At 45.6% G+C, this 72,089-nt stretch overlaps 1 protein-coding gene across 1 annotated transcript; it reads left to right on the top strand.

Moving 5' to 3' along the window:
- The first annotated feature begins 7,302 nt into the window (after positions 1-7,302).
- WSCD1 (WSC domain containing 1) lies at positions 7,303-52,575 on the top strand. Its single transcript, XM_063146626.1, has 8 exons — positions 7,303-7,928; positions 17,330-17,444; positions 23,952-24,136; positions 36,308-36,429; positions 45,226-45,403; positions 46,140-46,304; positions 49,334-49,534; positions 51,741-52,575. The coding sequence occupies exons 1-8, from the start codon at positions 7,511-7,513 to the stop codon at positions 52,091-52,093; spliced, it is 1,737 nt and encodes a 578-aa protein (XP_063002696.1). The 5' UTR covers positions 7,303-7,510; the 3' UTR covers positions 52,094-52,575.
- The last annotated feature ends 19,514 nt before the right edge of the window (positions 52,576-72,089 follow it).

The raw sequence follows: 72,089 nt of genomic DNA on the forward strand, positions 1-72,089 counted from the left end.
CCAATATACAATAAAATACATACATAAAGTCCATAAAATGCGGCAGTCTCAGCCTAAGAAATTGTATCACACAATCAGAGGCTGCAATCGATGGTTAAAAGATTACGCATCTATAGCCTAGAATGATCCATAAATGCAAGTATAAATATACAGTTGAGTTGCTACAGTTTAGGGATTTTAACAGCCTATTTTAGAAGGAAGGAAGACTGTGGTTGTTGTTGATGTTGAACAATGGAAACGCCAGAGCCCCTCCTGTTAAACTTCTGTAAAACCGCCCCTAAATCTACCAGTAGATCCTATTCTGTCTACGCCTTTCTTACATGGACAATCTGTTCATTCCACATTCTGGAAGATTCCCTCCCTATCACAATTATACACTGTCCTTCCAGGTTCAGAGGCAATACTCCTCTGAATACCATTGCTGGCGGTGGGTGCGGGTGTCTTGTGCCAGCTGAGGTTGGACTACATGACCTTTCAGGTCCCATCCAACTCTATGATTCTATGCACCTGAGCTTCAGTGTAAAACAGGAACTAAATGACCCCTTGACATGATCCAGCAGGGCTCTTACAATTCTACTTTTTTGCATTGTATATAGCTACACATACAAGAAGCACTCCATTTCTTCCCCAATATGCATCCCATGGAGAAATCAGATGGCACTTTTAGTCATCAGTCTCATTTCTTGTTAATGGAAATGCTGTGTTTCATTCTAAAAAGAGACAATTATTATTATTTTATACAAGTGGCACATTTACAGCAGTCGCTCTGACTGAGTGTGTTTTTTTGGGAATTGGACTACAATGTGCTTTAATGACAATTGTTTTGAGACTAAATACATGTGAGAATAATTTACACCAGTCCCTGGAACAGTGTTAAGCCATGCTAATGGAACCCGGCATTTTCCCGACAACAATATGGAATTCATTCCTCTCCGTCTTGGGGTGGCTGAGTGGAAACCAAGTTCCGATGGACACAACAAGAGTCTCTTATTTCATAGGCTTTGAATGTTCTTCAGCAAGGTGGAAACTGAATGTTTGTTGAGAGCAGGAAGGATATGGGTCATTACTGAACCCCTTTTTGGGGCCTTGCTAGACCTACCTGATAATTCGGCTGGGAGTTGGGGCGACAGCGCGCTGCAACTAGCGTGCGCCGTTGCCCTTTTCCATATGTAAGACGCAACGGGGCAAGGGGAAGCCCTGTCGCATCTGCCATTTTGTTTCTAAGTTAAAGGGCCGTGTGCGCAAGAGTGCACCGCCGGACAAGGTAAGTGATTTTTTTAAAAAAATAAAGCCACCCCGCTCCCCCTGCCCCTGATTCCCCCCCCACAATGCCTGATGCCCCCCTGTCTGTTCACTCGCCTGTCCGCCCCCCGTCTGCTAGGCCCGTCCCCATCCCTGCTCTTCTCCCCACCCCCGCTTGCCAGGCCCATGCCTGCTCTTCTCCCCCCGGCCACGATTTTCGAGCCCACTCTTCTCCCCCCCTCCTGCCGGGTTGGTCTCACGGCCTCCCTCAGTCTTCTCTTCTGCGTACTATACGTAACCCAGTTCCTTCTGTTTTCCTTGAAGAACTTCCTTTCCGTACCTTTGATTATCAGCAATGTCTTCCTCTGAACCCATTCCAACCTAGCTCTAGCCTGCTGAAAGTATGACACCCAGAGCGAGATGCTCAGAGTTTAGTAGCCTGCTCTGCCCTATTTTCAAAGGTAAGGCCGTGTTTCTTGTCCGTTCTTTTGGCTGAAGATATTTTAGAAAAGCCTAATTGTCCTACCTTCCGAGGTACGTGGCCAGCATCCCAGTGTAGGGACACTCTGGCAATTGGGAGGCAGGACATGGGCTTTATCAGGTTGCTCTGAACTCCCAGCAGTGCGTTGACCTTTGACGCTGCCCAATATCTCATGCGAAATCGGAGACCGAGAGAAATCCCATGGCGGAGGCTTCCTCTGTCGTCAGGCAAGCAAGCTCAGGAAGAAACATAATGTTTTCCTTTTCCTCCCCCAAGCTGCTTTCACAGAAAAGACGCTCCCTGGGAACCCAGAGAAAACTCTTGGCCAGAAGCCGGCTTCCATTTGTAATAGGAGGTTAAAGGTTACCTGGAGCATAAAAAGTGCTTTTCTCTTTCAGGGACAATCCTGCCACTGTGTGCATCACCATAACAAAGAGGCCTGTGAGGCTCTTGAGCTGGCTAGAGATGTCTGACAAGCCAAGGGAGGCGGGGAAACTTTCTAAGTCCTTGGATGCCTGAAAATTCCCACCTATTCAAATATATGCACATAATTCAAGCCTAGGGCACACAGACTGAGCTGAGCTGACACAAACACTCTTTCTTGCTCACTGTGTGCTTTTGTGTGGTTACAGGTGGGAGGTGGAGCCTTTCAGGATGTGGCGTGGAGACTTGTCACGCTGATGCCAACGGGGATCAGAAATTTAAGAGACTGTTAGCTTCATCACACCAGGGTTATACTGTGCAATCGCTGTGAACTGTGTGCAAAGGACTCCGAAGTTTTCCAGCTTATAATATTTATTTATTTATTTATTTTATTACATTTATATACCGATCCGGGTTCTAGTCGCCACTTGGCCATGGAAACCCACTGGGTGACTTTGGGCCAGGCACAGCCCATAGCTAGACCTAAGGTTTATCCCTGGATCGTCCAGGGGTCAAACCTGTTCATCTAGGTGACACACAGGGGATTCAGTGCTCAGGCAGGGGCGAACCCTGGATGATCCCAGGATAAACCTTAGGTCTAGCTGTGGCCACAGACTCTCAGCCCAGCCGACCTCACAGGGTTGCTGTTGTGAAGATCAAATGGAGAAGAGGAGAATTATGTATGCCACCTTGGGTTCCTTGGAGGAAAAAAGGCGGGATATAAATGCAATTATAAAATAAATAAATAAATAAATAAATAAATAAAAGACATGATAGGAGGGGTGTATTCTGGGCATTGCCCCTCAGGGTAAGGGGCAGGGAGGTATGCCCCCCCCTCCGAAGCCAAACTTTCTCACCAACGTGGAGTTACGGAACCTGGGCTGTATCTCAACACTGTAACAGGAGTTGCCCACTGGAGAATATGCAACATGGATGGCTGTTCTCAACTAGCGAGCCCCTGCCAAAGGAAGTGAGGCAGGTGGCTACTAGGAGCAGGGCCTTCTCCGCTGTGGCACCCCGGCTGTGGAACGAGCTCCCCAGAGAGGTCCGCCTGGCGCCTACACTGTACTCCTTTCGTCGCCAGTATTTTAATACCTAATTTTAACTTACACTTAAATTTTACTCTTTTAATCCTGTATTTTATCTTATATCAATTTCTGCTGCGTGGTTTTATCCTGGTTGTGCTTTTCATACTGTATTTTGTATTCATGTTTTTAGACTATTGGTTGTTTTATTATGGTTTTAGTTTCTGTGAACCGCCCAGAGAGCTTCGGCTATGGGGCGGTATAAAAATGTAATAAATAAATAAATAAATAGTACTGGGCCAAATCCTGCCCCCTATTTTCCAGAATGTTCTCTCCCCCTGCGAAAGTGGTATTATTTTTTCTGCCTCTTTCACAGGGAGGGGGAGGGGTGAATCCAGAGAATTTTCTCCTTGGGGACAGGGATAGGGTTTCCACATAAAGAGTAGCCTCGTTGCTGAAGGGGCTTATCTTATTTTTTTAGTTTTTCAAAAAAAAAAAAAACCCAAAAAACAACAAGAAGCCATCCCTCAGCATTTGGAGGAGCCCAGCAATTCTTAGTGAATGCCTATTGGCGTCCATGTGACCTTGACCTCTTCAATAAGCACTCAGGAAGAATTCCTGGACTCCTGAAAATGCTGGGAGTGTTTAAAAAGATAGATAGATAGAAGACCCCTCAACAATAAAAGGTATGTGGAAACCCTGTTCCCTCCCCAAGGAGAAAATTCTCTGAAATTTCACCTCAAGTTAGCAAAGCCCCCCCCTTCTTAGAGTTCATAGAGTCATAGAATAGTAGAGTTGGAGGGGGTCTACAAGGCCATCTAGTCCAACCCCTGCTCAATGCAGGAATCCACCCTGACAGATGGTTGTCCAGCTGCCTCTTGAAGGCCTCCAGTGTGGGAGAGCCCACCACCTCCCTAGGTCATCGGTTCCATGGTCGTACAGTGAGGATGTTTTTCCTGTTGCAGCTCTTGTGGGACTATGATGGTGCTATATAAATAAATAATAATAATAATCATCATCATCACGGGGTACACGTGAGCGAAGTTTTCCACATTTTCAGAAGTGCTGTTGTGGGAGGATGTGTGCGCCGTGTAGGTGCTTCCTCATGTGAATTGGGAAAAGTGGGCGGGGATAGGCAGAATACACAGCTATGGGGATATTTTTTAATGACACATCAGAGATGCGCATGATCGCAAATGCGCAGCTACACATGGGGAAGATAGGGAGACTATCGAATGTGCGGTGGTGCGCTATATATATATTTGTGTGTTAAAAAAAAGACACTCGTTGATGAAACATGCTGATATCCACGCGCACGCCCCTCACAGGCTGTTCACTGATCCCAGAACTCACAGTGAATAGCAACGACCCCCCCAAATGGGGGAACACCGGCCATGGACTACGGGACTGTAGCGAAAGAGGGGGGAAATCGTGAAAAAGCAGTCAGCAAAATCCCAGAACAATTGAGTTGTGGAGCCGAGATCACAGCAGGATCAGCAGGTGCGTCCTGCAGTACTCATCATCACACTCAGTCGGTTCTGGGCAATGCAGTAGGGTCCTGCTCCTTCTCCTTCGAGGATGAGGGTTCATTGGGTTGCGGATGCAGGCATCAGGCCCTCGTAACCGCCAGGCAACAGAATGTAAGGGTAGCTTCCTCTAAAAAAAATAGCAAAAGCTGCAGAGTAAGCTGTATTTGGTTTGCAGCGGCAGTGGTGGGGGCGGGCAAAGACAGGTGAAAAAATGTTGAGTGAAACGTGAAAGCTTGCACATCTTAAAAATGTCCACACCACATCATTTTCCTTTTGGTGATGCTTCGTTAACGTGTTGTTAGTTCTCCCCTTGAAGGTTCATCTTTCTCACAAGTCTCACAATCTGCTCAATCTCTGAGTGAGCAGTTGATGCATCTTGCCAGTAACATGCATGTGTATAAATGTACTAAGACACCATACCGTGCAAAACCTGCCACTTCACGTACTGTGGCTGCAGAGGTAGAGTTTGCACAGTTCCCAAGATGCGACAATGGACTGCGTGAGGGCTATTAAACTGAAGCTCAATCTGGACAAGACTATGGGCTCGTCTACACCAAGCAGGATATTCCACTATGAAAGTGGTATATAAAAGGCAGGAGCCACACCAAGCAGGATATAGCGGCATATGGTATGTGTCAATGGGACCCAACAGTTGTCAGTGCACTTCCATACCGCTAGAAAGCCATTGTGTGGCTCCTGCCTCTTATATACTGCTTTCATAGTGCTATATCCTGCTTGGTGTAGATGAGCCCTGAGATGCTGTTAGTGGGTGGTTCCGCTGACCAGATAGAGGGTGTTCAACCTGTTCTGGATGGAGTTGCACTCCTCCTGAAGGAGCAGGTTCGTAGCTTGAGGGTTCTCCTGGGATACTCGGCTCAGCAATACTACAAACGAGAAGGATCTTGGAATTGTTGTAGATCACAAGCTGAATATGAGCCAACAGTGCGATATGGCTGCAAGAAAGGCCAATGCTATTTTGGGCTGCATTAATAGAAGTATAGCTTCCAAATCACGTGAGGTACTGGTTCCTCTCTATTCGGCCCTGGTTAGGCCTCATCTAGAGTATTGCATCCAGTTCTGGGCTCCACAATTCAAGAAGGACGTAGACAAGCTGGAGCATGTTCAGAGGAGGGCAACCAGGATGATCAGGGGTCTGGAAACAAAGCCCTATGAAGAGAGACTGAAAGAACTGGGCATGTTTAGCCTGGAGAAGAGAAGATTGAGGAGAGACATGATAGCACTCTTCAAACACTTGAAAGGTTGTCGCACAGAGGAGGGCCAGGATCTCTTCTCGATCCTCGCAGAGTGCAGGACACGGAATAACGGGCTCAAGTTAAAGGAAGCCAGATTCCAGCTGGACATCAGGAAAAACTTCCTGACTGTTAGAGCGGTATGACAATGGAATCAGTTACCTAGGGAGATTGTGGGCTCTCCCACACCTTCAAGAGGCAGCTGGACAACCATCTGTCAGGGATGCTTTAGGGTGGATTCCTGCATTGAGCAGGCGGTTGGACTCGATGGCCTTGTAGGCCGTTACACACACAAATGCACATTTGTGTATGTATTTCCCCTAAGTTTTATAATTTTGTACTATATTTTCCCTAAAATATGTATTTTTGAAAATTTTAATCCTGGAAGCAAAAATTATGCAATTTGCTGAAAATGCAGATCAGACCAAATCCATTCCAATGAGCAGGTATCCCTGTTTCCAGCTCTGATGTCTCTAAGCTTCATCCTATGTATCTGCTTCCTTCGGATTATCCCCGTAGTGCTAAAGCTTTCGCGGTTGTTGTTGTTTTTGCTACCGGGCGACAGCGATCCTTTGCATACCAGGAAGTGAGTTTAAGGGGGAAATGTTAAAAAATCAACAGATGACCCAATTAAATTCAAATTTGGTATGCTTAAAGCTCTCCCTAATATCTATTATTGTGCCGATTTTGGTGTCTTTATCTTTAAAGCTTACGCAGATGAAAGCGTTTTTTTAAAATCCTGCTCCTGTGCCCCAGCGGCGGCTCGGAAGATACGCTCAAAAAGTAGGGGCTAAATACGGCGAATCTTTTGGCTTTATTGCACAATTAAGGCAGGATGCACAGAAGTACTTCACAATCAAAGCAGATTATAAGACGGAAAACTTCTGAGTCCTTTGCACGCAATTTGCAGTGATTGCACAGTATAACACTGGTGTGATAAAGCTCTCTCTCTCTCTCTGTCTCTCTGTCTCTGTCTCTCTCTCTCTCTGTGTGTATGTGCATGTGTGAGAAGGGCTGGGGGAAATGATATTATGAAGTTTCACGTATTCCAAAATGTTCCCAATGCAAATCTTCCTTTTAAGTGGAGGCACTGTGCCCGTAGACAACTGCAAATCTGTGGTTTGCTTCTCACCCCCAATCAACCATTCTCACAGGATTATTGTCTTAAAAGCGTAGACTGATAAACAACAGATGGAGGGACGTTTAGCTAAGAGCAAATGAGCGTGTCATGAGAGCAAATCGTTGTTAGCTGGAGCTCAACAGATTTTACTTTATTATTGCAGATTTTAGGATTTGGGGGTCTGCAGTGTGATGGCCAACAATGAAGAAGGGTGTTCATGATGACCCCCAGTGGTAGATCAGATGCCCTGAAGCCTCAGGACTTCCAAGACGCAGAAGATGATGGGCGTACACCCAACGGTGACAGTGGAAGAGGACATTTTTGAGAGAGGCCGTGTTCTAACATCATGAGATAGACTGATGGGAGGAACTAGCAAGAAGCCTAGCCGTGGCTTCGAGGCCATTCTAAAGGCTTGAGGAGCCCAGGTTCACACTAAGGGTATGGCCAAACCTTTTTTTAGACCACAGAAGTTTCTTCGGAGGACCCAGTTTCTGCTCTTTTTCCTCACAGCGGCTTATCTGATGGCCGGCAGTATTCTGCTCCTGCAGCGATCCCGCTTGGTCCTCCAGCAAGGTGTTCGTGGGACCTCTGGAAACCAGGTCTTACCAGTGGCAGACGTTCTGCTAGGTGCTGGCAGCCCAGATATCAGGCCAGTGCAAAATCCTCACTTGACTCCTAAACTTCTCGTGAACATGGACATGGCCCATGGATCAACACCAGACCAGAAGTACGGGCCACGGTGGCTGATGTCCAGGAATTCTGAACTGAGACAATTGCGAAGGAGGTGGTTCCTCCGGTTTGTCAACGAGCAAGAACCGATGCAGGCAAAGGTGCTGAAACACACACCTGAAAGCAGAGGTAAATGGCGTTTTAAAGCTCTTAATAGTGTGTGTGTGGGGGGGGTAGCATTAACTTATTTATTTATCTTCTTTGGTAGTTTATTTCATTTTTTTGCTGCCCAATAACCAAAGCTCTCTGGGTGGTATTTATTTATTTATTTATTAAATTTATATACTGCCCCATAGCCAAAGCTCTCTGAGCGGTTTACGAAGATTAAAACACGGAACATTAAAAACAAGTATACAAAATTGAAAACCATAAAAGCATAAAAACTGATTACGTACAATATTCTGGGTCAGTGTGTGTGTGTGGGGAGGGGGTAGCATTAACTTATTTATTTATCTTCTTTGGTAGTTTATTTCATTTTTTTGCTGCCCAATAACCAAAGCTCTCTGGGTGGTATTTATTTATTTATTTATTTATTAAATTTATATACTGCCCCATAGCCAAAGCTCTCTGAGCGGTTTACGAAGATTAAAACACGGAACATTAAAAACAAGTATACAAAATTGAAAACCATAAAAGCATAAAAACTGATTACGTACAATATTCTGGGTCAGTTAAAAACTCAACATACGCTGTTAAATGCCTGGGAGAAAAATCTCGACCTGGTTCTGAAAAGAAAACAATGTTGGTGCCAGGCGAGCCTTGTCGGGGAGATCATTTCATAATTGAGAGGCCACCACTGAAAAGGCCCTCTTCCTTGTTGCCATCCTCTGAGCTTCCCTTGGAGTAGGCCCCTGGAGGAGGACCTTAGATGTTGAACGTAGTGTACAGGTAGGTTCATGTCAGGAGAGGCGTTCCATCAAGCATTGTGGTCCCAAGCCATGTAAGGCTTTATAGGCTAAAACCAGCACATTGAATCAGGCTCAGAAACATACAGGCAGCCAATGCAAGGGCGCCAGAATCAGTCTTATATGTTCGAACCTTCTGGTTTCGGTTATCAATCTGGCTGCTGTATTTTGCACAAGCTGTAGCAGGAACCCCAAAATTTACATAAGTCCAATTAAGTCCCCCCCCCAATTAAGTCCCCCCCAATCCTGAACTCTCACTAAAAATTGGAAAACGTCATTGGCCATGATTCCCTCTGGGTGCAGAATAGTATCCGGGAATGTCAAACTTCAGGCCTGCCAACCAAATATGACCACTTTCTCCCCCACTCCCCCCCCTATGTCCAGTGCTTTCACCACTTTTGTGTATTTCCTCTACCCCCCCCCCCCCATTCTAAAAGGCTGAAGTACCTAAAGGCTTCACGACTGGAACTGAGATCTTTAAGCAAAAATACGCTAGGATTTTGGCCCCATAGGACGTGGCCCCCGAGAACTCCTCTGGAATTAAATCCAGCCCATGGGCAGAAAGACATTTGCAACTCTGCTCAGGGGCACTGCGTTATTGTAGGAATGCCAAGCCCCTGCCCCCACCCCAAAGAAATGCATCAGGTTTTTTGTTGCATTGGCCACGCCCCCTTGCCTTTGGCTCCACCCACCACTGGAATGCACGTGCACGCACACACACACACACACACACACACACACACACACGGAGCTTCTCCAAAACTGAATTCTGTCCTTGCAGTTTGACACCCTTGCTGTAAGCGTTCATGGGCCTGGAGTCCAATCTACAGAGTAGTTTAATTTTTATTTATTTTAATGCTTTTTATGCTTTTTAAACTTTGTATATTTGTTTTTAATGTTTACTATTTCTAACTTTTGTAAACCGCCCAGAGAGCTTCGGCTATGGGGCGGTATATAAATGCAAATAATAATAATAATAATAATAATAATAATAATAATAATAATAATAATAATAATAATAATATCCAGCCCCCAATAAGACCTGAGCCTGCTCAGTAGCTACATAATGCTGAGAGTCAATTGGGGGGGGGGGATCTACACTACTGCTTTTAAAACGCTTTAAAGCACATTGAAAACGTTTTGAAAACTGTATATGGAGTGTGTCCTGGGCCCCAACAGTTGTCAAAACTGTTATAAAGCACTTTAAAGCAGTAGTGTAGATCCCCCCTTGGAAAAGAAAAATGGAAACTGAGGAACTGAACGAAATATGCTGGCTGGATGGATGGCAGGCAAACGGGGCAGGAGAACTCTGGGGAGGGGTTGCATACACTACAACATTAACAACAGCAACAACAACAACACATGCATTTATATCTCAATATTTTTCCTCCAAGGAGTTCAAGAAGGCATAACATCATTCTCCTTCCTCCATTTTATCCTCACAACAAACCTGGGTGCTAGGCTAGTCCGAGAGACAGAAACCGGCCCAAGGCCACCCAGTGACCTTAAAAGCTAGGTTGGGATTTGTCCCTGGCGTTCCCTAGAATCATAGAATCATAGAATAGCAGAGTTGGAAGGGGCCTACAAGGCCATCAAGTCCAACCCCCTGCTCAATGCAGGAATCCACCCTAAAGCATCCCTGACAGGTGGTTGCCCAGCTGCCTCTTGAAGGCCTCTAGTGTGGGAGAGCCCACCACCTCCCTAGGTAACTGGTTCCATTGTCGTACTGCTCTAACAGTCAGGAAGTTTTTCCTGATGTCCAGCCGGAATCTGGCTTCCTTTAACTTGAGCCCGTTATTCCGTGTCCTGCACTCTGGGAGGATCGTGAAGAGATCCTGGCCCTCCTCTGTGCGACAGCCTTTTAAGTATTTGAAGAGTGCTCTCATGTCTCCCCTCAATCTTCTCTTCTCCAGGCTAAACATGCCCAGTTCTTTCAGTCTCTCTTCATAGGGCTTTGTTTCCAGACCCCTGATCATCCTGGTTGCCCTCCTCTGAACACGCTCCAGCTTGTCTGCGTCCCTAGTTCTGGTCTCACATTTCAAGCACTGGTGGAGGTGGTGGTAGCAGTCGTGGTAATGTCATCACCACCACCACCATCACCGTAGTCTTGGCCATCTTGGCTGGTAATGATGGGAATTGTTTTGTATCTGGAGAGTATGAGGTTGGGGAAGACGGTGTTATTAAATATGAAATAGTCTGGGAGGGGGAACAGATTGAAATTGCAAAAACATTTTTAAAAATTGAGATCCCACCTGCCAAATTAATGAGCTGTTAGTACCAGATGTTTCGGATTTTTCAGCTGCAATGGGCAAGAATGAAAGCTGTGAAACAGAGCCCATGCAAATATATAGAAGCACACAACTCCCATCTTTTAGTGGGTTATTGTGGGTGTCTGTTCACAGCTTGAGAATTTCCTAATTGCATATTTGCAAATTGCCGATGTTCACCTCTGCAGAAGAAATGCAGCATTCACCTTGTCTCAACATCTTATTTCCAGAGTTCTGGCTTTTCCTTCTACATCATTGATTATTTTTATTTTTTAAAGAAAGATTTAGAGTATTATTTTTAGCCAAAACCTGGAGCCAACATTTGAGCTGCTTGTTGGGAATCTATCTGTGAAATCCTATCATTCGGAGAATATATTAGCTGACAAAATGCATGAGAAAGAGAAACCTGCAAAAAAGAAAGCAAAACAAGAAAAAGCAAGGTTCAAGGTTACATGGCTAGTGTACCTTTTGAGTCTCCAAGGCAGGGTTCCCCAACATGGTGCCATCCAGATGTTCGGAATTATTTTATTTGTTAGTCAAAGCTCTGTGTGGTTCTCAAAATACAACATGATAACCCATAATATGCCAGGATCTCTTCTCGATCCTCCCAGAATGCAGGACGCGGAATAATGGGCTCAAGTTACAGGAAGTCAGATTCCAGCTGGACATCAGGAAAAACTTCCTGACTGTTAGAGCAGTACAACAATGGAACCAGTTACCTAGGGAGGTGGTGGGCTCTCCCACATGGGAGGCCTTCAAGAGGCAGCTAGACAGCCATCTCTCAGGGATGCCTTAAGGTAGATTCCTGCATTGAGCAGGGGTTGGACTCGATGGCCTTATAGGCCCCTTCCAACTCCACCATTCTATGATTGAAACGGCCCAGAAATAGACTCTAACTCCCATTACTAAAAGTCAGTATGGTAGGGTGACCCTATGAAAAGGAGGACAGGGCTCCTGTATCTTTAACAGATGCATAGAAAAGGGAATTTCAGCAAGTGTCATTTGTATATATGGAGAACCTGGTGAAATTTCCTCTTCATCACACCAGTTGAAGCTGCAGGAGCCCTGCCCTCTTTTGAATCTAGAACTGTATGCAACATAGAATCTATGATTCTATGAAAACATGCAAACTCAGGCACTAATTCTTATGATGGCCAGCTGGGATGGGAAAGGCTGAGGAGTATGTGCAAATGCCCTGTCTTTCGTTGTGCAATCATCTCTCTGGTAGTCTGAAGCCTCCTTGGATACCCACACTTCCCACCCAGGGGAAGACATCATGAATTTATTTTACTTTTCAGATCAGGAAGTGCAGACCATACTTGGAGACTGTATAGCAATGATGAGATGTGTAAGAGAAAGGAAAATGCAGACAGTAGCCACCTCACAGTGTTTAGCGTGACCCTGTGAAAATGAGGACAGGGCTCCTGTATCTTTAACAGTTGTATTGAAAAGGGAATTTCAGCAGGTGTCATTTGTATATATATATGGAGAACCTGGTGAAATTTCCTCTTCATCACACCAGTTGAAGCTGCAGGAGCCCTGGCCTCTTTTGAATCTAGTATAGCTCCTGCAGCTTTAACTGTTGTGATGAAGAGGGGGTTTCACCAGGTTCTCCATATATATACAAATGACACCTGCTGAAATTCCCTTTCCTATGCAACTGTAAAAGATCCAGGAGCCTGGTCCTCCTTTCCATATGGTCACCCTAAGTATGGCCAATGGTCAAGAATGATGAGATTTGTAGTGCAAAACGTTGGAGGGGGGGCACAAGGTTTGGGAGGGCTGGTCTAGGCTCTGTTCACAAAGAATTTATAATAAACCTATGAGGTTTTGCCGAGCAGGCATTACCCCACCCCTACATGCAGACATCTTGGGAGCTGCAGCTAAGTGCAAAATGCAAAATGACTGGAACATCATGTAAAGGTCTCAAAGGAATCGCACTGGCTGCCAATATGCTTCTGGTTGGAATTCAAGGTGTTGGCAATGACATTTAAAGCCCTAAACGGTTTGGGACCTCGATACTTGAGGAAGCGCCTCTTCCAGCCCTGGATGAACCTTTAAGCAATCTAAGCACATGCTTTGGGCACCAAGGGAATTGGGCACCACAGGATACTGGTATCATAGCTGGAGCCATCTAATTTTGAGGAATTCCAGATTACAAATTGTTTTCAGTAAATTTTTGCATTTGCATTTTTTCCCTTATAACAGTTTTATTTTTTAAAAATGCATAAAACAGTGATGAAAATTTGTATTTTTCCCCTGTTGCCCTAGTTCTAAGTAATTGGCTTATATTGCTTGCTGCTACTTAGTGTTAAATAAATATAATTAAAAAAACCCCAGTTTATATTTAATATAGTTGTGTGTTCTGGCGTGGGGGATGGCCTTGAAGAAAACTGAGTTTTTAATGTCTTGTGTCACCTTCAGCACTTATTGAGTCTTAGGCCTTAGCTAGACCTAAGGTTTATCCCAGGATCGTCCCGGGGTCATCCCTGTTCATGTAAATGACACACAGGGGATCCCGGGAGGAGGCAGGGACGACCCCGGGACGATCCCGGGATAAACCTTCGGTCTAGCTAAGGCCTTAATGTCTTGCCGGCTAAGCAATGGAAGGGCCAAGGGGACACCATTATTGGGCTGGGCTTCGGGCATCAGCTGGTCTTAATCTGGCCCTGGCCTCCCTATATATGCCTGCCCGAGAGTTGAGATCTGTTGAAGACGCCCTCCTCTGTGGCATTCTGGTTGTGGAATGCCTTCTTGGAGGCCTAACTAGCGCCAACGCTGATCTCTTTTTGGTACCAAGTTTAAACATTGCTTTTAATCAAAGCCTTTGAGGGCTAAAGTTGCCTAAAACCTACACATAGTTTTAAATGTTTTCATAGAATCATAGAATAGCAGAGTTGGAAGGGGCCTACAAGGCCATCGAGTCCAACCCCCTGCTCAATGCAGGAATCCACCCTAAAGCATCCCCGACAGATGCTTGTCCAGCTGTCTCTTGAAGGCCTCTAGTGTGGGAGAGCCCACAACCTCCCTAGGTAACTGGTTCCATTGTCGCACTGCTCTAACAGTCAGGAAGTTTTTCCTGATGTCCAGCTGGAATCTGGCTTCTTTTAACTTGAGTCCATTATTCCGTGTCCTGCACTCTGGGAGGATCGAGAAGAGATCCTGGCCCTCCTCTGTGTGACAACCTTTTAAGTATTTGAAGAGTGCTATCATGTCTCCCCTCAATCTTCTCTTCTCCAGGCTAAACATGTCCAGTTCTTTCAGTCTCTCTTCATAGGGCTTTGTTTCCAGACCCCTGATCATCCTGGTTGCCTCCTCTGAACATTGCTTTTAATTTTTCTACTGGTTTAAACTTGTTAATAGTTTGATACGATTTTATCTGTATACCTTATTTATTGTTTTATACTGTTTGAATTGGTTTTACCTGTATGCCACCATGAGATGCCAATGATATAGGGTGGGATGCACATTCTTTAATAAATAAATAAATAATTTTTTTTTTTTAAAAACTGTTCAGTTAACATTGATATTCAAGCTTTTGTAAACCACCCAGATTGCTTCGGCTATGGGGCGGTATATAAATTTAATAAATAAATAAATTTACAGGCTAAAACCTTAATCTTCCACCAATAAAATGTTAGTGAAAATTCTGTGGTATTGCATTAGGTTAGGGTGACCATATGAAAAGGAGGACAGGTCTCCTGTATCTTTAACAGTTGTATTGAAAAGGGAAATTCAGCAAGTGTCATTTGTATATCTGGAGAACCTGGTGAAATTCCCCCTTCATCACAGAGTTAAAGCTGCAGGTGCCCTGCCCTCTTTTAAATCTGGTCACTCTAGTATAGCTCCTGCAGCTTTAACTGTTGTGATGAAGAGGGAATTTCACCAGGTGTTCCATATATACAAATGACACCTGCTGAAACTCCTTTTTCTATGCAACTGTTAAAGATATGGGAGCCCTGTCCTCCTTTTCATAGGGTCACCCTACATTAGGTGAGCCAATGAGACACAATTTGCAGCCTGGAAATAACTATTTTTATCCCAAGCCATCAGTATAATAATACTTTCCCTTACTATTTATAGCCTTCAGTGACTCCATTTAGTATTAATGTGTCAGAATTCATATTTTCATGTACTTTTTTTAATCTGCCTTGGTTCAGATTGTCCAGATAAATTTAGGTGTGCATTTATAAAGCACTCTGCATATTCCTTACACTGTCAGATCCTTTGCAGTTTAACATATAAAGTTAAAGATATTTTTTTTGTTAATTTTAAAAATGTAGCCCATTATTGCAGATGTCAAAGGAAAAGAATGCAAGGTGGGGGAATCTGAAATCTGAAAAATTTATCAGGCTCGATCACATCAGCATTCTCATTTCTCCACTGTCAAGCTTGCTCCATTCTAGTTCCACGGGGCTGTGATGCGTGTGTGTGTGTGTTTGTGGGTGTCCACACACACACAGGCATTTGTACATATTTTCATGTGCAATTCCCAAATGCATAGACTTCGTAACCATGCACCCATTGACTAAAGCTTCTTTGGACACAGTTTAGAAATGTACACAATTTTCATTGTGTGCATTTTTCAATTGTGTGTGTTAATAGACACGTTGTTTTGTGCGATGCGTTGCAAGCTTATATATGTATTTCTGACCGCAAATTGCATTCAGATCTGTGTTCACTTCAAGGTGATATGAATTGGGTAAATCTATAAGAAAAAAAATCCATGACAAATTGAATTTCCCAACGACCCCTACTGTATGGCTGCCGGACTTGTTCAGCAGAATTCAAGATGGTGGCTACTGGGCTGCCCACATCTTGGTTGAATGAAACCAAGAGAAAGGCACAAGTTGTGTGTGTAAAACCCAGGGCTGTGTAAAACTCTCCCCTCCCACGTTCGCCAGATCTGCAAACAAAAAGCAAAGATGTGTTTCCTCCAGCTCCCATTTGCAGTCACCATGGCAAGCACTTCCTGAGTAAAAGGGGGAAGGAGGGACGACTCCTTTGACAAGTACAGAATATGGCTCTGCTGGGCTAAACCAAGTAAAGTGTGGAGAGAATGAAACTGGCAAGGAAAACGAGAAGAGCGGGAACATGCCTCTGCATAAGGAAAGGCAGGCCTGCGATCACGCGCAGTCGCACAAAAGCAACAATTGTTTTTTTAAAATAATAATAATAATAATACAGCAATATTTGTGCACACTTCAAGATCCAAGCAAAACAATTTTAAATATTGCTCAAATTGCAATTTGTGCAAATGGTGGAACCCAAATTGCAGCCATTGAAACAAACAAACAAACTGGATTGTATGGGCTGGATTTGCTATAGAACAAGTCAACAGCAGATTGTTGACCGGGGCTGGTTACAGGGAGCAGACAACTCCCCTGTTAAAACAGCTCCACTGGCTTCCAGTCTGTTTCCGGGCACAATTCAAAGTGTTGCTTATGACCTACAAAGCCCTCTATGGCTCGGGTCCAGGTTATCTGAAAGACCGTATTCTCCCTTATGAGCCTGCCCGGGCTTTGAGATCTTCTGGAGAAGGCCTTCTTTCAGTCCCATCATCTTCACAGGAGCGCTTGGTGGGAACAAGGGAGAGGGCCTTCTCGGTGGCTGCTCCAGTGCTTTGGAACTCTCTTCTCGGGGAAGCTAGACCGACTCCCTCCTTGATGGGCTTTCGGAAGCAGGCTAAAACTTTTTTGTTCCAGCAGGCCTTTGGAGAATAATCTGGTCCTCCATCTATGTTAATGACTTATAATTTTGTTGTGTATTTTTAAACTTTTTTTTCTTAACATTTCTTTTCCTAGGTTTTAAAATGTATATTTTAAACTTTGTAAGACTGCCTTGAGGCCCAGTATTGGGCAAAAGGCGGGATACTACTACTGCTACTACTACTAACAACAACAACAATAACAGAAGGGAGATGGAATGGAAAACCGTAGGGTGGAAGCAGAATAAATCCATCAAGCCTCAGCCCTCAAACAGAACTCTCTGACATCCCTCATGGTGGTTCACACACACACACACACACACACACACACACACAGAGAGAGAGAGAGAGAGAGAGAGAGAGAGAGAGAGAGAGTGCTTCAGTTCCCAATACTAGATGTTACCAGGATGAGGGGAGAAAGGGACCCAGAGAGCCTGAAACTCCCTGCTTGTGGGTATACCTGGTTCTGCTCCTGTCCCTACTGCTGGCAAACCTTTTTCGTGTCCCCTCGCTGCAGATACTGCTGCTGCTATTGCGTGACTGAAAGAGCAGGCTGGGCTGATCCATTTAAGGATTGTTTTTTTAAAAAAACACAAATGTTCCCACCTACGAGATTCTTTCTCACTGTTTGTACTGTTTCATGTACTCAAGGTACTTACGTCGGATGCTTCAGTGACGATTCCAGAGAGAGGACTCTGAAAGGCGCGGTATTTTATGACTTGAGGAAAATGACAGTTTCGCACTGCCAGGAAGCTTGTGCTGAGAGGTAAAATCTCTTTCTCTGTATAAACGTATAGAGCTCCTTTAGCGTTCTGACCTGTTCTGATTGAAACCCAGAGCAGATTCACGGCCCCAGTGACATCAGTGCCACCAGCCTCGACTGGTCGGGAACAACCATGTATGCTACTCCCAGGAAGAAACATAGAATCATAGAATCAATCATAGAACAGCATTGTTGGCAGGGGCCTACAAGGCCATCGAGTCCAACCCCCTGCTCAATGCAGGGATCCACCCTAAAGCATCCCTGACAGATGGTTGTCCAGCTGCCTCTTGAAGGACTCTAGTGTGGGAGAGCCCACCACCTCCCTAGGTCATTGGTTCCATTGTCGTACTGCTCTAACAGTCAGGAAGTTTTTCCTGATGTCCAGACGGAATCTGGCTTCCTGTAACTTGAGCCCATTATTCCATGTCCTGCACTCTGGGAGGATCGAGAAGAGATCCTGGCCCTCCTCTGTGTGACAACCTTTTAAGTATTTGAAGAGTGCTCTCATGTCTCCCCTCAACCTTCTCTTCTTCAGGCTAAACATGCCCAGTTCTTTCAGTCTCTCTTCATAGGGCTTTGTTTCCAGACCCCTGATCATAGAATCATAGAATCATAGAATAGAAGAGTTGGAAGGGGCCTACAAGGCCATCGAGTCCAACCCCCTGCTCAGTGCAGGGATCCACCCTAAGCATCCCTGACAGATGCTTATCCAGCTGCCTCTTGAAGGCCTCTAGTGTGGGAAAGCCCACAACCTCAGAGAGAAGATGGGATTAAATAGATACATATAAGACTTGATGCCACAACTATTCACGTGGCGTAATGTGAGCGTATGACAAGGGCAAGTGGAAGCAGGTCTGCTGGTTCCATATCTAGCACTGAGCTAAAAAAGACTTACATGTGTCTGTTTGTACCCCACCAAAGAGGGCATTTCCAGCCATGTCCACAGGGCAGGGCAGATTCTATCCATTTGGGCAGGCAGCGAGCTGATTAGACCTGTGCACAAATAGCCTCTCAAAATCCTCCATCTTCTATAAGGTTGGGAAAGTTTGGATGGGGGACGGGGTCTGTTTCACTGAACATCCCCAGGGGGAAGGAGAAATTCTCCCACAGTTTCTCAGGACTTGGGGCTCGCCATAGCCGAGCAGTAGCAGTATGTTTCTACTTCCTTAATTTTTTTGATGTGGTTTTTGGCAGCCTGGTTACCATTTTGCATCTGCCACAATACCCCAGACCTACCATCATTCTTGGGGCGTTGTGTTAGGCATCACACAAGTTGTTGTTGGTGGGGAAATAGGGGAATATTCAGAGAAATGGCTGCAAGGTAGCCTTACTTTCTACGAAGATGAGAAAAAGCAGAAATCTCAGAAAGGGATGTCTTTGGATAAAGTTCAGCTGAGCTCTACTTCTGACGGGAGAGAATAGAGCACACCAACTCTTTGCGACAAGTTGAGCTGAAAGCACCTGCCTCTCATCACTCTGTCCCATAGAAAGGCTCAGTGGAATACTGTTATTTTTTATATTTATTTATTTATTTATTTATTTATTGCATTTATGTTGTTGTTTATTCGTTCAGTCGTTTCCGACTCTTCGTGACTTCATGGACCAGCCCACACCAGAGCTTTCTGTCGGCCGTCGCCACCCCTAGCTCCCCCAAGGTCAAGTCTGTCCCCTCCAGAATATCATCCATCCATCTTACCCTTGGTCGGCCCCTCTTCCTTTTGCCTTCCCCTTTCCCTAGCATCAGCCTCTTCTCCAGGGCGTTTACAAAATTTTAAAACAGTAAATATTAAAAAAAATATACAACATTTAAAAACATAAAAAGCATAAAAACACAGAATTCTTATAGACAGCTATTCTGGGGTTCGTTAAAAACAAACAAATTCAGCATATGTTGTTAAATACTGTTAAATGCCTGGGAAAAGAGAAAGGTCTTAACCTGGTGCCGAAAAGATAACAGTGTTGGTGCCAGGCGAGCCTCGTCGGGGAGATCATTCCATAATTGAGGGGCCACCACTGAAAAGGCCCTCTGCCTTGTTGCCATCCTCCGAGCTTCCCTCGGAGTAGGCACTCAGAGGAGGACTTTAGATGTTGAGCGCAGTGTACGGGTAGGTTCATGTCAGGAGAGGCGTTCCGTTAGGTATTGTGGTCCCAAGCTGTGTAGGGCTTTGTAGGTCAAAACCAGCACCTTGAATTGGGCTCGGAAACACAGGCCGCAGCTAGACCTAAGGTTTATCCTGGGATCATCCAGGGTTCGCCCCTGCCTGAGCACTGGATCCCCTGTGTGTCACCTAAATGAACAGGTTTGACCCCTGGACAATTCAGGGATAAACCTTAGGTCTAGCTATGGCCATCTAGGCAGCCAATGCAGTCCTGAAGTAGTGTCCTACCCAGGGGCACTGTAGGGGAAATGGGATGGCTGCCACTGCCACCGGCCACCCACCCCGGCACTCCAGGTTCTCAGGCAGAGCGAGCGGGAGAGAGAACTCTTTCCCATCACCTGCTCCTTTGAGCTGAAGATGCTGGAGATAGAAACAGAACCCTTTTGCATGCAAAGCAGGCGATCCACCACTGTGCTTCCGCCTGTGTTGACACTCATTTCTGGCTCCCTTCTTCCATGTGAAGCTTCTCTTATCCCAAGACTAATTTGGCTGTCTCTGTGAATTTGTCTTTGGTTCTGAGAGTAGTGAATTTTGCTCAAGGGCTCTCCACCTTTGCCAACAGGGATAGAGTGAGAGAGGATTCAGAATTAAACTTGAGGGCTTCGTCTTCACACACACACACACACACACACGCACACACACACACACTTATATACACAACTCAGACACAAAATTAAAGCACTACAGTATTTCAGTTTGTCAACAGCTCTGTTGGTGGCTTTGAGCTTGAGAGGTAGAAACTAGAAAGCTTGACGTCACGTCACACATTATTTTTAGATGCACACCTAACGTGGGAGTTTGCTGCGTCTCCTTGCCATATCCTCACTCCATGACAAACCTGGGTTGGCCTCTGTGAAATGCCCTGTGTCCTCCCTTTGAGAAAGAGAACCTCGGGAGCTGCCTTATATTGGATCAGATTATTTATCTGTGTAAATTTAGGCCTTAGCTAGACCTAAGGTTTATCCCGGGATCTTCCCGGGGTCGTCCCTGCCTGCTCCCGGGATATCCTGTGTGTCATTTACATGAACAGGGACGACCCTGGGATAAACCTTAGGTCTAGCTAAGGCCTTAGTCTTGTCTTTTTTATTTCTGGGTGACTTGCAGTAGGATGGCAAAAGGGTTTCTGATGCCCAATTCTTTAATAATAAGAACAACACACACACACCCAACAGTCCCAGTTCTAAATTTGGCTGGTGAAACCAGGGATGGGTGAGAAATTTGCTCCAACGATTTTTTTTTTAATGGATTTACCCAATTTGTCTGGGTAAAAATGCACACAAAATGTACAACTCCAGCTTACAGGGATTTGAGGCCTTGCATCAAGAGATGAAACCTAGCAAATCTTTTAGCTTTGCTACCTGCTCTTATAGACCAGCAGCCTGGCCTGTTCAAAGCCACCTGACAGACAGGTCCTCTGACCTGTAAACCATGCCCATGTGCCAACAGGGCGGGACTGCACAATCCACTAAGACGATGCTACAATCTGACTGACACTCCTAAACAGTGGCCTCCACCTTTCTAAAACATTCCCAAGAGTCGTGTTTCTCAGAACACTCTTGCTTTCGATGGGAGGCAAATGACGAGGCTTGCTAAGTAATCCACAAAACTTTTATTAAGCAACAAACATCTCTTCTACCTGAAGACAGTCTAACCTCTTGGAAACTTCCCCCTAGGCAAAACTATACAAACTAAGCAAGACAATTGTCCGCTCAAGAAGAATAGGAAGCCACTTCCCAAACGCCCGTAACTTCAGAGAACCTGGTACGGAGGCAGGTTCTGGTGTAATCAAACTGACTTTCTCACGCCTTCCTTCTGCCCCGTGCATTTGAGCTTCTGGCTTGTTATTATTATTATTATTATTTATTTATATAGCACCATCAATGTACATGGTGCTGTACAGATAACACAGTAAATAGCAAGACCCTGCCGCATAGGCTTACAATCTAATAAAGTTGTAGTAAATAATAAAGAGGGAAGGAGAATGCAAACAGGCACAGGGAAGTGTAAACAGGCATCGGGTAGGGTGAAGCTAACAATATGGAGTTAGAACAAACTCAATATTTAAAAGCTATAGGGAAAAGAAAAGTTTTTAGCTGAGTTTTAAAAGCTGTGATTGAGTTGGTAGTTCTCAAGTGTTCTGGAAGAGCGTTCCAGGCGTAAGGGGCAGCAGAAGAAAAAGGACGAAGCCGAGTAAGGGAAGTGGAGGTCCTGGGGCAGGCGAGAAGCATGGCATCAGAGGAGCGGAGAGCACGAGCGGGGCAATAGTGTGAGATGAGAGAGGAGAGATAGGCAGGAGCTAGACCGTGAAGAGCTTTGAAGGTCTTTGAAGGTTGGGATGCTCACCTCCGGAACTGGAAGCTGAAGCAAACTGTGCAAGTTCTGTACAACGTTTGGAAATTAGGATCAAAGGTTCATCCGACGAGCGTTTTATTGCACACTCGTTCCTGGGCACTCCTGGAGTTTGCTCAGGTCCCTCCCATGACGTCGTCTGCCTCCTGTGCCCCTTCCGGCCCTTCTGGCCTCCCTTGTGTGACAAAAGAAAACCTCATTAAGTCCAATGTGTTTTTTTAAATGTGGAATTGCTGCTCTGTGCTGCTGTGTGCAGGAGAAGCAGCGCCATTAGAGCAGCGGACTCAATGGGCCTCGTGTTTGTTCTGTACTTTCTCTTTTGAAAAGAGGAAGTAACTGAGGAACGAAAACACCAGCAGAGAAGCGAAAGTAGGGAGCGTGTTAACCCCCGGTGTGATGGGGCTTGCAGAACAATGGGAGTTTCCTAATGCATGGGTTCCACTTTGGAATTAAAACACCAGGTTATTCCAAAACTCTAAAACCTGAGGGGAAATTCAGATGAGGAGAATTTTGGAAGCATTCCTAATAAACATACCACTGTGCTTCAGCCTTGCTATGAGTATTTGCCTTCTAGGTGCTTTATCAGAGACTGAGGCCATAGTTAGACCTAGGGTTTATCCCTGGATCCTCCAGGGGTCAAACCTGTTCATCTAGGTGACACACAGGGGATCCAGTGCTCAGGCAGGGGCGAACCCTGGATGATCCCAGGATAAACCTTGGGTCTAGCTGTGGCCTGAAACAATTGGGCATGTTTAGCCTGGAGAAGATTGAGGGGAGACATGAGAGCACTCTTCAAATACTTAGAAGGTTGTCACACAGAGGAGGGCCAGGATCTCTTCTCGATCCTCCCAGAGCGCAGGACATGGAATAATGGGCTCAAGTTACAGGAAGCCAGGTTCTGGCTGGACATCAGGAAAAACTTCCTGACTGTTAGAGCAGTACGACAATGGAACCAGTGACCTAGGGAGGTTGTGGGCTCTCCCACACTAGAGGCCTTCAAGAGGCAGCTGGACAACCCTCTGTCAGGGATGCTTTAGGGTGGATTCCTGCATTGAGCAGGGGGTTGGACTTGATGGCCTTGTAGGCCCCTTCCAACTCTGCTATTCTATGATTCTATGATTCATCTACGAAGAATTTTGTGAATTTTTGGTAAGATCTTATCAAAAGCGCCAAACAAAATTCTCAGCCATTTGCACAGGCCAAATACAATAGGTCCAGGTATTCCTAACATGAAGAGGTCCATGTTGTACCTGCCTGCCATGTAGTTGTTAAAGCTGAAATAAAGCTTTAACAACTAAATAAATAAATAAAGACGTGGTGGGCCTAATTGAACAGGGATGAATGCGCAGGGATTCAAACTCTCAAGAACTAAGCAGTCAAAGCCTTCTGCATGGATCTGTCAGTTTTGCTTTCTCTTCCATTCATTTCTTCTAATTTCCAGGGGGTTGGACTCGATGGCCTTATAGGACCCTTCCAACTCTACTATTTTATGATTCTATGATCATCTTTGCAACTCTCTTCTGGATCTTGTTGAGGTTCATAGAATCATAGAATAGCAGAGTTGGAAGGGGCCTACAAGGCCATCGAGTCCAACCCCCTGCTCAATGCAGGAATCAGCATCCTTCTTGGCATCCAGACTGTAATATATTATCCCACATTTCATCTTATTAGTGCTATGTAGAACAGAACTAAATGTTCAAAACAATAGGCATGGTTTGACCTACATCATACTGTACTAAAGATAATGATTCATACAGCCCTGTCTGTACCAGATATAGACAACCCAGTGCCCTCCAGATGTTCTGGACTATACTTCCCATAATCCCTGAGCATTGGTGATGCTGGGTGTGGTGGATGGAAGATGCAATCCAAAACATGTGGAAGGTGTCAGGTTGCTTACCCGTGCCTTATCTGCTGTCTGGGAATTTGCTGTAGTAAAACTGAAGATCCCCTTCTTCCACCCCTGCAAATTATTGAGGGATTTTGCTTTTGTTTTGTCCAGGGCTTATTCGTATGCTGGGTTGGAGTATGGAGCAGAATGCTACTGTGGAAACAAGCTACCGGTGGCTGTTGCAAAGCAGGAAGAGTGCAACAATGAATGTAAAGGAGAGAAAGGAACCATCTGTGGAGGCATAAATAGGCTGTCCGTCTATCGGGTGGAGGAGCCATGGGCTGGATCAAAACGACGTAAGTGATATAAGGGATCCCCTAGCAGGAATGGGGGAGTGGAACGCCTGCTCTCTGTCATTCCAAAGAAAGCAGTGAGAAGGTAGAACTACAGCTTCTCCACCCATGGGATGGATTCTCAGGATATTTGTTCCAGGATCTGCTCCCAATGTGGTATATATATATATATTTTTTTACAAGAGTGCAGCTATTTGGAGGGAGTCTGGGGTACAGTAAGAACATGATGTGCACTTATTATGTTAACACAGTGGATTTCCCAAAGTTGTCCACTTGGTAATGTCTTGGACCACCAGCTGACTATCCCTGTGTAAGGCAGAGTTAACGGTCCAGGATAGTTGGTTGATGCATCATCAGTGGGAGCTCATTGTTAGGAGATGGTTTCCTTGTAAGCCAACCAGAGAGCTTGGGGTGTTGGGCAGAATAGAAATGTAATTAATGAAATGAATGGTCTTTTGGTCATAGAATCATAGAATGGTAGAGTTCGAAGGGGCCTCTAGGGCCATCAGAGGATTGTAGTCTCTGCAGAGGCCACCAGTGGAGGAGGAAGCAGCAGCCGCCAGGCACCTCTCCATCGTGCCTGGGTCCATCTCCAGCTCAGAGCCCCCTCCCTCCTCCTACCAACGGACTCTGCAGAGGCCACCAGTGGGGGAGGAAGCACCAGCCAGGCACCTCTCCATCGTGCCTGGGCCCAGCTCAAGCTGGGAGCCCCCTTCCTCCTGCTGCCAACTGTCACTGCTCAACTTTGCAACTAAGAATGTAGTGCCTGAATGTGCTTTTCTTTTCCCCCTCATCCTCCCTCCCAATCCCCATTTCTTTTGTGTCATATTTTTTAGATTGTAAGCCTGTGGGGCAGGGACTGTCAAGAAATATTTTTGTAAGCCGCCATGGGAGCCTTTTTTGGCTGAAGGGCAGGATAAAAATGCTTAAATAAATAAGTAAATAAATAAATAAAGTCCTACCCCCTGCTCAATGCAGGAATCCACCTTAAAGCATCCCCGACAGATGGTTGTCCAGCTGCCTCTCGAAGACCTCTAGTGTAGGAGAGCCCACAACCTCTGTAGGTAAGTTGGATAGTTGGAATCTCTTTGTGGTTTTGGATGAAATACTCATCTGAACATTTATTTTTATTTATTTATTTATTACATTTTTATACCGCCCAATAGCCGAAGCTCTCTGGGCGGTTCACAAAAACTCTGGGCGGTTCACAACATGGGGAATTTGAGACTCTTACAGCAGCGGGGAAGAGGCAAAGGCATGCATGTGTGCTGGCAGTTTGAAAAAAGTGAGAGCTTTCAGAGAAATCAGCTAGAATTAGTAGAAACCAGTGGACCAGCCTGAGAGATACCCAAGTTGCTCTATAGAGGAAATTAACCGATGGTGCCAGAGGTAAAATGAAGCCAATAGCTGTAGGTAGGGATGTCCGTCATCACTAAATCCAGCCCTTTGGGGCTCACTGGACTTCCGCAGCGTGCCCACTGCAGCTTCCTTTCGTAAGCTGAGCCATGTGGTTTCCCTGCATGCGTTCTTTTGTTCCAGTCTTAATTTGCACAAATTAGGGCTGAAAATTGCACAAATGTACATAGAATCATAGGATAGCAGACTTGGAAGGGGCCTACAAGGCCATCGAGTCCAACCCGTGCAACCTGTGCAAATTACAGCTGTGAATGGCATAATTTGCACAAATTGTGTCTGCAATTCATGCAAATTCTGCCATTTATGGCTGTAATTTGCACAAGTGCCTCTTTACATAAATAAATAAATAAATAAATAAATAAATAAATAAATAAATAAAATAGAAATTCCACCAGCTGGTCTAACTTGTTGTGCACTGGGTTGGACCAGCTGGTGGAAGACAGAATGGAGTCCAGGAGCCCGAGCCAATGAAAGCGCATCAAATCAGGAAAAACTTCCTGACTGTTAGAGCAGTACGACAATGGAATCAATTACCTAGGGAGGTGGTGGGCTCTCCCACACTAGAGGCCTTCAAGAGGCAGCTGGACAGCCATCTGTCAGGGATGCTTTAGGGTGGATTCCTGCCTTGAGCAGGGGGTTGGACTCGATGGCCTTGTTGGCCCCTTCCAATTCTGTTATTCTATGATTCTATGATTCTATGACCAAAAGACCATTCAATTCATTCATTCATTCATTCATTACATCCCCCAACCAGATTCCTCTGACATCCTTAGTTGTAGGGCACTTGACGGATGAGTGGGCAACTTCTTTTCTGTAGAGTGCCACATTTCCTTGGGGGTAATCTGTTGGGGGGTTGCGTTCCAGTGATGTATGGGGCTGAAGCCAGTGCTGCACCAGGTCAGAGCTAAAAGGGAGTGGGACCACACCTTTTCCATCCCTTTCTGTCACCCCTTCTCTCTCTCTCTCTCCCCCTAGAAAGCCCCTTCTCTCTCCTCCTCTCACCCCAGCGTATTGCCAGGGAAGGGGCAGATCACTCTTGTGTGAGGCCCAAACTAATCACATTGCAGAGGTCCGTTGAAATGAGGCTACATTGAGGGCTGCAGGTTGCCCACTGCTGACTTAGGGGGCAGACTTGTGTGATGGCCCTGGGTTGATCAAAGGTTGCCCAGCTGAGTCTGGGCGGAAGTGCATCTGATAGGGTATTATTATATTATTATTATTATTATTTATATAGCACCATCAATGTACATGGTGCTGTACAGAGTAGTACGCAGGGTAATACGCAGCAAGAGCTCTGAAGGCTTTCCGAGGGATTCTTTGGGGAGAATTCCAGCTGTGCGATGTGTATATTGGGAGGTGAGACGTCTGGCTGCACCAGAAGTAAATAAGCACTCCTACCAAGCCCCTCCAGCTATCTGCACCAGTTCACTGCAGCAGCTGTCATTTCCGGCTCCTGCTTCATTCCCCACCGACCGCAGCTTTCCTTTCATGCCTTGAAGAACAGCGAACATGTTCACAGCACAGGTCTTAAGAAACAGCGGTCAGCATGACGAAGTGTCTTAGCGACGATACTCGCGGCTAGGAGGTGCAAGCTATTGCAGTCAGAGGTCCTTCGCCTTCAGTTGACTTAGGTAGCCCTCCTAAACCCTAAACACGTTGAGTAAGCCCCAGTGAGACTTTATTCTGAGCAAATGTGGCTTGGATTGCATGGGTGGGGTGTTTAGGAATGGGTGCGGGGCGTGTGAAGGAACGCATGGGGTTTGGGGGGCGCCTACCCAGAGCAAACTCCCTGACACGTTTCTGCTGCAGGAATGTGACCCCCACGGCAAAACTTTTGCCCACTTCTGCTGCAGAGAAAAGATGCAGCTACCTACCCAGCGCATTACTGGGGATCTAGAGGGTGTTTCTCGGTCTGAGGAATGATGAGGATTTTAATAAAACATCACCGGAAGGCAAATATGGGGAGGAAAAAGGGAGCAGGGAATCAGTTATTACCCCAGGACAGATAAAAACAACAAATATAAAGATGCTCTTGATAAGTAGTAGAGATGGCCACCACTGTGAAATGCTGCCCTTTGGGGGCTTCCCCCCCCCAAATCCAGGAACATTTTCCACCTCTTTAAATCTGTGTAAATATAAATGTGTGCAAATTGCTGTTGCAATCTGTGTAATTTTCTAGGGGTGTGCACCCCCTTCCTGAACTGCTTCGGATCCCAATCTGGACCTTCCGGATCAGGCCTGAGAAGCTGTGCCCATCAGGCCGGGGGGGGGGGGAAATCACAGGGAGGGGAGGGAGATCGGGGCTGGGGGGGGGGGGGGAAGAGTGGACCCGGTGGGAGAGATGGGGGGAAGAGCAGAGCCAGGGGACATTGGGGGTAATTGCGGCCTAGGGGCGATGGGGGGGACATCGGACATGGCGGGCGGGGGGGATCGGACATGGCGGGCTGGTGGGGGGCAGGTGGGGGGATCGGACATGGCAGGCTGGCGGGGGGCAGGTGGGGGGATCGGACATCGCGGGGGGATAAATCGGGGCAGAAGGGGAGCGGGGAACCCTGTTTTTTTTCCCAAAAAAGAAGCTACCTTTTTCGTTGGTGCTCTCCTGTGCACATGGCCCCGTTAATGCAGGAAAAAATGTTCAACGCAACAGGGCTTTGCTTTACCCCGTTGCATCGACGTGTGGACAGGAGCGACGGCCTGCACTACTTCTAGCGCGGGCTGGGCCCTCCACACGCCGGGATTGAAAGGTAGCTCTAGCAAGAGCGTGGGCCCCAAGAGTTGGCAGTGCACTTCAATACCACTCTAAAGCAGTGGTGTGGCTCCTGCCTTTTATATACCGCTTTCATACTACTTCCATAGTGGAATATCCTGCTTGGTGTAGACGAGCCCCCAGTCTGAGCTGAGCTCACCTCACGGGGCGATTATGAGCATAAAGTGTGGGCAATGCCAGTGTTGGCTGGGAGCACCAACGTCAGTCAGTGGTGAATCCACTCCAGGTTTCAGTCAGAAGTGGTGCAGCTCCTTTAGAGTTCTGGCTCTACTCTACTCGCGCATAAGCCGCCCCCACGGCCCTCTCTGCTGGGAGGAAGACTTCATGAGAAAGGGAAAGAGGAGGACACAACATGACTCCTAACAACATAAGATCAAGACCACCAACCCAGCACCGAACAGAAATATTTTATAAGAAAAACAACACACTAGTTGTACCAGGTTTTTTTCGTGATGGGTGAACTCAGTGGGTTTCCATGGCCGAGTGCGGACTTGAACCTGGATCTCCTGACTCCCAGTCCAACACTTTAGCCACTATGCCACATAGGCTTATTTTCACAACATTACAGGCATAGCTGGTCTTTTAAGACCCCATTTACAGCCACCATTTGCATAAAAGGGCCCTTTATGTAAAATGACAAGCCGCCATTTTGCGGAAAATTGCAGCTCGCAGAAGTTGACCCCCGCTGACCATCCCCTTGTTCTCTCATTGCAAGGACAAAGCAAGGGGTTGGACCCCTGCCCCCTTGCACTCGCCTTACACAAGGGATTGGCAGGCAGAGGCGGCAAAAGACCCCATTGCCTGTCAACCCCCCATGCTTTCAATTCTTGCAAGGAAAGTGCAAGAGGTTGGCAGGCAGCAGGGAACCAGGAGCTTGCATGGCGGAGTTCCCGTTCAAGACCAAGCCATGTTGTGTTGCCACAGGGAGCTATATGCATTTTTGGTGGAGAAATCCATCCCCCGTTCCCCCAGCTAAGCTCAGAGGGAGCAGGGAAGCCTGCGGGGGATGGAGTGCAGAGGATCTAAAGGTCCCTGCTGACCAAAAAGTCTCCATTCAGGACCTCGCTCCACTACAACACTGGTTCCTTATCCCTTTAATTTGCTAACGATGAAAGCCCACCTTCTTCCTGAGTAGAATAATAGAATCATAGGATAGCAGAGTTAGAAGAGGCCTCCAAGGCCATTGAGTCCAACCCCCTGCTCAGTGCAGGAATCCACCCTAAAGCATCCCTGACAGATGCTTGTCCAGCTGCCTCTTGAAGGCCTCTAGTGTGGGAGAGCCCACCACCTCCCTAGGTAACTGATTCCATTGTTGTACTGCTCTAACAGTCAGGAAGTTTTTCCTGATGTCCAGCCGGAATCTGGCTTCCTGTAACTTGAGCCCATTATTCCGTGTCCTGCACCCTGGGATGATCGAGAAGAGATCCTGTCCCTCCTCTGTGTGACAACCTTTGACGGACTTGAAGAATGCTATCATGTCTCTCCTCAATCTCCTCTTCTCCAGGCTAAACATGCCCAGTTCTTTCAGTCTCTCTTCATAGGGCTTTGTTTCCAGACACCTGTCCATCCTCGTTGCCCTCCTGTGAACCCCCTCCAGCTTGTCTGCATCCTTCTTGAAGTGTGGTGCCCAGAACTGGACGCAATACTCAAGATGAAGCCTAACCAGGGCCAAATATAGGGGAGCCAGTACCTCGCACGATTCAAGAGCTATACCCAGCTTGTCCTGCGTTTGGAAAGAATTCTAAGGGATGCTGGATTGCAAGCTCACAATGCTGTCTGCGAAATGTCATAGAACTTGCACAAACAATCAGCCGTGATACCTCGGCACTTCAGATGGCCACCGCTCAATTTTGGCCTCTGCCAGTGATGAAGGAATTGGTTCTTTGCGTAAGATCAAAGCAGGGCTGATTGTTTTACCAGCATCTTGAGCTTCCGTTCCGGCATGCCTTGAATCCAAGGGGTGGACTTCTGTCGATCGAATTTTGCTTGAAGTGTCAGTACTTTGGCACTATGTTTCTCAGGTTCCCATGGTTACGGAAACTCTTTAGGCAGCAACAGTGAAGCAAAGCAAGTCAGTGGAGCTGGATAAAAAGCTCCTGAATGGGCGGGATTGAGGGGGGGGGAGTGATGGGGGATTTCTGATCCACTTATGCATCACCAAACAGTGAGGACAAAGGATGACATCAACTTGTACAACATTTGCCTATGTAAATGGATACATGCAGGTACACATTTAGGAAGAATAACTATAATTTAAATAAGATTGCAGAACGTCTCACCATAGTGGAGAAGACTGAGTCAGTGACCTGTGTGCCTGGCTCAGTCTGCTAAGAACTGTTGATGAGCAATTTCAACACCCAGCTCATTTTCCTTAGGGTTCTTTTATTTCAGTCATGGGCACAGAGCTATCATTTTGAACCAAGGCTATTATTCTGCACTCAGGCAACCATAGAACAAGCTCAAAAATATATAGAATCATAGAGTAGCAGAGTTGGAAGGGGCCTACAAGGCCATGGAGTCCAACCCCCTGCTCAATGTAGGAATCCACCTTAAAGCATCCCTGACAGATGGTTGTCCAGCTGCCTCTTGAAGGCCTCTAGTGTGGGAGAGCCCACCACCTCCCTAGGTAGCTGATTCCATTGTCGTACTGCTCTAACAGTCAGGACGTTTTTCCTGATGTCCAGCTGGAATCTGGCTTCCTTTTACTTGAGCCCGTTATTCCGTGTCCTGCACTCTGGGAGGATCAAGGAGAGATCCTGGCCCTCCTCTGTGTGACAACCTTTTAAGTATTTGAAGAGTGCTATTATGTCTCCCCTTCATCTTCTCTTCTCCAGGCTAAACATGCCCAGTTCTTTCAGTCTCTCTTCATAGGACTTTGTTTCCAGACCCCTGATCATCCTGGTTGCCCTCCTCTGAACACGCTCCAGCTTGTCTGCGTCCTTCTTGAATTGTGGAGCCCAGAACCTGACGCAATACTCTAGATGAGGCCTAATCAGGGCCGAATAGAGAGGAACCAGTACCTCACGCGATTTGGGAGCTATACTTCTATTAATGCAGCCCAAAATAGCATTTGCCTTTCTTGCAGCCATATCGCACTGTTGGCTCATATTCAGCTTGCGATCTACAACAATTCCAAGATCCTTCTCGTTTGTAGTATTGCTGAGCCAAGCATATCAGCGTAGGTAGAATTCCATGTAGGTATGATGTTAACAGTAGTATTTGGTGGCATTCCGAATAAGAGCATTAGGTATGAGGAGATATTTTTGCCTAGTTTTCGCAACGAGCAGATGAAAAGGTGGTCATATTTCTGGGCTGTATAACGTAAGATGGCAGGTGGGACTCATATAATTGAATGGAGTTTCATACCCACCCACCCCACATGCTCTGCACAAAGAAAAAGAAATCCATCAAGCCATGGGGAAGGCCAACCTAGAATAGAGAATTCCATTTGGGAGGTTGAACTGTCAACAGATTTTACCAGTTCAGTCCTGGATTATTTTTTTTTTAACATCACCAATTTGCACAAATCGGGTCTTTTTTGGGGGATCGGGGAAATTTGTGCAAATGGGGTTGTATTTTTTTTTTAAAAAAGTGCAAGTGTGCAGTATTGCAAGACTCTGTTGGCCCTCAGTAGCATTGTGAATATCATTGTCAGTTTCGTCCACTGCACACACTACTTTGTTTAGCCTAGCAGAGCTCTGTTCCATATTTGTCAAAAAAAACCCTTGCCAATTTCATCCTTCACTTTGTCGCTTTCCAAGCAAAGGTGTGGCGTGGGCGGGGTGGGAATTAAACAAAGAACAGAATCCGCATATTGGGTTGACTCATCACAGATGGTGAAAACCGAACACAGTCCACCAGGGCTGAACTGGAAGAACTCATTAAGAGTTTACCCCTGAAAAGGAATTGCCCTATATCCATAATTTGTACAAATCAAGCACGAACAGATGTCCGGCAATTTACAAGCGATTTTGATGGACCTGGGCTCATGATTGTGGTTGAAGTTGCGAACCGGGCATTTCTGAATTGCTTTGAGAGCAAAAATGAAATCCATAGATACCCCTCAATGCTAGGGAGGTACAGAACCTGCAAAATCTGTTCTGTCTGAGCTTCATGGATTGTCAAACGCAAACAACGTTATTCCATTATCAGCTCATTGCTGGAATCAGTTTTTTCCCCCCAGTTTCCAAACTTGCGCAAATTTGCATATGCTCAAATATGCAATTTCCCCCAAAATGCAGTTTTACATTTCAGGCTATGGGGAAAATGTGCATTTTTGGTGTGTGTGTGTGTGTTCCTACAACAACATTTGCAGAAAAGGTTAGGAAAATCGTCTGTGGACTCTGGCCAATAGGGGAAAAACCGGCCCACTGCAGAATCATAGAATAGCAGAGCTGGAAGGGACCCACAAGGCCATCGAGTCCAACCCCCTGCTCAATGCAGGAATCCACCCTAAAGCATCCCTGACAGATGGTTGTCCAGCTGCCTCATAGAATCATAGAATCATAGAACAGCAGAGTTGAAAGGGGCCTACAAGGCCTTCGAGTCCAACCCCCTGCTCAATGCAGGAATCCACCCTAAAGCATCCCTGACAGATGGCTGTCCAGCTGCCTCTTGAAGGCCTCTAGTGTGGGAGAGCCCACCACCTCCCTAGGGAACTGATTCCATTGTCGTACTGCTCTAACAGTCAGGAAGTTTTTCCTGATGTCCAGCCGGAAACTGGCTTCCTTTAACATGAGCCCGTTATTCCATGTCCTGCACTCTGGGAGGATCAAGAAGAGATCTGTTGCACATGGGAGCAAAGCTGAATTGGGTGTTTGGTGTGAAACTTTTTCATCAGTTTTTAAAGAAAGGGGTTTTATTAGTATTCCTTTAGGCTTCCTCATGTGAGAGGTAATGGGAAATAAAAGTGCCTTCAATTTGTATACCACATCTCACCATTGAGTCATATTTACTTGGCTCAAACTTGGTTCCCTGTGGATGCTATTTGTGGGGAAGAATTCTAGCTTGAGCCAGCCAAGATGCTGTTTCATTGCTTCTGAAAATAGGGGGGTCAAGGTTTTGACTATAATACACCCAGCAGAGTCTAACACATACCTTGGCAATTTTCCCAGGATTTGCATCAGTTCTGAAACCTACACCACGCAAGAAAACTCACAGCTATTTCAACAGCAATGGCAGCTTTTTTAAAAAAATAGTTCCAGTATTTGGGATGAGGATGGGTGTGTGTGTCATGATTTCTGTATGGCACTGATTATTAAACTGTGCTCCAGGAACCACTTGAGGTCTTCAAGATAAAAATAAAATAAAGCCCATTCATTCAATCACTCATTCATTCATTGATCAACTGGTGAAAAGTTAGCACTGCAGGATTCTGACAATGAATTGATGAGATTAAGTGATTTAAAAACCTTTCGCTCAATTTTTTAAAAGTGTGGCTCCCAAATTAATTGGGAGCAGGCTTTTTTTTAAAAAAAGAGCAATCTTGATTTATGCAAGTATTGACAAAATCGGCAGGAGGGCTGCTGTAAAGAGGTATTCCCCTTTTTTTCACACATTGCAAATGATTGTGTTTGATGAGGCAGACGCATGCATCATTTAAAAAGACGGGAAGGATTCCTCCTCCCCCCACTTCAGAGCTGTTTCATTCATATACAGAATTAATGAAGTTTAATTGATTAATCAGCTAAAATGCATAAAATCAAGTGAATAAGAACTCTTGAATTCGGGAATTAGAACTTCCCCCAGCCTGCTCTGTTTTTGCTGCAAATACTGCATCTGTTCAAAGGGCTCATAGAATCATTGTATACTCGTTTTTATTTTGATTTTAGAATTTCTGTAAACCGCCCAGAGAGCCCTGGCTATGGGTGTATATAAGTGCAAATAATAATAATAATAATAATAATAATAATAATAATAATAACAACAACAACAACAACAACAACAACAATAACAACAACAACAACAACAATAATAATAATTAATCATAGAATCATAGAACAGCAGAGTTGGAAGAACCCTACAAGGCCATCAAGTCCAACCCTCTCCTCAGTGCAGGAATCCACCCTACAGCATCCCTGACAGATGGTTGTCCAGCTGCCTCTTGAAGGCCTCTAGTGTGGGAGAGCCCACAACCTCCCTAGGTAACTGGTTCTATTGTCATACTGCTCTAACAGTCAGGAAGTTTTTCCTGATGTCCAGCTGGAATCTGGCTTCCTGTAACTTGAGCCCGTTATTCCGCGTCCTGCACTCTGGGAGGATCGAGAAGAGATCCTGGCCCTCCTCTGAGTGACAATCTTTCAAGTATTTGAAGAGTGCTCTCATCTCTCCCCTCAAAGAGATGAACCTTGTAGAATGAGGACTCTACTAACACATAAGACACCCATCAAAATCAGCACCCTCCAACACAAGATGAACCACCCCCAAAATATAGGGAAAATGGACATTTTAAATTATGCCAAAGAGATGCAAGATGGATGATGTCTGTGCCATTTCCAGCATTTTGCAGATTTGTGAAGCCATGACTGGGGCCCAAAGGTTCTCATCTCTTGACTAACACAATAGGAATCCATTTTAGCTCTTGAAGACTGTAATAATCTCATTGGCTTGGAAAAAGAATGAATAAGAAGAGGTGCTATGAATTCAGTAGTAACCAAACACATACACATACACACACACACACACACACCAGAATGGGGCTCCCTGAAGGTGTTTTACAACTCATTGTAATTCCATTTCTTTCCTGGTGCGGATCATGAGAAGCTTTGTAGATTTTTTTATCAAGAGCTTTCAAAGCCTTGCAGGGGAAATTCGGGAGGGGTGGTTGGGCAGGGACGCTTCAAAAGAAGACTGACTCATGAAAACAATTGTGTTGCCTTCTGCTGTGTGTGTGTGTGTGGGGGGGGTGTTAATTCCAAGTCTTCTGTTCAAACTCCACTCTTTAATAGGCAGGGCACCACTAGAAGTCATGCAACGGGTTCTGCTTGCAGGGCCGGTGCTACCATAGAGGCCACCACTCAGGCAGCCGCCTAGAGCGCCAAGCTAAGAGGGGCACCGGGTGCCGTGCAGCACTCACACACGTTGTTGACTGTGAGCCGGGCCGGCCCAGCCCGAGGATTCAGCTGGGCTTGGGCGGGCGAGGTGGCGCCCCACACCTGCCCAGCCAAAGCAAAGCCAGGGACGCTGGGGTGGGGGTGGGGCTCCACGTTCGGACTTCCGCCTGGAAGCCACCCTCCCAGAGCTGCTCTAGCCACCCGGAAGCCGCCCTCCCAGAGCCGGGAGGCTGCCACCAGAAGAAGAAAAAGCACGTGGCGAGCTTGACCCTGGCTCAAGCCAGCCTCTGCCTTACTCCCGAGGAAAGGGCACCGGGTCGCCTCGCCTCTCTCCTCAAACAGGCCGCGATGTCCAGGCAGGCGGCCCAGCGGGACTCTCTCTCCCTTCCCCCAGGAAAGCTAGGGACTTGTGGACTCCTCGCAAGGCAAACTCTCCTGCTTCCCAATCCTGTGTGCGTGGATCAACGGGACTTGCATCCGAGAAAGCGTTGCATTGGGAGGCACCAGTGCGGCCCGATCCGCCTATGCCTCCTTACTCGGAAGCCTTATTCCCCCAAGTAAACATGCGGAGGGGATCGGGACGCCAGGCTACATAGCAGGTTGCGTTCACACGGAAGTAAGTCCCGGTGAATTCCAGATGTCTCGGTCCCAAATCGAAGTGAGCCAGTCCCAGCTCTCCACTCGGCGCACATGTTCGGACCTCCGTGCAGTGGGGGGGGGCAAGTAGCTCGCCTTGCCTAGGGCGCAAAATAGACTGGCACCGGCCCTGTCTGCTTGGCAGGTCCAAAGCAGATTTTCTCTACTTTCCATCTCAATGCCCATTATTATATTTAAATGCTGTGTGTGTTTATGGATCTAAGACTAATATTATTCCCTGTGACAGGGAGGGGCTACTGTATTTGCTGTTTCTCAAGAGAAACCTATTTCGTATCCCTGCAGGGCGGAGTATTATCTACCGAGGATGTTTTAGAGCACCAGAAAATATAACCAACACCTTGCCGGCCTCGTTCATACACTCCAATTTGACGGCGGAGATGTGCTCTGAATTTTGCTCCAAGAAAGTAAGCACAGTTCTCTCTTTCTCTTTTTCTCTAATTTGAATGTTCTTTTAGTGAGGAGCTGGTGGCTCTAGAAATGTTAGACTACAGCTTCCACTGACTGGCTGATTGGAGTTGAAGTCCAACAATTTCTGGAGGGCCGCAGATTCCCCTCTCTTTCCTAGGGCTTTTGGTGTCTCATACTGGTGGGGGTAGGGTGGGGTGGGGGAGGGAACACAGCCCTTAGCTCTGAGGTTCCATGGTGGGAAGTATGGTTATAATCTACCGTGACAATTCAAATTACAATCAAAGCAAATTCCATGTTTCATTTCTTCAGCTGCACCTAGCAAACATGGATTCAGGTATCTTCCATGTTTTTCCCAAGTATCACAACCTTCATTTACAAGTTTCTAGACCTCATGGGTATAGCGGAGCTACGTTTTGTAAAGACATGGATGTAAAATCTAAGAAGCCGCATGAGAGAGGAAGCAGAAGGCCAAATTAGACATGATGATAGCGGAAGCCATGTACAGAATCACTTCTGATTGTAGAGTCTATGCAAAATGTGTGGTTGGGGAGAGTTTAAAGTACAGTATGGAAGCAGAATCATAGAATCATAGAATAGTAGAGTTGGAAGGGGCCTCTAAGGCCATCGAGTCCAACCCCCTGCTCAATGCAGGAATCCACCCTAAAGCATCCCTGACAGATGGTTGTCCAGCTGCCTCTTGAAGGCCTCTAGTGTGGGAGAGCCCACAACCAACCTAGGTCACTGGTTCCATTGTCGGGCTGCTCTAACAGTCAGGAAGTTTTTCCTGATGTCCAGCTGGAATCTGGCTTCCTGTAACTTGAGCCCGTTATTCCGCGTCCTGCACTCTGGGAGGATCGAGAAGAGATCCTGGCCCTCCTCTGAGTGACAACCTTTCAAGTATTTGAAGAGTGCTCTCATCTCTCCCCTCAAAGAGATGAACCTTGTAGAATGAGGACTCTACTAACACAAAAGACACCCATCAAAATCAGCACCCTCCAACACAAGAAGAAGAACCCCCAAAATATAGGGAAAATGGACATTTTAAATTATGCCAAAGAGATGCAAGATAATAGAGACTCTTCTTGGTAAATGGGAAAAGCCAGAGTTTATGGGTTCAATTCCTGAATTTCAGAAGGAAATTGTTCCAAAGACTAACAGCCACTGTTTTAAAGTCCTTTCTTATAGCAGCTGATATTCAAATGGCACAATCCAAGTTGTGCTTGAAATGTGTGGAAATATTTGCTTAGAAGAAAGGATAATTTGAAAAACAAACAAGTGCAAGTAAGAAGGGACATGAATGAGGTGTATAAAATTATACATGGTGTGGAGAAAGTGGATAGAGATTCCCCCCCCCTCCCTCTCTGTTATCACCAGAACCCAGGGCCATCAAATAAAACTGACCGGCTAGAGATTAAGGACTTACAAAAGGAACTACCTTTTTACACAACATATGTGTGGACTTTGTGGGATATGCTGCCCAAAAGATCTGGTGATTGGTGGCCACTGGCTTAGGTGGCTTGAAATGCAAATTATGTAGATTCCTGGAGCTACAAGTCAAGGTGGCTATATGCTACCTCCAGCATCAGAGACAGCTTGCCTCAAAATTGCCAGTTGTGCGTCTATTGCCCTCATCTCCTGTTTGTGGTCTTCCCAGAGGCTGTCTACTGTGGCAAAAAAAGACACACGGCTAGATAGGTTCCGGTCTGATCCAGTTGATAGGTTCCGGTCTGATCCAGAACTGGTTCACCTCTATTAGGTACTGGTTCCCCTCTATTCAGCACTGGTTAGGCCTCATCTTGAGTATTGCATCCAGTTCTGGGCACCAAACTTCAAGAAGGACGCAGACAAGCTGGAGGGGGTTCAAAGGAGGGCAACGAGGATGATCAGGGGTCTGGAAACAAAGCCCTATGAGGCGAGACTGAAAGAATTGGGCATGTTGAGCCTGGAGAAGAGAAGATTGAGGGGAGACATGAGAGCACTCTTCAAAGACTTGAAAGGTTGTTACACAGAGGAGGGCCAGGATCTCTTCTCGATCCTCCCAGAGTGCAGGACATGGAATAATAGGTTCAAGTTACAGGAAGCCAGATTCCAGCTGGACATCAGGGAAAACTTCCTGACTGTTAGAGCAGTATGCCAATGGAACCAATTACCCAGGGAAGTGGTGGGGTCTTCCACACTAGAGGCCTTCAAGGGGCAGCTGGACAGCCATTTGTCAGGTATGCTTTAAGGTGGATTCCTTCACTTAGCAGGGGGTTGGACTCAATGGCCTTATAGTCCCCTTCCAACTCTACTATTCTATGATTCTATTTGAGGGCTCCAAGCCTCATCATTTAGAAGAAGACAGCCACTGCATTTTTAAAAAAACCACTGGCCCTTTCAGTTTCCCAGCTGCAGCATTTGGAGGGTCAGGCTATTTCAGACTGATACTCTTGGGCAGACTATGAGCATCATCACATGTGTGTGTGTATGTGTGTGGAGGAGTGTAATCACATTTCCTATCGTCGCTTTGGCCTCCTGCTGCTGTCCCACAATAGCAACGGACAGCTTCCTCTTTCTCCGCACAGGGAAGAAAGCAACGGCCATGTGGCCCATTCATTGGGCCTTTTATCATGCTGCTTCTTCTGCACACGGCAGGAAATGGCGGCAAGTTTCGTCACAGCCAAAAGAATCAGATTTTCTGGCTCTTTTTTTGTGACAGAAAAACAAGCTGAAGGAGCAGGAGGTGGACAGCATCATAGAAAGGACCTGTGGTCTCTGTCCAAGGTGCTGACCATGCTCTCTCTTCAGATCAGCTCCAACTTTCCAACCGACTTGCCTGGGCGGTGGAATATGTGACAGATCAGGTCAATTAAGTGGTGGCATTTTGGCTGCCAATCAAATGCGACATCATTTGCCATCCTGTACTCAGTCTAATTTAGTATGGAAGTTATGATTTGCTGTATAGGAATTCTCCTTACCCCAAATGTCAGCCCTTTCCTAGTTCCCCCAAATGATCCCATTTGATCAAATTCCCCCCACTCCATATTCTCCTTCAATCCCGCAAGTTATAAATCAGAGAAATACGTTTAGGTATGTTTGTTTTACAAAGAGGTGCACTTAGAAACCTTCTCCAGAAGTGAAAAGTGCTCTGCGTTTTCTACAACGAAGCCAGGCTGCTGAAATAAATCACAATATTGAAAATAAAGCAACATTATTATCCAACATTCTCAACTCATTGGGCTCAACGTACAGAGATGTGACAGCTTAATATACTTAAAGAAACAAAACAGTTCAAGTAAGTTGAATGAGACAGCTTCGTCTGATAGCACAATTGCCAACAAATTTGAGTCAATAGCATTCCAGAGGTAGAGGATACACTTTCGTTATGTCATATTTTCTAAATTGATGACTCAAACCTCACTCTATTTAGTCATTTGATTTTCTTTTTAACAACTTTCAACTAAGGGCTGCAGCTCGGCCCAGCATTGGCACTGGGCATCCTAAGGCAGCTGCTGGCCCCCACCAGCGCCAACAACATCCCCCAAATGTCCCCAGACCAGATGGCCATGTTAATTTGCAGCCATGCTCTGGACTAGATGGGGTTGCATTCCCCCTGAAGGAGCAGGTTCAGAGCAGGTCCAGAGATTGGGAGTTCTCCTAGGACCATCTCTGTCCCTTTAGGCTCAGGTGGCCTCAGTGGCATGGAGTGGCTTCTATCAGCTTTGGTTGGTGGCCCAGCTACACCCCTATCTGGACAGGGATAACCTGGCTTCAGTTGTCCATGCTCTGGTAACCTTCAGATTAGATTACTGCAATGCACTCTACATGGAGCTGCCTTTGAAGACAGTTCAGAAGCTGCAGCTTGTGCAAAATGAAATGGCTCTAGATAACTGGAACCAGAAGGTTTGAACATAAAAGACCGATTCTGGACCACTTGCATTGGCTGCCTATACATTTCCAAGCCCAATTCAAGGTGCTGGTTTTGACCTATAAAGCTTTACATGGCTTGGGACCACAATACCTGATGGAACGCCTCTCCTGACATGAACCTACCCGCTCACTGCATTCTGCATCTAAGGTCCTCCTCCGAGTGCATACTCTGAGAGAAGCCTGGAGGATGGCAACAAAGGAGAGGGCCTTTTCAGTGGTGGCCCCCCAATTATGGAACAATCTCCCCGATGAGGCTCGCCTGGTGCCAACATTGTTATCTTTTCGGCACCAGGTTAAGACCTTTCTCTTCTGACCGGCATTTAACAGCATTTAACAACATGAGCTGAGTTTGTTTGTTTTTAACGGACCCCAGAATAGCTGTTTTTATAAGGATACTGTTGTTTTTGTGCTTTTTGTGGTTTTAAACTTTGTATATTTGTTTTAATGTATACTGTTTTTAACTTATGTAAACCGCCCAGAGAGCTTCGGCTATGGGGCGGTATATTTTATTTATTTATTTATTTATTTGCATTTATATACCGCCCCCCAGCCGAAGCTCTCTGGGCGGTTTACAACAATTAAAAATAGTAAACATTAAAAGTATACAAAAGTTTAAAAAACATAAAAACAGTAAAAAAAACAACAGTATCCATTTAAAAAGAACCATTCTGGGGTCTATTAAAAACAAACTTAACATAAATGCAAAAAAATATTGCATTTTTAAACGTGGGATATAAATGCAATAAATAAATAAAGCATTGTGGAAAATTAAAATAGCAGCTGCTGTTGGCCCTTGACGTGCTGCTGCCGCTGTTGCCACAACCATCACTGCCAACTAAGCCTAAAAGGGGTAATCAATTTAAGCAAGGGGGGGCACGAGGGGACCCTTGGCCCAGCTCCCCTCCAAACCTGGAACCAGCCCTGACTGTAGCCTAAAATGCCCTAGCCTCCAAATCAAAGGTAGCAAATGGCAGGCAATGTTCTGTGAAATGATGACTAGCAAAGGAATTCCCAACATTTAGAGTTCTGACCGGTTCTGATTGAAACTCCGAGTGGATTCACCACCCCAGTGTTATCAGAGCCACCAGCCTCCACTGGGGGAGGGGTCTCAAAGCTGCCAGGACTTCACCTCTTCAATCTTCCACCCTCCATTTTTTTAAAAATCCACAGAATAGAATTTTGTCCCAGAATGATACTATTTCAAAATGTATCATAGTCCCTGGAAGCTTCGTGACAACCTTAATGACTTCAGCAAGGAGCCCTTGGGAGCCCTATGCTTTTTTTATTCACCCCCCCTCCCAAATCATTGGAATGCCCCCCCACAGAATTCTGCAGCCTCTTAGGGATGTTCAAATCAGCAAAATTCAAGCACACTAAAGTTTTCTGAATTCCTTCTTGAAGGTAGTCCTGACTTGAGTCCACATCAGATTGAGAGCTTTGTCAATGATAGCACTCTTCAAATACTTGAAAGGTTGTCACAAAGAGGAGGGCCAGGATCTCTTCTCGATCCTCCCAGAGTGCAGAACACGGAATAACGGGCTCAAGTTAAAGGAAGCCAGATTCCAGCTGGACATCAGGAAAAACTTCCTGACTGTTAGAGCAGTACGACAATGGAACCAATGATCTAGAGAGGTTGTGGGCTCTCCCACACGAGAGGCCTTCAAGAGGCAGCTGGACAACCACCTGTCAAGGTTGCTTTAGGGTGGATTCCTGCATTGAGCAGGGGGTTGGCCTCGATGGCCTTGTAGGCCCCTTCCAACTCGGCTATTCTATGGTTCTATGACTGTGGTAGTTTCAGAAAACACGCATTTAGTAAATTTACATTTAGTAAATCTGCAAACCCATCAACTCTCTCACCCATTCCTAGTTCAGAAGCACTAAGCCACAGAATACCATTTGCATAAAGCAACACCAGGAGAGGGCCTTGCTTGTGTTGGCCACAGTGGAAAAGAGGATGTTGGATTAGAGGGATCCTTGGTGTGGACCTGTGGAGATCTTCTCATGAGCCTATTGACCAGGATAATTAGGAATAAAGCCTCCATGCTCAGAGGCAGTCCACCTAAGCAGGCCTTCAAGAGGCAGATACTGGGGATATGCACTGAGAGGAGTTGTTCCCTTCATGCCCTGCACGTTGGCTTCCTGGAAAGATCTTGCAGCCTAACGCTTCAGTCTAGATCTGAACCAGAAAGAGAGTTCTTCAGTTAATAATAGCTTGGTGGAAGGTTATTGCCCTGGGTGCTTTATTGCTTGTGGAAACAAACTCAAATCATGCACAAGCATAATGCTATGCATGTTTAGTCAGGGTTTCATTCCCGAGTTCGTGAGTCTGGGACTGCTTCCTCAGTCTGTTAATGACTTTTTCTGAAAACTGAGTTTTAAATTTAATCAAACTGAATCTCCTTCAACCCTTAAAAGAGCCACAACTTCTCCCCCTGCCACGGTTTTAACCTAAAGGGAAAGTCAGAATGGGATGGTTTGAACCCAATTATGTTGACAACTATTTAATGCCTCGTCATGCCGCTAGGACATTGGAAGAGAGCCTTGGGGACTCTCCATAAATTACCTCATTAGGAGTGGATCATTACATTTGTCCAACACAGAGCCTGTGTTCACTGCAGGAGAACAGCACTGGGAACTTTTCACGAGGCGCATCCGACAGTATGAACAGTACCACCGCTTTGATCAGACATGTTTTTGCATGCATGGGAGAAAAGATACCAAAATGATTATCTCTTGATCCTGCAATTCTGCAAAGATGATCAGGTTTAATGAAGGATTTTGGGTGGTGTTTTTTTTTTTAAAAATGATTTTTATGAAGAATGACAAACTTTGTATTTCTGGGCGCAAAGATTACTGCAGACGCTGACTGCAGTCAGGAAATCAGAAGACGTTTACTTCTTGGGAGGAGAGCAATGACAAATCTTGATAAAATAGTTCAGAGCAGAGACACCACACTGACAACAAAGGTCCGCATAGTTAAAGCAATGGTATTCCCCGTAGTAACCTATGGCTGCGAGAGCTGGACCATAAGGAAAGCTGAGCGAAGGAAGATAGATGCTTTTGAACTGTGGTGTTGGGAGGAAAATTCTGAGAGCGCCTTGGACTGCAAGAAGATCCAACCAGTCCATACTCCAGGAAATAAAGCCAGACTGCTCACTTCAGGGAATGGTATTAAAGGCAAAACTGAAGTACTTTGGCCACATAATAAGAAGAGAGGATACCCTGGAGAAGAGGCTGATGCTAGGGAAAGTGGAAGGCAAAAGGAAGAGGGGCCGACCAAGGGCAAGATGGAGGGATGATATTCTGAAGGTGACAGACTTGACCTTGGGGGAGCTAGGGATGGCGACAGCCGACAGAAAGCTCTGGTGTGGGCTGGTCCATGAAGTCACGAAGAGTCGGAAGCGACTGAACGAATAAACAACAAAAATGTAGCATTTAATTGGTACAATTCTTCCAAGCACACAGTTTGGATGTCCTGAGCTGAGTGACAGGGTTTCTTCGCCTGTGCTCAGCAGGCACATTTCTCCCAATGTTCAGAAGGTAGTTCACAATTTGAACTAGGGATCCTTGCAGGTTGTGTTTGGTTCACAGGCTAATGTATGGCTCAGAATTTATTTATTTATATTTATTTAAGCATTTTAATCCCGCCATTCAGCCAAAAAAGGCTCTCACGGCGGCTTACAAAAATATTTCTTGACGGTCCACGCCCAAAGGCTTACAATCTAAAAAACACGACACAAAAGGAAAATGGATTGGGAGGGAGGAGGGGGGGAATTGCAATGCAATTTTTGCCTCACAAATGTCCCAAAATATACACTTTAGCCTAAAATACATATAGAAATGTGTATTTTGTGAGAAAATACATTCCAGACGTAGAGGTGGACAAAGCAGCGCGTATTTTCCATGTCATTTTCACATGTATGCAAAACAACAAATGTTCCCAAAGAATTAGTTCAACCCCAACAGTACGAGTGTAAGGAACCAACCACAATACACTGGACTAATTATTAATTTTTGTATACAATTTATAAATAGTATTAATTGATAATTAGATTTTCACATGTATTCAGTCATAAGTGGTGTATTGGCTGAAGCGTTGGACTGGGAGTTTTGAGATCCGGGTTCTAGCCCCACTTGGCCATGGAAACCCACTGGGTGACTTTGGGCCAGTCACAGACTCTCAGCCCAACCTCCCTCACAGGGTTGTTGTTGTCAGGATAAAATGGAGAGGAGGAGGAGGAGGATTATGTATGCTGCCTTGGGTTGCTTGGAGGAAAAAGGTGGGATATAAATGCAATTCAAAGTGCTGGTTATGACCTATAAAGCCCTATATGCCTCAGGTCCAGGTTATTTGAAAGACTGTATTCCCCCTTATGAGCCTGCCCGTGCTTTGAGATCTTCTGGAGAAGCCCTTCTTTCAGTCCCACCATCTTCACAGGCACGCTTGGTGGGAACACAGTACAGGGCCTTCTCGGTGGCTGCTCCGGTGCTCTGGAACTCTCTTCCCGGGGAAGCTAGGCTGGCTCCCTCCTTGATGGGCTTTTGGAAGCAGGCTAAAACATTTTTGTTCCGGCAGGCCTTTGGAGAATAATCTGGCCCTCCAACTATTTTAATATCTAATACAATTAATTAAATGAGATGTCGTTGGTTAGGTGACAGTCTAATGAACCCTCGCAGCATGCATAACTCGAAACGCCCTCCCAACAAAAAAGTTCAACATAGGAGAATATTTATCTGCACTTTTGCAAATCAGTTTAGAACTGGAAAATTGACTTGAAGATCTTCCTTCACATTCAGTTCAGTACTAGCTGATGTTTGTTGCTTCCCTTGTGGTTGTTGGCTTCATTTTCTCCATCCCTTCACCCCACCCCTTCTATTACTAGGAATTCCCTTTGGCAGTTATCAGAGGGCCTGAATGCCACTGTGGCTTCCCCACCGTTCATTTCTCATTACGCAACAGCTCAGACAAGTCCTTCTGTAGCAGGTTCCAGAATGTCAGCAGCACGGCCCAAGTGCCACAGGAGGGGGACTACCGCTTTGTCTACCAAACACCAGTCCAAGGTAAGAGACAGATGAAATGTATCAATAGTGCCCAAGAGAGGTGAGACCCCTGTCAATGGGTTAATTAGGGCCACAGATTTATTAATGACAGAGGAGATCCAAAGCAAATCCTGCAGGCTGTTAAAGGTGAGTCTTGGGGTCACCTTGGGATCACCCCAGTCTGGGGTGAGCCTGGAGGTTAAAAGCAAGAACTGTGGGACAAGTCAGTTTCCAAGACTGAAGAGTAAGTCAGAAGCAAAGGACGAACCAAGAGGCAGGGTAGAGGAGGCAGGACCAAAGAACAAGGGACACACCACATGGTGGAGGACACCTCACCGCTCTAGAAGACCATGTTACTCAAGCAAGGCTCTGATGGAACAGGCAACCCAGTTAGACTCTTTGCTGACCAGGAGGATCCAATGGCCAGGATGGGTGGGCAGAGTCAATGCAGGCTTGAACCTACGTCACTGAGAGGCTGCCACCTGCCATTTAGTGGTACACCGCACAGGACAAATGTCCATGGATCCTCACCATTCCTGACAGTGGGGCTCAGTCTGGCTAAGGAGCTGTCCTGCAACCTCCCTCTGTGGCCTAGATGAGGGCAATCTTGACCCTGTCTGAAGCGTGGACATAGCTCTCTTTCTGCCATGGCCCATCTGGGCCCATCTTCCAGATGCTAAGAGTCTCTCCCGAGTTTTGTTTTGCTTAAAAACGTCACTGTGGTAACGATGAAATTCCGCCTCTGTTGTGGTTGCAGACACCCGTTGCACAGATCGCAAGTTTCTCCCCACCAAATCCAAAGCGTTCATTGCTTTGTCAAGCTTCCCTGGAGCTGGTAACACCTGGGCTCGCCATTTAATAGAACATGCTACGGGATTCTACACAGGGAGCTACTACTTCGATGGAACCTTGTATAATAAAGGTATGCTGCAGACTTGTCCTTGCCTTTGTTTCAGAGTTTCTCTACGTTTTTTTAAAAAATCCCCTGCCTTACCAGGGCTTTCTGTTTCCACTTTCTTTATGGGATTACGATCAGCGCCATTACATGGGCGGCCATGTGGTTTGAATTAAATACTTCCTTGCTTTGTGTGCTCCATTCACTTCAGTGAAGTAGTGCCATCTAGTGGCAGACTTATAGCACAACACCAACTTACATGCGGGTGGTTTTGCACATTTTTCAAAATAGCTGATTATCTCTGTGTGTTTTTAAAGCGGGATAAGGCGGGGAAGTGTGGGAGATATCTTGGACATTGACGATGTCATCTAAAGGACCCACAAACTTCTGTGAGCAGCCAGTCATGAGCAGAGACTGCAGTTGCCAGTTTTACCTGGACTAAGCAGGGAACTTTCTAAGATGGCTGCTACATGGACTACTTAACTGGCTGTCCTCTTCCACTGAATGCCTAACTTCAGGAAGAGGTGCTGTGGGAGGGGACAACAGCCTATTCAGCCAACTGGACCAACCCTAGCAACCAATGGAATGGCAGATGTCACAGCCAGATCATCCTCACGCCACAGACTGTTAGCTTTGAATCAAGACTATTTATTTGTCTTTTTACAGCTCTTTGGCCCTGCCAGGATGACAGTTTTCCCCATAATATTTTGAAGTTTGTTAGCAGATTATGAGGGAAATGACTAATGCATCATTAGTCATTTCCCTAATATGACTATATTAGGGAATATAGGTGGGGGAGACAACTCGGGCACGATCTATGCACGTCTACTCTGACGTTTATCCCATTGAGTTCAGTGTGGCCTACTCTCAGGACTGCAACCTAAGGAAGACATGAATGATGTACATAATTATTATGCGCCGTGGGTAAACTGAAGAGACAGATAACATTTTAGTTTGATCCCAGGTTACCGGGATTTCGGGTCCCCTGATCTGCCAACAGTTTTTTTCAATAGGCAACACTTCTTTGGGGATATTCAGAGGCAATGGACACACTGCTGGGTGAAGGAAAAAGGAAAGGAAAGGAACCTCTCGTGCAAGCACTGAGTCATTACTGACTCTTGGAGGGATGCCAGCTTTCGCTGACGTTTTCTTGGCAGGCCTTATAGCGGGGTGGTTTGCCGTTGCCTTCCCCGGCCATTATTACCTTTCCCCCAGCTAACTGGGTACTCATTTTACTGACCTCGGGAGGATGGAAGGCTGAGTTGACCTGAGCCAGCTGCCTGAAACCAGCTTCCGCTGGGATCGAACTCAGGCCGTGGGGAGAGTTTCAGCTGCAGAAACTGCTGCTTTACTGCTCTGCGCCACACGAGGCTCATTTTAGGGTGAAGGAAAGAAGTTTATTTAGCTGAAATAGGCTTATAAAGCAAGAAAACAGAAAGACAATACACTAAGGGCAACCAGGATGATCAGGGGTCTGGAAACAAAGCCCTATGAAGAGAGACTGAAAGAACTGGGCATGTTGAGCCTGGAGAAGAGAAGATTGAGGGGAGACATGATAGCACTCTTCAAATACTTAAAAGGTTGTCACACGGAGGAGGGCCAGGATCTCTTCTCGATCATCCCAGAGTGCAGGACACGGAATAATGGGCTCAAGTTAAAGGAAGCCAAATTCCAGCTGGACATCAGGAAAAACTTCCTGACTGTTAGAGCAGCACGACAATGGAATCAGTTACCTAGGGAGGTTGTGGGCTCTCCCACACTAGGGGCCTTCAAGAGGCATCTGGACAACCATCTGTCAGGGCTGCTTTAGGGTGGATTCCTGCATTGAGCAGGGGGTTGGACTCGATGGCCTTGTAGGCCCCTTCCAACTCTGCTATTCTAGCAGAGTTGGAAGGGGCCTACATCCTGGTTGCCCTTCTCTGAACACACTCCAGCTTGTCTGCATCCTTCTTGAATTGTGGAGCCCAGAACTGGACACAATACTCTAGATGAGGCTGAACCAGGGCCGAATAGAGAGGAACCAGTACCTCACGCGATTTGGAAGCTATACTTCTATTAATGCAGCCCAGAATAGCATTTGCCTTTCTTGCAGCCACATCGCACTGTGGGCTCCTCTTCAGCTTGCGATCTACAACAATTCCAAGATCCTTCTTGTTCGTAGTATTGTTGAGCCAAGTATCCCCCATCTTGTAACTGTGCCTTTGGTTTCTATTTCCTAGATGTAGAACTTGGCATTTATCCCTATTAAATTTTATCCTGTTGTTTGCAGCCCAGCACTCCAGCCTGTCAAGATCCCTTTGAAGTTTGTTTCTGTCTTCCAGGGTATTAGCTATCCCACCCAATTTTGTGTCATCTGCAAATTTGATCAGCGTTCCCTGCACCTCCTCGTCCAAATCATTAATCAAAATGTTGAAGAGCACTGGGCCCAGGACTGAGCCCTGCGGCACCCCACTCGTTGCCTCTCCCCAGTTTGAGAAGGTTCCATTGATAAGCACTCTTTGAGTCCTCTCCCTGTGATCCTAACTCTTTAAAAATCCATTTAACACTCACACATACACACACACGTCAATGTAAAACAAAAAGACAACAACAGCTTCAAAATAGTGGGAATTAGTGGGGGAGGCAACAGGGGGTGAAGCCGGAAGACCCAGGCCCTTTTAACACCTGTTATCCAAGGAAAATGGAGGGGTGGTCCCTGCCTTCTCCCGGGATTCCCTGTGTGGCATTTGGATGCACAGGAATGATCCCAGGACAATCCCGGGTTATAGGGCTGGTGTAGACATCCCCCCAGTTACACAGCAGTGCTGTCCAGATATTAAAACAGGTGGCAACGGGAACATAAGTTTTAAATATGCAAGTGGGGATTTCAGGCAAACTCCTTACATCAAATTTCAGCTGAAAGTTATTTTGAACCTCAGCTTTACGCCGTCAAATGACACATTTGGTAAAAATCGTCAAAAGAAGTCCATTTGCAGTGCTCAAGACAGATCCAGTTCTTAACAATATTTATATGCTTCTTTTTATAATCATATATATGTATATATTCATATATCCAGGTTTCAAAGGGGAAAAAGATCACTGGAGAAGTCGGAGAACTATTTGTGTCAAAACGCATGAGAGTGGCAGAAAGGAAATTGAACTGTTTGACTCAGCCATCTTATTGATACGGAACCCGTACAAGTCGCTCGTAGCAGAATTCAATCGGAAGTGTGCTGGACATCTTGGCTATGCCACCGATCGAAACTGGAAAAGTAAAGGTAAATGGATGGGACATTTGCTTTGTGACTCTATGCCAAAAAGAGATTTAAAGCCATATTTCTTTCCGCCAACTCACCCCCTGCTGAACTTTTCCTGGGGGAGGGTTTATAGCTCAGAGATAGGGCACCTGCTCGGTCCGCAAGAGAACCCCGGTCCAATCCCCGGTTCAAGCTTCTGGTAGTAGACTTAAACTGCTGACTTAAAACCTGTTGCTAAAGTAAAACTCAGCAGTTTAATACTATCACCAGAGGCTTGAATAGGGATAAAGGATTTTTACGTCACACTACCTGTGTTAATTGGATAACCCAGTGCCAAAATGTCTGTGGCCTTAGCTAGACCTACCTGTGGCCTTAGCTAGACCTACCGCGACGGAGGAGGGAAGATCTCACATTGTGTTTAACACGAGATCCCTCCTCTGTTTACACACGATGCGCGACAACCTCAGAAGGAGAGGTGTCGCGCCCGCCATTTTTTTAATTAAAGGGCCAGCAGCGCACGAATGCTAGTGTGCATAAGGCAAGTGGTTTTTTTAAAATTTAAATTACTTCTACCCCTTATGGGCACAGTGCTCCTCAGGAGCGCTGTGCCCCATGCGTGGCTCCTGGCTCCTCGCGAGGAACTGCGCAGAGCTGGGTCAATCCGTGGCACCCAGCCACACGTTCCACAGTCTCGGGCTCAGCCCGGGACCGTGGAAAATCCAGGGCCAAAGTGGAGGGTGAGATCCTGGGACAATGGAGGGATCATCCCTCCCTGATCCTGGTATCCCCTGTGCGTCACGTGGACGCACAGGGACGATCGTGGGGATCACGCCGGGATAAAGCCCTGTCTAGCTATGGCCTGTGTCAGCAGCAGCAGTTGTGCTAGGAATCACCACTGTTAATAACGTGATTGTCACTGCCAGGACTTCCTGCATTCAATTTCCGCCTGACCTCATTGTTCTCCCCCTCACCACCTTCTCCACCAGCAGATGTACTATATATAAAGCTGAAACTCTCCACAATACTCCATGCATCCGATGAACTGGGTTAGTTTTTAGGGTGCCACAAGGCTCTGTTGTTTTTCCTGCAAGAGGCTAATGCAGCTGCCCTCTGGAGATGGCTTAGAATTTAGGTGAGCCAAGGGGGCATTAAATACCATATCGAGGGAGCAAGGTGCTTTTGAGGTTTTACTGTTATATTGAGGGTTGGGTGGACTCACCTGGGAGGGAACCTACACGTCGTTGTGAGGGCGCTTGCATGTGCCCCCAGTGCGCCCCTAAAATGACTGTGTAGAACATGCCCCTGAAGAAGCGGAGGAGGAGGCGGCTGGGGAATCCGGCCGCGTCCTTACTTCCTGCCTCCGCCCACCTCCCCGCCGGCTGGGTCGGAGAGCTCGTTGGAAGAAGGCGGGCGGAGAGCAGAAGAAGCTCTCTGACCCGGCTGGCTCTTCCGCTGGCAGCAGGAGGTTGGCGGGGAGGTGGGTGGTGGTGGCGGCAAGGACGCGGACGGATTCCCCAGCCACTGCCTCCTCCACCTCTTCCTCCATCTCTTCAGGGGCATGTTCTACACAGTCATTTTGGGGGCGCACTGGGGGCGCATGCAAGCGCCCTCACAACGATGTGTAGATTCCCTCCAGGTCTGACTCGTGGGTCACTCATCCCGCTGGCATTGCTTGCCTGCTGCACAAGCTCCTTTGAGTGTCCGGCAAGTGCCCGGCAGCTGTCTGGGCACAGTGGAAGCTCCAGGAATTATGTAATTATGTAATACCCCCCCACTGCATAAATGGTGGCCACAAAGATCCCATTTACATAAGAGTAAAGGAGCAAAGGGGTCCACAAATGCTTGACTAGGTCCAGGAGGGCGGACCCAGGGCAGTCCATCAGACTCCCGGACCCAATCGGGCACCCATGACATCCCAGCGATCAAGTTTCTTTATTCATTGCCTTAAATTTGTGAAGAGACAGAACTGAAAATGTATGACAAGGGTATTGAGGCTCTTTCAGCCTGAGGGCTGCATTTAATTTCAGAGAAGCTCGGTGTGTGTGGGGGGGGGGGGGGGCACGGGCAAAAGGTGCATGCCCAAAATGGCAGCATATTTTATTCATGGATTAGTCGCCTAGGGAATGGGGTGAAGGTAGGAGAAGGGGAGGCTAGCCCTCAGAGGAAGCCAGAGGGCCAGAATGAGATGTATAAGTAAGTCTTTTTTATTTTATCTCCCACCGTATAGAGTGGCCAGATTTTGTAAACAGCTATGCGTCATGGTGGGCTTCCCACGTACTAGACTGGCTGAAATACGGCAAACATCTCCTCGTCGTTCACTATGAAGACTTAAAACAGGCCCTGCTCCCCAAGCTGAAGGAAATGGTCGAGTTCCTGAACGTCACCGTGACGGAGGACAGGCTGCTCTGTGTTGAAAACAACCGAGATGGGAATTTCAAACGGTCCGGAGTCCGGCAGAAGGCATTTGAACCCTTCACGAAGGAAATGAAAGACTTGATCGATAAATATATCATGGCTGTGGACAAAGCCCTAAGAGAGAGAAACTTTATTGGGCTGCCAAAAGAGTATTTGCCCAGATGATGACCTACAACCAGCGCGCTGTGTTTCTGAGAAAATCCCAATAATGAAATTAAAGAAAAGGCCAGAATTTTATAGCTGTGAAAAGGCAGGATTTGCGCAGAGTCTGCTGACAAATGCAAATTCTCAAAACTTGGACACTCTTCAGGAGTACTAAGTACTACGAAAGGCAAGCAATGAAGGATGGAAATTGGGTTATAAACCAAGGCAAAAGCCATTAGCACCTCTGCCTGTGTGTGTGTCCGTTTCTCTATAAATGGCTACAAATTTTAACACTTCTGTGCACTGCTAATTCTGGGAAATGGGGGGGGGGAATGGGTTCCTTTGTCTCATCCTAACTGCCTACTAGCAATACTTTCTCAATAGTATCTAGACATTTTATAGCCATTTTGGCAATTCAAATGTGTATGTTTTTCTGGGGTTTTGGTTTGTTTGGTTTAAACTCACCCTGATAAATATTTTTAGCTAAGCAGTTCAATGAGAGAGAAAAAGTTGTTTTCTTGGTCTTTTTTCCTTGCTTTATTATTATTTTTGAAAAAAAGGGGGAGTTGTTTCTATCCTGTACTTAAGACACACACAATAATAATAATAATAATAATAATAATAATAATAATAATAATAATAATAATAATAATAATATATTTATTTCTTACCCACCTCTCCCTTTGGATCGAGGCGGGGAACAACATTAGTAAAGGAATCAACACATCTTAAAAATTCTTGATCTTACATTGATCTGGGTAGGCCTGCCAGAAAAAGCTAGTCTTCAAAGCTGCCTGAAAATCACAGAGAGAGAGTTAATTTTACGAATCTCCTCCGGCAGGCCGTTCCACAATCCAGGGGCGACAAAGAAAAGGTCCTCTGGGAAACTGATGTCAGCCTAGTTTTAGCTGTCTGAAGTAAGTTCACCCCAGAGGACCTGAGTGTGCGGGGCGGACAGTATGGGAGAAGGCGATCCCACAGGTAACCTGGACCCAGACCATTTAGGGCTTTAAAGGTAATGACCAACACTTTGTACTTGCCCAGAAACTAATCGGCAGCCAGTGGAATGGTTTTAATGTTAGGGTAATATGCTCACCCCTAGATGTACTGGTGACCAACCTGGCTGCCCTATTTTGAACTAGTTGAAGTTTCCGGACTAGGCACAAAGGTAGCCCTATGTACAGTGCAGTGCAGAAGTCAAGCCTTGAGGTTACCAGCACGTGCACAACCGTCTTTAGGTCTTCTGATTCTAAGAAGGGGCGCAGCTGGCGTAACAGCCGAAGCTGATAGTAGGCACTCCTGGCTGTCGCGTTTATCTAGGCTGTCATTTGGAGTGACGGATCCAGGAGCACCCTCAAACTGCGGACACAGTCTTTCAGGGGGAGTGTAGCCCCATCCAGAACTGGTTGACACACCTCCAAACCCAGGTTCCGGCCTTTGACAGCGAGCACCTCCGTCTTGTCTGGATTCAGCCTCAGTTTGTTTTTCCTCATCCAGCCCATTGCCGCCTCCAAGCATTCATTCAGAGGAGACACACTATCCTTAGCTGACGCTGTTATTGAAGGCATGAAGAAATATATTTGGGTGTCATCAGCATACTGATAGCACCCCGCCCCAGGCCTCCGGGTGATCTCTCCCAGCGGTTTCAGTCTAGATCATATGTAAAAATACCGGCCCACAATCCCCCCTCAGGAGTATTCAGAAGTAAACTCCATTGAGTTCAATCCCAGATATGGTGTCTAGGATTGCAGTCTTAGAGATGAAATGAATTCAGTGGGGGGACAGCCCCTAGTCACAAACTTAGTTACCCAACAGTGGTGCTTTAATTGATTAAATTGGTTTAAGGAAACTGATTAGAAGCAATGTGCCAAATTCAAGTGGAGCTATACCTGTTGAAATAAGATTGTGTGTCCATAGAAAATGTATTTTATAATAAAACACCCACACCCACCCATAACATACAAACAATAATCCCAAACACGTTTCGACCCCAAGGTCTTCATCAGTGGGAAGATTATTATACAGATTTTAAAACACTTTAAAAGGCCCCAAATATATTTTCTTGCCAGATGTTAACCTGAATGGAGCCACCCAGCTTGAAATGCTTTAATAATCTGCTGTAGTGCACCATTTGAGATGTCCTTGTTGCTTTCTCTTCTTCTGCTGGTGTCTTTCTCTTCTCTTTTCTTCTTTCTAGCACTGCACTTCTGCACAAAAATGCTGATTTTTTTTTTTAAGAATAACATCTTCCTGTGCACAATTTATTGATGGGTGGTGGTGGGAACTAATTCCATTCCTGTTTTGCTCTGCATTCTTGCATAATTTATCACATTTTTATCCCACCCTTCCTCCAAAGAACTCAAGACAGCATACCTGGTACACCACCCCCTTTCCCCTCGCAAGAACACTGTGAAGTAGATTAGGTGGAGAGACAGTCACTGCTGGAGTGTGTTCAGAGGAGGGCAACCAGGATGATCAGGGGTCTGGAAACAAAGCCCTATGAAGAGAAACTGAAAGAACTGGGCATGTTGAGCCTGGAGAAGAGAAGTGCAGGACACGGAATAACGGGCTCCAGTTACAGGAAGCCAGATTCCAGCTGGACATCAGGAAAAACGTCCTGACTGTTAGAGCAGTACAACAATGGAATCAGTGACCTAGGGAGGTTGTGGGCTCTCCCACATGAGAGGCCTTCAGGAGGCAGCTGGACAGCCATCTGTCAGGGATGCTTTAAGGCGGATTCCTGCATTGAGCAGGGGGTTGGACCCGATGGCCTTATAGGCCCCTTCCATACTATTCTATGATTCTATGATTCTATGCCCTGAAGTCACCCAGTGAGCTTCTTAGCTATATGGGGATTTGAACTTGAGAAATTCACCCAGTATTGATGTCAGGTTGATTGGTCTGTATTTTCCTGAATTTACCTTTTTCTCCTTCTTGAAGATTGGGTAGGGATGTCAGAGGAATCCAACTGCAGGGAGAACTCAGTGAGATTTCATCAGCTCCCCACTCCCACCCTGGACTCCATTCCATCTTTCACTAGCTAGCCCAACTTGGCCTGCAATGAGTTGAGCCAACTAGCAGATTGTCATTCTTTTGAATTTGCATAAATTATGGCCTCAATGTGCACAAATGTTAATAATTTGTTCATGTTATGGCTTAAATTTGCACAAATTACTCAATTTTTTACCCTAATTTCTCCAGTTTGTACAACTCACTGCAGAAGTCCAGCGAGACCAGAAAGGCTACCAATTACCCAGTGACAGACATCCCTAAGATGGGACAACATTTGCCTGTCTCCAGTCTTCCAACACCTTGCCTGTTCTCAAAGTGTTTTTAAAACATTCGCAAACTGAGACTGATGCAGAAATTGGACTGAACATAGTCATCATTGAACACATGTGATGGATCAGAAATGGACTGATTCATCCATTCCTACCCATAATATGCTCACCATGTTATCATAACATCCTGACCAGGGCAGGATCTACACTACTGTTTTAAAACATTTTATAACAGTATTGATAACTGCTGGGGCCCAGGACACACTTGATATTTATTTATTTATTTACAATATTTATATACCGCTCCCCATTGAAAATTTTGGAGCGGTGTACAAGGTAAAATGAAAATAAAAACAAAATAAAACACATAAAACAGATTTTAAAAGAAGCAAATACAGTGACTCATGGCTGGACATTAAGGAAAGGCTTCCTGGAATAATGATGTGTTCAGGAGGCGCCGAAAGGAGTATGAAGTTGGCGCCTGCCTGGCCTCCAGAGGCAGGGAATTCCACAGGAGGGGAGCCACCACACTAAAGGCTCTTCCACTGGTGGACTCTAATCGGAGGATGGGTCTATGTGGAACCACCAGGAGCAGATCCTCAGATGACCTCAGTGACCGGGCAGGTTGCTAGGGGAGAAGGCACTCTCTCAGTTTTCAAGACATTTTCAAAGTGTTATAAAACTTTGGAAACAAAGCCCTATGAAGAGAGACTGAAAGAACTGGGCATGTTTAGCCTGGAGAAGAGAAGATTGAGGGGAGACATGATAGCCCTCTTCAAATACTTAAAAGGTTGTCACACAGAGGAGGGCCAGGATCTCTTCTCGATCCTCCCAGAGTGCAGGACATGGAATAACGGGCTCCAGTTACAGGAAGCCAGATTCCAGCTGGACATCAGGAAAAACTTCCTGACTGTTAGAGCAGTACGACAATGGAACCAGTTACCTAGGGAGGTTGTGGGCTCTCCCACACTAGAGGCCTTCAAGAGGCAGCTGGATAACCATCTGTCAGGGATGTTTTAGGGTGGATTCCTGCATTGAGCAGGGGGTTGGACTCGATGGCCTTGTAGGCCCCTTCCAACTCTGCTATTCTATGATTCTATGATAACCTGCTTGGTGTAGATTTGGACCAATAGAACCTTCCCAAATAAGGAAACAAGTTATGAAACTGAATCAAGAAAGCAACTTCCCCAATGAAAGGAAGAAAGTGGCAAGATCTCAGGAAAGAGATCCTGGAATGATGGCAGATAATTCAATGAAGATTGACCCAGTGGGCAGCCACTGTGGAAAAGGCAAATTCCAAGGGGGTCACTAGGAAAGGGATGTATAAATAAAACTGCTAATGCCATACTGCTTTTACACAAATATGTAGTGCAGCTGCACTTGGAAAACTGGGCAGGAGGGGATGCCATGTTGAAAAGTGAGAAAGTTGGCCCAGGAAAGGAGCAGCACATGTTTATAGAGCACCCTAATTAGAGGTGTACAGTGTGGGTCTTCTCCACCCCAAAATTCAGGGTGGAGCTCCATTGAGCAGGTTCTCCACTCTGATTTTCAGAGGGGGTCCATCTGTTAGCACTGCTGGATTACTTGACGGAACACCACACAGTTTTCAGTGAATCACGCTATTATTGTAATGGGAATTAACAAAAATGTATACATCTCCATCATTTTAAATGATAAAGAGTTGAAACTTGGCACAATGGTAGCTCTTTTTTTTTTTTTTATAATAATTTTTATTCATTTTCAACACTATATAAACATAGATAAACATTTCCAAAATATAACTGAAACAAACACAATAAGAAAAAAAAATACATCAAATATCTGCTGCATACATATTGAATAATTGTTGAGTACAAATATCAAAAACTATTACATATGCCTTATCCCACTACAACATCTTCATTCTTAACATAAAAGTGCACCCCCCACCTCGGGATCATTCTTGAGTCCAAAATCTAATCATTTCTTCTGCTGGTGGTTTCCCACTTCCCTTAGTAAACACGAACACTAGGAACTGTTTCCAGATTCCTTCAAACTCATTTATTTTAGTTACGCCTTTTCTCCACTTAATATTGCATGTCAGTTTATCATTAATGGCTATGTCCCATACTACTTTATACCATTCCTCAATAGAATATTCCCCTTGGATCTTCCAGTTCCTAGCTATCATCAATCGTGCTGCAACCAACAAACTCGATATCAGCTCTATAGTTCCTTTTCCACACTTTATATCTTCAAATAGTGACAGCAATGCTATTTTTGGTGTTTGTTCTATTTTCATTCCCACTATTTCTTCAATTTCTGAGAACACCATCTTCCATAATCTTTGTACATATTTGCATTGCCACCACATATGTAAATACGTTCCTTTTTCCCCACATCCTCTCCAACAATTTGCTGAATGTTGATCACTTATCTTATTCAATCTAACCGGGGTTAGGTACCACCTCCATAAAATTTTAAAATAATTCTCCTTTATTCTTACTGATAAACTTCTCAACACTCTTTGTTTCCATAGTCCCTCCCAGCTCTGTCGCCCTATCTGTATCTTCAAATCTGATTCCCAAATCATTTTCTCTGTATTCTCTCTAAACTCCTTCTCTAACAATATTTTATATATTTCACTCATTAATCCTTTTGAAACTATACTACCTCCTTTTCCTTTCTCCTTACTTACTACTAATTCTTCAAACCTCGTCATCTTTCTGCACATTCTATTATCTTTAATCCACTTTTTATTCCATTGTTCTAATTGACCATATTCTAACCAAGATAGCTTCTTCTCCTTTAACAAATTTTCCATATCCTCTCTTGTTTTAATATCTCTTACCCAATCCTTTAATTTTATTTTATTTTTCTCTTTTAATATTTTACATAATCTGCCCTTTAGATCCTCTGGGAAATTCTTTAACATTATTATCGGTGCTAAGGGAGAGTTGCTCGGAAGCAGCTTCCCTTTAAATTTACTCCAAATTTCCCATTGAGTCCTCAGGAGTGGATTATCTATACTTCCAACCCACTTTCTTCCTCCATCTTTAAAAAAAACATTCTCCAGATTCATCTCTACCTTACTTATGATTTTTTCTTCCATCCAATATAAATCTCCTACTCCCGTAATTGCTTCTACAACATGTCTTAATCTATTTGCTACGTAGTATAATTTTATGTTTGGGAGACCCATTCCCCCCTTTTTTTGGCTTAGGTACCAATTATTTTTATTCACTCTTGCTCTCTTTTCTCCATTACAATATTTATTAATAATATTTTGCCAACTTTTTATCTCGGTTTCTGATATTTTTATAGGTAGCATCCTAAATACAAAATTAATTTTAGCTAATATCTTCATTTTTATCAAAGCTATTCTCCCAAACCAAGATAAATTTAATCTTTTATATTTCTCCAATTTCTCTAGTACCTCCTTCTTTAACCTCGTTAAATTTTCCCTTTCTAAATTCTCTAGATTTTTTGTAATTTTAATTCCCAAATATTTAATCTCGTTCTTAACTTTCAATTCCATTCCCTTAAATTCCCAATCCTTTTCTTCCTTCTTAGTATAGTTAAACAACATCATCTCTGATTTAGACCAATTTATTTTTAACCCTGTAATTTCCTCAAATTCCCTCAACTGATATTTAATTCTTTCTAATTTTCTTAATGGATTCTTAATGGTCAATAAAGTATCATCCGCAAACATGTTTAGCTTTATTTCCCTTACCTCTCCAATTCCTTCTAATTCTTTATCCTCCCTTAGTGCCTTCGCCAAAACTTCCATAACCATTACAAAAAGGACCGGCGAGAGCGGACATCCTTGTCTTGTTCCTCTGGCTAGTCGTATCTTTTCAGTAAGTCCGTCATTTACCACCACTACCGCCGTATTTTGGGAATATAGCTGTTCTATTACATTTTTAAATTTATTTCCAAATCCCAATTTATCTATAATACTCTTTAGTGCCTGCCAGCTCACACAATCAAAAGCTTTAAAAATATCTAATGCCATAATACCTGCCTTAATATTTGCTTTTTTTATTACATTTATTACATTTAAATCTCTACCCACTAAATTATGCATATGTCTTCCTACCACAAACCCACATTGATCTGCTCCTATATATTCTGCCAAAAATTTATTTAGTCGTTTGGCCATAATAGATGTAAAAATTTTAGCATCCTGATTTATTAAAGAAATAGGTCTATAAGAATCGGGATTAGTCAAATCTTTATCTGGTTTTGGGATCAGAATTATCACTGAATGTTCCCATGATTCAGGTATCTTCTCTCCTGATAATATCCTATTATAAAGTTCCATTAATTTTGGAACTAAACAATCTTTGAAGACCTTATAATATTCTGGACCCAAACCATCTGCTCCTGGTGATTTACCCACTTTTAACTTATCAATAACCTCTTCAACTTCTCTTTGAGTTATTACTGACTCCATTAACTCCTTATATTCTGATTTTATTTCCTTCTTTATAAACCTTCCAATATACTCCTCCACCTTTTCTTGTTGAATTTCTTTACCCTTGTACAATTCCTGATAAAATTCCTGAAAATTTTTTATTTTAGCTTTCATTGCATGACAATAATTCCCTCGGCTATCTTTCAACGTTTCTATCCCATTCCTCCCTTTTTCTTTTTGTGTGAGCTTGGCAAGCAACCTCGAGTTCTTATCACTGTTTTCAAAATATTCCCTTTTCATATACATTAAATTCTTTTGAATCTCTTCTATATTTAGAAGGCACGCCAAGTTTGAAGCAGATCATTTCATCCTGTCATTTTAAGGATTTTTTTAAAAAAATTAAAAAGTCCCCTAACTGCACCGTAAGATCAAGAGCTCCATTAGACCCTGCAACTACAGGTATTAGACCAGGAGAACTTTGTACTTGCATCATCCCTTGGAGATGTCAAGACAGTCACCAAATACCAGAGGTTCCGATGCCTAGCTAACAAAGAAGATGTCTGGATTTCACTCACATCAAATTACGAGGCTTGAATCTTTGTCAACATTTCTAATAAGTTGGTTCTGCATTATATTAGTTTCTTCTGTTTTAATGACTTCAGCGGTACAACAGCCGAGTGAGTAATTACAGGTTAATTAATCTTGGCTAGTGACAATGCATTCATATATCAAACTTGTGAATGAATTGATGTGAATGAAACTGATGACTGCTTTTGTAAAGAACAATTTCTCAATAGGTAAAATGCCTTATAAGATTTGTTCAACAGAATTCTTCCTTCTGTAAATCCCAGAATAATCCTATCAAGGATCACTTAAATTTTAAAGATACCGTATATCCCTGTCCCCCTTCCCTTCCTTAGTGCTCTGCTATGGTCAGCATTGCTTTCTTAGAAATTCTGCTTCCTTCAAAGTCATTCATTTAAATGGGTTCCACTGTGCCTGTTAACTGCTTCCTTTGATTCTAACGGATACTAAATTAAGCTTTGAAGTTTGGAGAGAAATAGCAGTGGCCTGGAACTTCTGGTGCCATCTTACCATCTTCTGAAGAGAGAAAGACAGGGGAGTAAGCGTCATCTGACAAATATATGTTGTGTTTTATAATCCGATTGTGGGGATTATAGCTTCCAAATTGCGTGAGGTACTGGTTCCGCTCTATTCAGCCCTGGTTAGGCCTCATCTAGAGTATTGCGTCCAGTTCTGGGCTCCATAATTCAAGAAGGACGCAGACAAGCTGGAGGGGGCTCAGAGGAGGGCAACCAGGATGATCAGGGGTCTGGAAACAAAGCCCTATGAAGAGAGACTGAAAGAACTGGGCATGTTTAGCCTGGAGGGGAGACAAGGTTGTCACACAGAGGAGGGCCAGGATCTCTTCTCGATCCTCCCAGAGTGCAGGACATGGAATAACGGGCTCAAGTTACAGGAAGCCAGATTCCGGCTGGACATCAGGAAAAACTTCCTGACTGTTAGAGCAGTACGACAATGGAAGCAGTGACCTAGGGAGGTTGTGGGCTCTCCCACACTAGAGGCCTTCAAGAGACAGCTGGACCTGTCGGGTACGCTTTAGGGTGGATTCCTGCATTGAGCAGGGGGTTGGACTCAATGGCCTTGTAGGCCCCTTCCAACTCTACTATTCTATGTTGGTTGCAGCCATGCCCCATCGCTCAGTAACATCTTTCTAGGGGGTAATTTCCAAGTAGATCTATTTGGGATTGGCTTTTTAAAAATAAATAAATAACAAGTGTCAGTACTTGTTCGTAGCTGTGATGGGTCTAATATGAGTTTCTGTGCTAATATAAATCTGATTCCATTTTGCTAATGAAGCAACTTTTGCAATAGGTCTGCTGGAGAATGAGAGAATCACATTAGAAATTATTTCTTTTCCAGCCGTGCTTGTTAATGGATTCTTAGTTTTTGGCCAGGGCCTATTAAATCTATCCAAATGAGGGAAATGCTAACCTTATTCACATAACTAGTGTCATGCGATTGCTATAACAGCATATACGACTGGAGTGCATTATTAAAATGAAATGTTTTATGCAACAGTTACAGATCCAATGATCTAATTTCTTTAGAGCTGAGCTGAAATTGCTCAAAAGACATTTTTATCTGCATTTCCCCCCTTTTCCTCACTGTCCCTCTCCCGCTCAGAATCAGAAGGCCATTTTGTATAATTTCCCCCACATATTCTCCATTTTTTGGTGGTGATGGCTGCCATTTTCCCCTCACAATACTCTAGAAAAGCCTTCCTCAACCTGGGGCGCTCCAGATGTGTTGGACTACAACTCCCAGAATGCCCCAGCAAGAAGTAGGAAAAATTACTGTAGGGGAAAAGGAAGAAGTTGGGTTTTCAGTCCCGCTATTTGAACCCCACGCCTGAGAAACCATTGGAGAATTTCTTCTCCCCAGAGAAATGGTCCCCCCAGTTTCTCTGCCTACACCAATAGGATGGTGAATTTCAAGGAGTCATTTGCACATGGAGTGAAATTTATTTTATTTATCCTCTCTCATCGCTTATTCACACCATCAAGTTTGCTACATTCTCTGTCAGGTCAACCATTTCCATAGCAGTGTAAATGTCTGCCTAAAATGGAACTGCGATCACGAATTTGGGTTTCATTACCGTGTACGAAGGAACCCAGAGGCAATTAATTTCGAACTGACCTCTTCTGTACATCACAGACGAATGTGTAGATCGCAACTTCGTTATCCATCAGGCTACACTTCCCAAATGTTCTGATGCAATTCTTGTGTCAGAAAATGAATCAAAGCATGTTTGGAAATGAGAGAAAAATAATGATTTGAGTGGGAGAAAATACATTTAGAGTACAATCCGTTTGAAGGACATTGCACTCTAATACTGGAGCCTCCAATCATTCCTAAGCCCTTCTGAGATCTTGCTGCTAGGGCAAAAGTAATGGCGGAGATGTTTTTTCATTGCCCCCTCCATGGGGTTCCCCCATTCCTCCACAAATGCAAAATTCCCTCTCATTGCTAGGCCAGCTTTTATTTATACACTTAGGCCAGCTTTTATTTATTTTATTTTACTTATTATATTTCAATATTGCCCAATAGTCAAAGCTCTCTTGGGATCAGGGTAAATGGGAGCTGTAGTCCAAAAACTCTGGAGTTGAAGAAGTTAGGCCTCATCTAGAGTATTTGCGTCCAGTTCTGGGCACCGCACTTCAAGAAGGACGCAGACAAGCTGGAGCGTGTTCAGAGGAGGGCAACCAGGATGATCAGGGGTCTGGAAACAAAGCCCTGTGAAGAGAGACTGAAAGAACTGGGCATGTTTAGCCTGGCGAAGAGAAGATTGAGGGGAGACATGAGAGCACTCTTCAAATACTTGAAAGGTTGTCACACAGAGGAGGGCCAGGATTTGGCCTTGAGGAGATAAGCTCTGGAGAGGGTTGACTCCCAGCTAGTGAATCACCCATGAGAGCTTTCTCCTCCACTGGACCAGGCTGGCTGGTGTCTGGCGCCACCTCTTCTAGGTCTGAATCGGATTCTGATGGATTACTTGAAACACCTTCTCCCAAAACTGGGGCAGTAGGGTTAGACATGACACTAACATTAGGACCAACTGAAAAGGTCACCAAGTAGCTCAGGGGCTTGATGACCTCGTGGCACCCTTGGGCAGCTGCAGCGTGGGTTTCTAGCACCTATCCTGCTATGCATGAGACGAGCTCAGTTCTGGAGCAAACTATGGGGCAGAGCCAATCAGCAAAGTCAGAAGGTAGGCAAAGATCAGAATCGGAGTATTACCGGTCAGGAAGAAGGGCAGCCCAAAAGCAGGGGCTGGGCTGGAGCCAATGCTAAGCACAGGCAACCAGTCCAAATCAAGCCCAGGTTCAGTATAGGCCGAGTGGTCAGTAGGCAACATGGAAGCGTTGTCCCCTAAGTGAAGGAAGCGGTTCGTTACCCCAGCGCATAATTCCCAATGAAAACACAAGGCTGGAGGATTGAACTTAATCAATTTACTTCCGATACTGCAGTATGGGGGTGATCTCCAGTGATTTGCAAAATGGAGGCACCTCAAACAAAGGAATCTCACAGCATAGATCTGCTCTGACTACACAGGGGGTGTGAGTTTCTTTCTAACCCTGTGATTGGTCAGGGCAAGGTTAGCAAGTTAAGTTACATTCAGTTAGCAAGTTAAGGTGCACAGTTTCAATGGGTCACAGGTTACATTCGATGCTCCATTGGTTGAAAGTTTTTCTCTTTGTCTGCTGGCACATGATTCCAGCATGAAGGAATGTGTGTCACGTCGCCACATTTGGAAGAGGGGCAGTGGCAGAGGGACGGTTCTTAACTCTTTACCGGACACATTACATTCTTTCACAAGATGAAATCCCCCCGCCCTCCCGCTGCTATCAGGAGATCAGTCAAGAGAGGGATCGGGGCCAGGAAAGCTAGGCTGCTACGTACTAGGAGGTGAAACAAATGTGCTGTCCTAGCCACTAGCTGGGCCAGATCTACACCAAACAGGATATAACACCATGAAAGCAGTTTGGAAGTGGTGGCCTCGGCCCCAACAGTTGTCAGTGTACATCAATATCATTATAAAGCAATAGTGTAGATCCTGCCCAAGCTTATAGAATCATAGAATAGTAGAGTTGGAAGGGGCCTATAAGGCCATCGAGTCCAACCCCCTGCTCAATGCAGGAATCCACCCTAAAGCATACCAGTTGCCTCTTAAATGCCTCCTTAGGTAACTGTTTCCATTGTCGTACTGCTCTAACAGTCAGGAATTTTTTCCTGATGTCCAGCCGGAATCTGGCTTCCTGTAACTTGAGCCCATTATTCCGTGTCTTGCACTCTGAGATGATTGAGAAGCCTTATATAGTTAAGTCCTCCAGCCCACACTCAGTCCATTAGCCCTGACTTCAGAATGCCCCTACTTCCGAGGAGACTGTTGCTCTCAAGTAGACCTTTACTCGTAAGGAGCCAGTTGACATGGGTCTTCACGTCCATGTGGCATCCTGTGCCTCCACCTTATGAGGCTGGCATGCTCTAGAAAGGGACAGACGCTTGGACTCTTCCATTGATTGCCCTGTCTGGAGGGTTCCTTGAGGTCGGTCGCTGTTGAAGAGCCTGGTGCACCTTCTCCATAGCTGATAGAGTTGCCTGGCATATTACTAGAGTCAGGGGGATCTTACAGGGTCTTTCGGCTCAGGGTCTTTGTCTGAAGAGTCATCCTAGACTTATGCACCTACTCAACACATATCACATTTCCTGATGAGGGGGGCTCGCGTTTCTAAGGTGGAACAGAGTTACAAGGTGAAATCAGTCTGGTTCAATAACATTTCACAGTTTGGGTCAGGCCGGGCAAGACCCACTGCCAATACCTGCCCCTCTTTGAAAAACCAATTCTGAGAACTGTGTTGTTCACCCAGCTCAGGGGTGGGAAAAGTGGCCTTGTTCAGACAACACGCTAAACCATGGTTTAGCGTGTTGTCTGAACCAGGCCAGTGTGTCCAGTGGACTGCAGGCAAACCCATTCCACCCCCACCAGCCTCTACTGCCAATTAAAACAGAAAAAAGAGGTGAGGAAAATCCTATAGGAATGGGATCTATGGTTCCTTAGGAACGTCATTCCTAGAGTGCCTTAGGAAGCTGTGCTCAAAGGTTCGGCCCGCTTCCCAGGATGCTCAGTGGACACTCTAGGAATGAAGTCTCTATGACAAGAACCATGCAATCCCTAGAGGGTTTTTTCCTTCAGTTTTTTGATGGCAGCAGAGGAATGGAAAGGGTTAAAGTTGTGAGTTGGCATTTGGGGAAATATCTGTGAGTCAGTGGAGAATTGAGTGAATATAGGCATGATTTGGGGTAGTCTGTAGGGGGCATTGGGCCCCCGTGGCCCCTGACACATTACCCCCAGGGGAATGCAGTACAAGTTGCTCATCCTTGTCTTAAACTGAAGATTTTTGCATATTAGAGTGTGTGTATGTGTATATGTGTATATATATATATATATATATATATATATATATATATATGTGTGTGTGTGTGAGTGAGTGGTGTGTGTGTGTGTGTGTGTGTGTGTGTGTGAGAGAGAGAGAGAGAGAGTTGTATGTGAATGTATGTGTGTGTGAGCATATATAGCTATGTGCACACATGCAGCAACTGCCACACCATCAGAAACCAGCTGCAGCCCTCAGGGCTGAAAAGGTTGAGTTCCGCTGCTCTATTCAAATACTTAAAAGGTTGTCACACAGAGGAGGGCCAGGATCTCTTCTTGATCATCCCAGAGTGCAGGAGACGGAATAACGGGCTCAAGTTAAAGGAAGACAGGTTCTGGCTGGACATCAGGAAAAAGTTCCTGACTGTTAGAGCAGTACGACAATGGAACCAGTGACCTAGGGAGGTTGTGGGCTCTCCCACACTAGAGGCCTTCAAGAGGCAGCTGGACAACCATCTGCCAGGGATGCTTTAAGGTGGATTCCTGCACTGAGCAGGGGGTTGGACTCGACGGCCTGAGAGGCCCCTTCCAACTGTACTATTCTATGATTCTATGATTCTATGCTCCAACTGGTGGCAGAAGCCAAAGTTCCTTTCTCTGCATTTCAAGGATGGAATGGTGGGAAATCAATAAGCTCCTAATCTAATAGCAGATATACCCACTGAATATTCACAAATACCATCAATATCTGGAGAATATTTGCCTACACATTTGTAAAGGAGATTTTTTCCCCCTCCCCCTTGAAGGAAATTCATTTGAGCTCTTCTTCAAACACATTTTCTTCCTTGGTGACTTCGTAGAAAGAGAAGGGCAAAAAAAAAAAAGGGGGGGGGAAGGAAATTACAAACCTAACTATATAATTTGCACTTGTGAAAACGTGCTACAGTAATTAAAGACTAATAAAATAAAGGATATTAAAAGGATAGCTTCCTTAAAGATTGATCTTGGCTATCCAAGGTCAAAAGTAAATTATAAGCAACACAGTCAAGAAGTTGGAAGGCTCTCTGGCTGGATAAATGTCATCACTGAAACAAGCAGTAACTCAATTTTCTATATTTGAACATCTCATTATATTCTGTGCCATTGAAAGACGTATTAGGTTTCTGAGAGGTGACACAGAGGGGCCCCCACTGGAAATCCAGCCCTTAATTATTTCATGGAGGTTAATGTGCCTATGGGAATGCAGTCCCTTGGTCTTAAACAGTGAGTAATAGATTTCAACAGAAATAAGTTTAATGGAAAATTAATAAAGCGGTGCAGAATAGTCAGGATTAAATATGAAGGCTTGTAACAACTGCAAGAAGGCGTAGGTCTGGAGTTCAAATGTCCCCTTTCGAAGGGATCTATTGCTCAAATGGTTGGCATCAAGGTGCGGCACATCGTGAGCATCGTCCTGGATTCTACAACAGTTCTCACAGTGGGTGGGTGGGTGTGGCAGGACCCTCAGGCACCTCCATAGGGCTGTGTACATTGTAGGGGTGTGCACTGACCCCCCCCCCCCAAACTGCTTCGTGGCCCAATCTGGAACTTTTGGATCGGGCCCAAACCGCTTGGGGTTGATCTGACCCTCTCCCGCTCCACGGAGCGAGATCCGGAGGGGCGGATTGAGATTTTGCCCCCCTTCCCTACTTACTTGCCTCCACGGTGGGTGGCAGAGGTAGGTAAGTGGGGAAGGGGGGACAAAATGGGGCCCAAATAACCCCCCCTGCCCCTGCCCCCTTACCTGGCTCCGCTGCTGTCGCTGCATGGACTGTGGCAGCAGCGGAGCCAGGTAAACCCCCTCCCCCCACTTACCTGCCTCCATCATGGTCCATCGCGGGCTTCAACTGAGGCCCAGCCCTCAAAGGACGATGTGCATGGATGATGTGCACAGACTGCGGCGGCGGCAGCGCCATTTGAGACCCCCTCCCCCCCACTTACCTGCATTCGGACCTCTGGATGAAGGCAAACCGCTTCGCCTCGATCCACAGTTCCCCCGACCCAATTCGGATCCGCCTTTTGCAGAAGCGTGTCGGGTCACTCTGCTCTGGATTCGTGATCCGAATCGGAGCGGAGCACAGCCCTAGTATGTTGATTCGCTTCTTGGCTCTATGTCTGTTTGTGGAGGGAGGGAAATTTACTCAAGGCCATCAGTGTCTTTCACTTGTAGATTCCCAAATTGGGTAGCCCAGGCAAGGCACTGCAGAAAAATAGCAAAGAGTCATGAGGCAGCTTAAAGTCTAACTCAGGGTTAAGCAACCTGCAGCCTTAGGACTATATGCACTGCATCCCTCAGCCTGATTTCAAAAGACCTTCAGAGGCGTGGCAAGTAGTCTGTCACTCTTCAGGCAGCCTGTTGGAAAGGGAGGAAGAGAGGCACTGAGAGAGGGAGAGAGAGACAGAAGGGGGTTCAGAGGGAGCGAGAGAGCACTTTTCTACACATGGCTGTTAATGTACTTTCAGTTTCATCACAGAATGGAGATGCAAGCACTTCATGAAAAGCATTCCCCTCCTGCTGCTTCTATTATATAACCTCTAGGTGGCACTGTAGTACAGTGGAGTAGCACAAATACACAAATGGAAAAGACATCTTCTTTTGCTTTCACAAATAATACCACATTTTTGCTGCTCAAAAGTGAGAGGAGTTGGGTGGCGAGTGTCCACCCTCCAAGGAATAAGAGAAGGGGAAGAGTTTTTAGGTTGAATGGTGGAACTGCAACAGCAACAAGAAGCACAAGAGATGGAAGAGCAACAACAAGCTGAAGCAGAAGTGGAGAATGCTGAGATGAGGAAAGCCAATGAAGAGGAAACTCTTTGGAAAAGGGTGACAGTTAGGAGCAGGAGAACTAGAAGACATTCTGCACCAGTGGAACCATTAGAGTTATGTAACCGCTTTCAGCTACTGGAGGATGAGACTGGAGGACAGTTTGCAGAGGAAGAATTACAGGAGACACCATGCAACAGTGAACAAGAGGCAGAAGGTCGGTCGACCAAGAAGAAGAGAAGAGTAGTCGTTGTGGGAGACTCCCTGCTGCGTGGGATTGAAACCCAAGTATGTCACAAAGACCCATGGACTCGCCAGGTACGCTGTCTCCCTGGAGCACAGATTAGAGATGTGACTGAAGGGTTACCAAAGCTCATAAAACATACCCTTTTCTTCTCATCCATGTTGGAACAAATGGTATTGCCAAGCAGAGCGACAAAGAAATCACGTCAGACTTTGAAGCTCTGGGAAGGACTTTGAAGTTCTCAAGAACGTTGGGACCCAGGTAGTTTTCCCATCCATCCTACAAGTTCTTGGAAGAGGATTAGAAAGGGAAAGAAGAATACTCCAGATCAACGAATGGCTACGAAGGTGGTGCTGACGTGAGAGTTTTGGATTCTGGGATCATGGGCTATGCTACTTGGAAGATGGGCTGCTGGCAAGGGATGGGTTGCACCTCACAAGGGCTGGAAAGAATGTGTTCGGCCACAGCATGAAGAATTTCATCAGGAGGACTTTAAACTGAATTCCGTGGGGACGGGAGATGTAAAATTCAAGGCAACAATAGATGAAGGCTCATGCACCATAACACAGAGAACATCTCCAATAGCGCCTAAAAATAGTATTCACCACAATGTAGGAACAAAGCCAGACTATATAGACTTTGATATCTATATACTAATGCTCAGAGCATGGGAAACACAGAACAAACTGGAACTCTTAATACATGAAGGCAAATATGACTTGATAGGTATAACTGAAACTAGGTGGGATGACTCCCATGACTGGAATATAGCAATTGAAGAACATAACTTGTTCAAAAAGAAGTGAGGCGGAGTTGCACTATATGTTAAAAAATACCTATCCCTGCACAAAAATACAGGCGGATGAACATGAGAGCCTCATTGAGAGCATCTGGATTAAAATTAATGGGGCAAGGAATAAAAAGAACATGGCAATCAGAGCCTACTACCAACCACCCAATCAAGGAGAAGACGAGGATGAAACTTTTCGGAACCAAATTGCCCGTGTTTCAAGGAAGTGCGATTTAGTAGTGATGGGGGACTTCAATTACTAGGGCTGTGCACGCCCTCCCCGAACCACTTCGGATCCCAATCAGGACCTACCGGATCAGGCTCAAACCAGTTCGGGTCGATCCAAACCTCCCCTGATCCGCTCCGGAACCAGATCCGGAGCGAGATCCAGAGGTCTGGCTCGATATTTGGATGCCATTTTGCCCCTCCCTTCCCCACTTACTTGTCTCCATGGTGGATGGCAGAAGCAGGTAAGTGGGGAAGGGGGACACAAAATGGGGGCTGAATAAGCCCCCTCCTCCTTACCTGGCTCCACTGGCCGCAGTGGTTCGTGTGGCAGACAATGGAGCCAGGAAAGTCCCCGTCCCCCTCCCCCTTTACCTGGGCATGCTTAGCCTGGAGAAGAGAAGATTGAGGGGAGACATGATAGCACTCTTCAAATACTTAAAAGGTTGTCACACAGAGGAGGGCCAGGTTCTCTTCTCGATCCTCCCAGAGTGCAGGACACAGAATAACGCTGAAGTTACAGGAAGCCAGATTCCGGCTGGACATCAGGAAAAACATCCTGACTGTTAGAGCAGTATGTCAATGGAATCAGTTACCTAGGGAGGTTGTGGGCTCTCCCACACTAGAGGCCTTCAAGAGGCAGCTGGACAACCATCTGTCAGGGATGCTTTAGGGTGGATTCCTGCATTGAGCAGGGGGTAGGACTTGATGGCCTTGTAGGCCCCTTCCAACTCTGCTATTCTATGATTCTATGTTTCTACATTTATTGTGGTATCACTGGGTTAGAGCGAGGATGAGAACATTTAGTCCATTCTGTTCATTTTTTGTTTCATGGGTCCTGCCTGGAGTTGCCGCTCTTCTGAATGGAGTCACCACTTGTGATTTCTCACTTCAGGAGTCCTTTTAGAATACGTTCTCCAGATCATTTTCTTGGCAGATTCATTGGGAATGGTGGGGAGGGGAGAGGTGAAAAGGAGCCTTTTACATTTTTATGTTTAGCAGAGACAGTTTCTTCTTTTTAAAATCCTCCCCCCCCACACACACACCCTTCTTTTTTCCTTTAATGAACAGGTTTTGCTGCCACTTTACTGTTGGGTGGGAGCCATCTTTGCGACAGTACATCTGAGGAAAGGCACGCTGTGGGTCCTCGCAAATTTCAATATTTTTCTCCCTCCCCCCCTCCCTGGGATGTGCTGAAGATATTTGCAAAAGTATTAAGGAATTAATATAAAAGCTAATGCCCATATGTGCCTATACTTTTCTAGCAACCAGTATGCCTGGCTAGATGTGTGCCAAACTTCCAATTTTAGCACAATCGTAGATTAATTCCAGAACTAGAATATGTTGAGCTTCATTGTCAATGCTTTCAGTTCATTTTCATGTTTCCCCTTCTCTACGTGACTGATGTGTGCATTAGCATTAAGAAAATGTGGCAAACACACACACATACACACACACACACATTTTGATGTGATTGCATGCATGACTGCATCAATAGTGCTTTTTATGCTGTGTTTTATCAATGGACACGAATATCAAACCGGGGCAAAAAGTTTGATATTCTTTCTCCCCCATTCCCTCTTTTCTAGCTGTCTTAGGGCCTTGCTAGGCTTACCTTTAAATCTGGCCTTCAGGCGTGGCGAGCCCATGCTACAATTAGCACGGGCCGTCGCGCCTATCCAGACGTCAGACGCAACTGGGGAAAGGAAAGCCCCGTCGTGTCCTGCATTTTTAAAAAGAGTTAAAGGAGCTATGTGCGCAGGAGCGCACCAACGAAATGGTAAGTGGGTTTTTTTAAAAAATAAAGGGTTCCCCGATCCCCCCTGACCCTGATTTCCCCCCCAATGTCTGATGCCCCCGCTCACCCCCTCGCTCACTTGCCCCCTCGCTTGCCCGCTTGCTCGCCTCCTCGCTTGTCCCCCCGCTTGCCTGCCCCCTCACTCGACCCCCGCTCACCTCCTCACTCACCCACTTTCCCGTCTGCTTGCCGCCCCTGTCCGCTCGCTCACCCTTCCGCTCGCCACCCCCCGCTCGCCCACTCGCCCGTCCATCTTCTCGCCATGTCCAACGCCCCCTCCACCACCACCACAGCCACACTCTCCCCACCGTGGCTCCACTCTTCCCCCCCATCTCTCCTGCTGGGTCCGCTCTTTCCCCCCTAGCCCCCATCACTCCCCCCCCCCGCGATTCCCTCGCCCCCGGCCCGATGGGCACAGCACTCCATAGGAGTGCAAGTAAGCGAGCAGCCGGGAAAAGCCGCGGAACCAGCTAGACTTTCCGCAGCCCCGGGCTCAGCCCAGGGCTGCGGAAAAACCG

This window comes from Elgaria multicarinata, chromosome 22 (genome assembly GCF_023053635.1).
Source record: "Elgaria multicarinata webbii isolate HBS135686 ecotype San Diego chromosome 22, rElgMul1.1.pri, whole genome shotgun sequence".
Classification (NCBI taxonomy): Eukaryota; Metazoa; Chordata; class Lepidosauria; order Squamata; family Anguidae; genus Elgaria; species Elgaria multicarinata.

Coding starts and splice junctions, on each gene's coding strand:
- WSCD1 (XM_063146626.1), top strand. CDS start 7,511: ATGGCCAAACCTTTTTTTAGACCACAGAAGTTTCTTCGGAGGACCCAG. Junction 45,404..46,139: donor CTACCAAACACCAGTCCAAG/GTAAGAGACAGA, acceptor TTGTGGTTGCAG/ACACCCGTTGCACAGATCGC. Junction 49,535..51,740: donor TCGAAACTGGAAAAGTAAAG/GTAAATGGATGG, acceptor CCCACCGTATAG/AGTGGCCAGATTTTGTAAAC.